Source organism: Podarcis bocagei, assembly GCF_964188305.1.
Source record: "Podarcis bocagei genome assembly, chromosome: 16".
NCBI classification, from domain to species: Eukaryota; Metazoa; Chordata; class Lepidosauria; order Squamata; family Lacertidae; genus Podarcis; species Podarcis bocagei.
Window position 1 is genome coordinate 2844738 of NC_138142.1, and position 70548 is coordinate 2915285.

The 70548-nt window shown below is 46.2% G+C and overlaps 3 protein-coding genes and 1 pseudogene across 6 annotated transcripts in view; 3 read left to right on the top strand and 1 right to left on the bottom strand.

Moving 5' to 3' along the window:
- The window catches only part of BRI3BP (BRI3 binding protein), an 18021-nt gene extending 14900 nt beyond the window's left edge, over positions 1 to 3121 (top strand). For both annotated transcript variants that reach the window (XM_081174493.1, XM_081174494.1), the window contains exon 3: positions 1 to 3121. This exon is cut by the window's left edge and continues 2314 nt beyond it. The gene's annotated coding sequence lies outside the window, so the exon portion shown is untranslated.
- A 5925-nt stretch (positions 3122 to 9046) lies between these two features.
- On the top strand, positions 9047 to 45522 carry DHX37 (DEAH-box helicase 37). Of its 2 annotated transcripts, none has more exons than XM_081174457.1 (27): positions 9047 to 9177; positions 11477 to 11646; positions 12452 to 12564; positions 13205 to 13520; positions 14856 to 15004; positions 16469 to 16561; positions 19173 to 19269; positions 19845 to 19958; positions 21696 to 21797; positions 23150 to 23264; positions 23939 to 24034; positions 27168 to 27241; positions 28250 to 28394; positions 29254 to 29330; positions 29733 to 29965; positions 32646 to 32757; positions 34101 to 34207; positions 34571 to 34759; positions 35634 to 35758; positions 35854 to 35970; positions 37309 to 37481; positions 38444 to 38558; positions 39664 to 39801; positions 41112 to 41206; positions 41913 to 41986; positions 43181 to 43278; positions 44572 to 45522. In XM_081174457.1, exons 1-27 carry the CDS (start codon positions 9081 to 9083, stop codon positions 44652 to 44654), a joined length of 3417 nt encoding a protein of 1138 aa, XP_081030583.1. In that variant the 5' UTR covers positions 9047 to 9080; the 3' UTR covers positions 44655 to 45522. The 2 variants fall into 2 exon arrangements, with proteins under 2 accessions (XP_081030583.1, XP_081030584.1); XM_081174458.1 differs by having other exon boundaries at positions 11483 to 11646.
- A 4905-nt stretch (positions 45523 to 50427) lies between these two features.
- On the bottom strand, positions 50428 to 52920 carry LOC308575566 (epoxide hydrolase 4 pseudogene; annotated as a pseudogene). Its single transcript has 2 exons — positions 52914 to 52920; positions 50428 to 51334 (listed from the first exon to the last, which is right to left on the bottom strand). The product of its transcript is annotated as an epoxide hydrolase 4 pseudogene (transcript).
- Positions 52921 to 68533: 15613 nt separating this feature from the next.
- Positions 68534 to 70548, top strand: part of UBC (ubiquitin C) — a 2232-nt gene continuing 217 nt past the window's right edge. Inside the window, exons 1-2 of the mRNA XM_081174476.1 lie at positions 68534 to 68692; positions 69317 to 70548. The exon at positions 69317 to 70548 is cut by the window's right edge and continues 217 nt beyond it. Of these exons, the coding sequence (XP_081030602.1) occupies positions 69322 to 70548 (1227 nt within the window). The 5' untranslated portion in view covers positions 68534 to 68692; positions 69317 to 69321. The remainder of the gene's footprint in view (positions 68693 to 69316) is intronic.

Genomic DNA, 70548 nt, shown 5'->3' on the forward strand with positions numbered 1-70548 from the left:
TTTGTTGGGGGAGCAGTGTATAAAATGATATTGCAAAGACATTGGCTGCTGAAATCTTTCTCAGGACCATTAAGTGGCAATAAATTAAATTAAATAATAACACTTTCAGGAAGATCTGGTGCTTTTTTCACTTGAAATCTGCTTCTACACAGTGGGTCTCTGATGAGGATGCTTGCATTCAGACTGCTAAAATCATAACCAAGGGATCAGCAATAGTTTGTCCAAATAATGATATGGGGTTTGTGCTGTGAAACATGCCTATGAAATAGTGATGCGGCAGTCAAGTGCTCTACAAAAAAAGTGACCTTCTGTTGCCTCAGAACCAAGTTCTATCTACTGACTCTTAGCATTTGTTTGTAAAAATAAGTGTTTTTAAATAACATGCTAGACAAAAAGCAGGAAAGCTTGGAAAGTGCTTTGCCAAATCCTGCCTACATGTGTCCATTCATAGAATGCATATAGAACTGAGTAGGATTTGGCTAAGCAACCCTATTGCTTTAGCTGGATAATACCAAAGTTGCTAAAAGTTTTGTATGTAAACAAACTATACATGATATATAGATATTTAAAAATCTTGCTGTTTATGTTGACACAATTATTGGCATTTCAGATTTTGAAAACCACAAAGAGCCACCAGATATCATTTTTTAAAAAAAGATTTTGCAGCTTATGCCTGTAAGTCAACTATCAATATTTGTGTCTTCCCTCCCCATCCCTTGCTGGTTATTTACTCTGGAGTAAGTGTCACAATGGAACTTGATTCTGAATAAGTATACAGAGGACTGCAGCCAGTCTCTGCAATCAAATGCTCATAACTACTGTTGGAAAAATATACCCTTGGTATAAAAACTGGATTTCTTTTTAGCTGAGAAAACCTCTATAAAACCCCTATTACCCCTATTGCTTAAAATTAGTTCACCATGGCTATAGTAAATGCAAGAAGAATGTATATATTTTTATACACAAAAACATTTCACTGTATAAGGTTATTGTTGAGAGAAATACTGATGTACATAGTTTGCACACTATGCTTGGGCAGTATAAGTAAAACTGGGTGTGTGTTTTCCTAGCTTCCCCCCTTCTCCATTTATGTATGGTCTGTTTTTAAAATTAGAGAGGAGCACAAACTATTGTCCAGTGTACTTGAAAAATGTTCTGACCATTATTACAAAATGCAGCTATTACACTTTTGAAGGTAAATGTGATGTTATATTAACAGTTTTCTCAAGTTCTATAGGATACAAGCATTGTTCTTCCTGTAATTGGCTCCTTTGTTCTGTTTTTTCGTAATCTCATCCCATGGGATGAGTCAGACTTCTCTGCTTTGTGCTGCTGCTATATCTAGAGGCACTTAAGAGAAGAGAAAGCACCTATATCCTCATTTAACCAATGTATACACTGAGAGACAAGAATGTTCAAGGGGCAAGCAGCAGGGCAAGGCAGTCAGTCATTGGCAGGAATAAAATCATAGGCTTAAATACACATAATCACTTTTCAGTTATCACTAACACTGCTTTGGCATTGCTGCCTACTGTGATTCCTTCAGCATGGATTTGGGTTAGAATTGCTGGGCTGCCTTGCTTATTCCTCTACAAGCTGTCTTCTTGCATTCACATCAAGAAGTTCCTCACAAAGGAGCCTATTAGGGTCAAAATTAAAAATAGCCAAAACCATATAAAGTCATAATGAGTAAGTGTAGGGAGAACATTCCAGATGTCTTAACTAGGAGGCTTGCATATGTCCTCTCTTTACTCACCCTTGTTGCACTTCTCTGGTGTGTTAATATTCTTTTCCCTTCCATGGCTGTTAAACTACATCTGTGCTAACCATGTGATTCTAAGGCATTCTTGGTTAGGGCCAAGGGAGACAAAGCACAGCGCCAGGGATGGGGAACTTGTTGCTTGTCAGATGTTGCTGGAGCACAACTCCCATCATCTCTGTCTGCTGGCCATTCTGATTGAAGCTGATGGGAGCTGGAGAACAACAGAATCTAGAGGGCCACATGTGCTGCATCATGGCTAAAGCAAACTGCAGAAGGGAGAGGGCAATTCACACCCTAGAGCAAATGTTGAGTGAAGGCGACACTGTGGACTTCTTGCCTATGGTTAGAAGTTTGGCCCAGTGAGACACAACACAATGAATGTGAACGTGTGTTGAGCTATTTGCACTCCCAGTGTGGAAGAAACTATTGTGCATGTGTCCACCTTTGATTTCAGCTTGATAAATGAACTAACTTAATTCCTTGGAAGAGAACCTCATGCTTTACTCTACCAGTGGTTCACAAATGTAGTGGAAACATCAATCTGTGTATCAGCTGTGGTGATAAATAGAACAGAGTTGCTGTTTCCTGAATGTACTGCTTTTTAAGAAGTGATATTGGATGTTTAAGTACTGTGTACTGAAACTACTGTAGCTTAGTGGCATATTCTGCCCTCCCAAGATGTAATCTGCTTAATGTGGACAGTTCCTCTGCTTCTGCTGTAGCTTTATTTTGATGAAGGTAAATATTTGTTTCCTTGTGACTCATGGACCATCCCAATAATCTGTATTTGGCAGCTAGTGATCTATCTTGACCTATCTATCTATTCCCCCCCCCCCTTTTTGGAGAACATGAAGTTATACTGTGTTCTGCATGTGAATTTAAACTTGGATGATTCCATTGAGCTATGATGACAATTGCCATGTTAGAAATATTTTTCTGTTGTAAAGCAAGGGAAAAAATGTTGATTGTGACACTGTTTATCAGCACTGAATATAGTGACCTTGTATCCTGTTTGGACTTCTGATCTTAAGTATTAGGTAGTTTTAAAAAGTCTATATACCAAAATTGTGTGTTCTGGTTTTTTTGGTTTTTTTAAAAAAAATGGTCTGAAGAAAATGTGTGTAATATTTTAATTATGAGCTTTAGGGAAACACTAGGTTTTGCTCACAATAATGTTGAGTAGCCATAATAATCTCAAGCTTTTTTTCTTCTTCTTTTTTTTAAGAAACTGCTATTCATGTCCTTATTTATTAACTGACCACCAGCTCAGTGTACTACTATTTAGTGGACTATTTGTAGACTGATTTCACAACTGAATTATGGTGTTGTGACCAATTAAACTTTAAATGTTTACTGTAACTTTGCAATGCAGTGGTTGGTCTTGGAAGATTTTATTCCCATGATTTTGGGGATGCATTGAAGAGAACCCCGGGGCACTTCGTAAGCTTATCATGGATTCATCAGTAAAGGTGGGCATTATTAGGTGACAGGTGACCAATGCCCATCATTGACCTTCCTTCACAGTGTCTAGTTGCAGGAGAGTCTGGTGCATTTCTTGATGGCTCTTTCTTGATGGCAAGAAAAGGAATTGAGCACAACAGGTCTAGTGCCTGCTTTGCATTAATATGCAACATAGAACAAGTTCCAGAATCCTTTGCCACATGTGGGCTTTGTGGAGAAGGTCCTCTGAGACTTTTAAGACACAACACAAGGGTTATTGTGTTTCTCTCATCCTTGGTATAAAAACAACAAGCCACACACTAGATTAGTAGCATCCTAGAACTTGATTTTTTGAGAGACAGATTCTGTTCCTTGTGGAGGTCAGATCATGTCTATCTGGCCCAGCCCTCATTGGCCATACAGTTTCCCTCAAAACTCACAAGCTAAATGGGATGGCAGTAGCTACCACCAATCTGTTTTGGGTTGTATCCAGCGTTAGTCCTTCTCAGAATATGGGCATAACTGAGCTCCCATTGTTGAGTCCCTGCTTCTGCCAACCTAGCAGTTCGAAAGCATGTCAAAGTGCAAGTAGATAAATAGGTACCGCTCCGGCGGGAAGATAAACGGCGCACTGCTCTGGTTTGCCAGAAGCGGCTTAGTCATGCTGGCCACATGACCCGGAAGCTGTATGCAGGCTCCCTCAGCCAGTAAAGCGAGATGAGCGCCGCAACCCCAGAGTCGGCCACGACTGGACCTAACGGTCAGGGGTCCCTTTACCTTTAACTTAGGTTCATTAATTTCAGTGGGTCTACTTAGCTGGATGCTATATGTATTATCCAGCTTCTGGTAATCCAAGATACAGAACCTTTGAACCTGGCCATTTCCTTTTAACCAGTCTCTGCAATGACAACTTATCATTCTCTCTTTCCACACACAACTCATCATTCTCCCCCCCCCCCCATTTATGAATTTTATAAATAAGGAACTATTTGAAAGAAATGCTTCCTTTGTGCAAGGAAAGTGGTTTGCTCTCCTGCACTACCTTATAACCACCTTATGCCATAATCACTCACCCAAATCTTTGTCTGCATTAGGTAACTATTCAATTTTTCTCTTTTATAGGTTCTCCAAACCATAATTTTGGAGGCTGTAGGAATGGTTATGTCTGCATCCTTGTTAACACCAGATCACTCAGAAAGCTAAAGTTGCAGGAGGCTTGGGGTGTCTGCACCTTGAGTTTTATGCTGCTTCCCCATCAAGGAGTAACCATTATTGCAGCAGAATAGGATTTGCCAGGTAGTTACCTACCATCTAACCTTCCCCACTCCCAGAGCAACCTTTGACAGATGGGTAGGGTGTAGGCAAAGTGCAAAGGCATTTGTTCCTCCTTAGGAACCAGGACCGTGGCGTCAAAATGGCAACTAAAATTTGAACAAAAATAGAACTTGCCTCTTCATCCAGGACTTTTGCAGATGTAGACATCATAAAGGCAGTACCTTATATATTAATTTTTGCAATATTGGCTGGTTGGGGGGAAATGGTTGATGCTTGTTAATTTATTAAATTTATATCCTGCCCTTCCTCACAAAGGAGCCCAGAGTGGGAAAAGGTGATAAAAACATATTAAAAACCATTCCAGCACAAGTGGAGACTGAGAAAGCTCTCCACTTAAAAGGCTTGCTGGAAGTGGAAGGTCTTTAGTAGGTGCCAAAAATACAAGAGACTTCACTTGTCTAAAATTCAAGGGGAGGGAATTCCAAAAATCAGGCGCCACAGCACTAAACACCTGACTCCTACATTGTGTGGAAGAGACCTGATGAGACGGTATCTGCAGAGTGTGGTGATCGATTGGATCTACAGTATAAGGGTAGGAAAGGGACGTGGATGGCGCTGTGGGTAAAACCTCAGTGCCTAGGACTTGCCGATCGTATGGTCGGTGGTTCAAATCCCCGCGGCGGGGTGAGCTCCCGTCGTTTGGTCCCAGCTCCTGCCCACCTAGCAGTTCGAAAGCACCCCTAAGTGCAAGTAGATAAATAGGTACCGCTTTATAGCGGGAAGGTAAATGGCGTTTCCGTGTGCGGCGCTGGTACCGGCTCGCCAGAGCAGCTTCGTCACGCTGGCCACGTGACCCGGAAGTGTCTTCGGACAGCGCTGACTCCCGGCCTCTTAAACGAGATGAGCGCGTAACCCTAGAGTCGGACACGACTGGCCTGTACGGGCAGGGGTACCTTTACCTTTATAAGGGTAGGATGATACTTTACTGACCCACCCAGAAATTGCTTGATCATAGAATCATAGAGTTGGAAGAGACCACAAGGGCCATCGAGTCCAACCCCCTGCCAAGCAGGAAACACCATCAGAGCACTCCTGACATATGGTTGTCAAGCCTCTGCTTAAAGACCTCCAAAGCAGGAGACTCCACCACACTCCTTGGCAGCAAATTCCACTGTCAAACAGCTCTTACTGTCAGGAAGTTCTTCCTAATGTTTAGGTGGAATCTTCTTTCTTGTAGTTTGGATCCATTGCTCCATGTCCGCTTCTCTGGAGCAGCAGAAAACAACCTTTCTCCCTTCTCTATGTGACATCCTTTTCTATATTTGAACATGGCTATCATATCACCCCTTAACCTTCTCTTCTCCAGGCTAAACATGCCCAGCTCCCTTAGGCGTTCCTCATAAGGCATCGTTTCCAGGCCTTTGACCATTTTGGTTGCCCTCCTCTGAACACGTTCCAGTTTGTCAGTGTCCTTCTTGAACTGTGGTGCCCAGAACTGGACACAGTACTCCAGGTGAGGTCTGACCAGAGCGGAATACAGTGGCACTATTACTTCCCTTGATCTAGATGCTATACTCCTATTGATGCAGCCCAGAATTGCATTGGCTTTTTTAGCTGCTGCGTCACACTGTTGGCTCATGTCAAGTTTGTGGTCAACCAAGACTCCTAGATCCTTTTCACATGTACTGCTCTCAAGCCAGGTGTCACCCATCTTGTATTTGTGCCTCTCATTTTTTTTACCCAAGTGCAATACTTTACATTTCTCCCTGTTAAAATTCATCTTGTTTGTTTTTGCCCAGTTCTCTAATCTGTCAAGGTCGTTTTGAAGTGTGATCCTGTCCTCTGGGGTGTTAGTCACCCCTCCCAGTTTGGTGTCATCTGCAAATTAGATCAGGATGCCCTTGAGTCCATCATCCAAGCCGTTGATAAAGATGTTGAATAAGACCGGGCCCAAGACAGAACCCTGTGGCACCCCACTAGTCACTCTTCTCCAGGATGAAGAGGAACCATTGATGAGCACCCTTTGGGTTCGGTCAGTCAAATCCACTGAGTGGTAGCATAGTCAAGACCGCATGATGATGAAGGGCAGCATATTGTATACAAATAAGTAAATAAAATAATAATCTTTAAATGACTGCTTATTCCTAGTGTGCTCTGGATTGCAGCCGTAAGCGGCATTCCCACTAGAGATGCAAATCACAGTGGCTAACAGCTAACTCTCAGTACAAAGCCCCTTCACCTCAGAAGGCACTTTCAGATTCTTGTTATTTTCTAGTGGGTTTCAATCACATGCTGACACATTCAGGTTGCACAATTACATTTTTATTTAGAGTTCTTGCAGGACAAACCTGCATCTTCACAAGGTTGGGCTTTTTCCAGTAAGAAAAGTGACACGATAATAACTTGCTGGACACAACCTCACTGTCAAGCCTTCCTATGAACAAATCAGGGCAAATGCTCAAAATAAATAATAGGCATAGGTGTGCACAGCACATTTCATTAGTGGGGTGGGGATGACAAAAAAAGCGAGGAGGTAACCAAAACGAGATTTTTTTTCCTGCAGAAGAAAAGACTTGTATCAAGCTAAGCAGAGGGCCAAGGGCAGAATGAGTCCTCCTTGCTTGTGAACTATAAAACACAGCCCCTAACCACCACAGATCTCTTTTCACAAAAGGTGGTGAGCAGAGTTTGGAGGGAGACAGAGCCATGAGACAGATGCAGGCAGCATAAAAAGGCTGGGGTGAATGTACAGTTTTGTCCTCCCTTACGACCACCACTATCCACCCCCCCCAGCCACGACTTCTAGAGACAGACACAGGAAGAAGCACATTTATTCCAGATCCATTCCAGCTTTTTTATTCTGCTCGTGTCTTTCTCTGGCTTGATCCCTGGTTTTTCTAAACATTAGGAGGTGTCTGAGCTCTCCTGCACATGCCTGTGATAGCAGGTTGTCTGGAAGTTCTCAGATTATCTTTTATAGTACTTTATTGATCATTGAGGCTCACAATCCTAAAAGTGTGTACAAGACAAACCACTCACAATGATTATGAAGAGTCAAAAGTAAAGGGGAAAGATTGCTTGTCTACATGTATAGAAGAACAGAGTGTATACCTTTGCTAGTGCAATCCTACCATGTCTACTCAGAAGTAAATCCTATTGAATTAAATGAGGCTTATTCCAAATTGAAGGGGGCTAGGATTGCAGTTATTGATTGAACACACTGGGGCTTAGGCTGCAACCTTAACTTACCTGGGAGTCACTCATTGAATTCAACAGCTCATGCTTCTCAGCAGACAGGGTTTATAGGACCACTCTGTTACTTCTGAGCAAGGATATGAACTCATTGTCAAAATATATTTGCTGAATTCTGTCCTACATATACACAAGCCCCCCCAAAAAGTATTTACATTTGACTATTCCTAATAATTGTGATATTTCTTGATGTTTGCTTGTTTAGAGATTTCTCTATTCTGCTACAGAAATACTGTATGGTTAAACTAAAGTGGTTCTCATAGGGTGGGGCAAGAGTGGGTGGCAAATTTCAGAGTAGCATTTCAGAGTAGCATTGTGTATACCTATAGATATAGATACATGATTTGCAGGAAATGGTATGATGATTTATACCTCGCCCATCTGGCTGGGTTTCCCCAGCCACTCTGGGCGGCTTCCAACAAAATATTAAAATACAGTGGTCTGTTAAACGTAAAAAACTTCCCTAAACAGGGCTGCCTTCAGATGTCTTTTAAAAATAGGATAGATGCTTATTTCCTTGACATCTGGTGGGAGGGCGTTCCACAGGGCGGGCGCCACCACTGAGAAGGCCCTCTGCCTGGTTCCCTGTAGCTTTGCTTCTCGCAATGAGGGAAACGCCAGAAGGCCCTCGGCGCTGGACCTCAGCGTCCGGGCAGAATGATGGGGGTGGAGACGCTCCTTCAGGTATACAGGACCAAGGCCGTTTAGGGCTTTCAAGGTCAGCACCAACACTTTGAATTGTGCTCGGAAACGTACTGGGAGCCAATGTAGCTCTTTCAAGACCGGTGTTATATGGTCTCGGCGGCCAGTCACCAGTCTAGCTGCCGCATTCTGGATTAGTTGTAGTTTCCGGGTCACCTTCCAAGGTAGCCCCACGTAGAGTGCATTGCAGTAGTCCAAGCGGGAGATAACCAGAGCATGCACCACTCTGGCGAGACAGTCCGCGGGCAGGAAGGATATATAACATTTCAAAATGAAATCAAGAGCATCAAGCGATACTGAGGACAATCCTAATTGTGTTTTCCCACGTAGCTTCATCAATGAAGAATTCGGTGGGGCGCGAGCACCTTTTCATTCTGCGAGTGGGGGCCAGAAAGAGAGTTTGAGAAGGACTCATCAAGCACTATGAAAACCAAGCAGCCTCGGGCACCAGAGGTTTGGGCTCTATCTCTTTATGGCCAAAGACCCTGCGCCACGTGGTCACGAAATCCCGCCCGGGGCGCTCCAGCGGCGACCTTGGCGCGGCCCCTCCCACGTTCTCGCGAGACTGGCGGCCCCGCCCCTCGCAGGAGGCGGAAGCGCGGCGCTGGTGGCGGTGCGCGTGGCGAGCTGCGCGCCCCGAGTCTCCCCGATGGGCCGAGCGCGCCCCAGGCGCAACTGGAAGGCCCGCCGCCCGGAGAGCCGCGCCCCGCCGGGCCCCCCGGAGCCCGTGCAGCTGGAGCTGGGCGGTGAGTCCCAAGACCCCCTTTCCCGCCAGCGGGGACCCCCCCGCCCCACCCCCGGGAGGCTCGCCTGGCGCCTTCCTCACAAAAGCGTCCTTTGGCTGGCTCAAGAATTCTGGCCTTTGGAAGCCGTCTCCCCCCCCCCCCCGGGCTCCCCAACTCCCGTCATCCCAGAGCACGAGTCCTGCTAGCTGGGGATGGTGCGTGGTGGTGGTTGCTTTGTGCTGGTACTGTGGTGTATATGTTTGTGTTTTTGTATTGCAAACCACCCTGTGGTCCTCGGGTGCTTAGAAATGTAATAAATTATTATTAACAATACAGTGGTACCTCGGGTTACATACTTAATTCGTTCCGGAGGTCCGTTCTTAACCTGAAACTGTTCTTAACCTGAAGCACCACTTGAGCTAATGGGGCCTCCTGCTGCCACCACGCCTCCGGAGCACAATTTCTCTTCTTATCCTGAAGCAAAGTTCTTAACCTGAAGCACTATTTCTGGGTTAGCGGAGTCTGTAACCTGAAGTGTATGTAACCCAAGGTACCACTGTAATCACCCCTGACTCCTGGCCCTGCAGGTTGGGGTGGCAGGAGGGCCCGAGCTGACCGGACTAGGGTGTCATGAAATTTAAGGGGGCCTTTATGAACTTGCCTTTAAGAGTCCACAAACATCATCTGGTATCCAAGGGTAGCTTACATTGTTTTTGTTTATCTAGTTTTCATAGCTAATCACTGCTGATAGCCTTTATCCCTCTCTGATGAATTTGTCTAAACTAGTGGCCCTCGCTTCTTGCAGCAATGAGTTCTATAAGTAGAATACACATTTCTTATGGGCTGCTGAGAGAGCAGCTCAGTTTGACTGAATAACTTGAATTTGCTTCCCCCCCCCTCTCTTAACTCCCTCTCCGTCTATTCCCCCCCCCCTTTTGTCACGGCATTTATTCTGTAAGCTTGCAGGAGAGAGTGCTGTTTTACCCAGGTCTCTTCTTTTGGGCTTGGAGAAAATGATGCTGGACTAGGCGGGCTGTGGACATGACCCAGCAGGGCTCTAATTATGTTCTCATGAGAGTCCATAGTTGGGGTAGGCTCATAGCTCAGTGCTATGCAGAAGGTCCCAGGTCTAGTCCCTTGCATCTCCAGGTAGGTTTGGGAAAGATCCCTGTCTGAAACGTTGAAGAGTCGCTGCCAGTCAGTTCAGACAATACTGAGCTGGATCGTAGACACAGCATCCTCTTAGGGTTCCTGTTGGTGTCATTCACTCTGGGAGTCCTTTTGGCTGAAGAGTGGTGTAAAAAGGCTTTGGGGTGGTGCGGAAAGGGTAGGTTATAAATATGATGAATAAAAATTATGCTTTGCTCCCTTGGATGCTCTGATCACGTTCTGTGCATATGTCTACTTTTCCAAGACACTTACACGCTGACCTACTGTGCCCTTGTGAATGGTACATGGATCAGTTGCAAGTTTCCATGAAGAGGTCAGAAGTAAGTGGTGTGATGCTGCTTGTCAGCCTGGGAAGGTAGCCCATCTAGGAGAAGGAAACTGATCCTAAACCTCCTCTGCCTTGAGGGATTTCTTCAGGAGAAGGAAAGGCTAAGGAGCAAACACTACACAAATCCAGAGTGGAGTCCCTAAGATAGTTGGATGGTGCCTTGTACGCTTCCTTCCAGCAACTCCTGCAGCCAAGCTGCTGCCAAACGTGTTGCTCTGCTTTTCTTTGGACCACATCAGTGAGGCTGAGAGGGGGGTCCTGTCGTCTGGGCAGCCGAGGACCACCATACACACTGCCAAGGCTTGTGTCCCAGAGAGGTCACTTGGGGTGACCTCTAATACAACAGTTTGACTTCACCCCCAGAGGCGCACCCCATTGTTTCTCGAGTCAGACAGATGCCAACAACGGATGCTGCCTTCAAACACTGCAGTCGTACACACAGTTATCTCAGAGTCTGAGAGGCATTACGCTTTTGCGTACCAGTTGCTGAAAACTACAAGAGGGGAGAGTGGTGTTGGGCTCAGGTCCTGCTTGTGTGCTTCCTACAGTAATCTGGCTGGTCACTGTGAGAAAATACTGGACTAGATGGACCACTGACCTGGTCCAGGAGGCTGTCCTGATGTTCTTTCGTCACTAAGCTGAATAGGGCTCACACTGGAGCAAACATGCACAAGATTGTGCTGAAAATACTTCAAGCTGGGATGGGGAACATGTGTCCCACCAGATGCTGCAGCCCCAGCAACGTCTGAAAGGCCACAGGTCCCCCACTCCCCGTTTCAATATGGTGGTGACCAAAACAAGCCCTTCTTTCTGTTGTTCCAGATGAAGCCATTTCAAAAGGGGTGGATGAGAGTAACGCCCTGGTGCTCCCATCACAGAAAACCAAGGATAAAAAAGTAACTTCTGAAAAGGCCCCAGGAAAGAAGCCGCTGACCAAGAAGCAGAAGAAAATCCTGCAGAAGGTTTTGGAACAGAAAGCAAAGAAGGAAAAGGTATGTTTTGGAGTGTGGAGGCCAAGAGAACACCACGGAGACATGTGGCCCGCGGCATCCTTTGGGAGGGCTGGGAGTATCCGCTGTCTGAAACCCAGGAGAGCTCCTGCCAGTCAGTGTAAACAATATTGAGATAGATGGACCAGCGATTTTAGGATCACACAACATAAAAGAAAAATAGGATAAGGCAGGAAAAGGAAATCAAGCGAACACTAGTATTGGTTCTTAAAGATGCAATTTTTAAAATAATGCCCTGCTAGAATGTAAACAGTTCTGGGAGAGGAGGAACCCAATGGAGCTGGCATCTCAATCGAGCCCCTCTGCCGGTCTCTCCCTCTGCTGCACTTTTTGCAGGGAGAGGGAAGTTCTGCGGCATCACAGCATATACAAGGCACTCTTCATTTTGCTTCCCACTGTATTTGAACTGTTAGGGAAATCTTACACACCACCCAGTATTAGCGAGGCCTGTATTCACACCGTACATTTGAAGCATATGATACCGCTTGGCTTTCCCCAAAGAATCTGGGGAGCTGTAGTTTTTCAAGAGTGCTGAGAGTTGTTAGAAGACCTTCTTCCCATCTCAGAGCTACAATTCCTAGAGTGCCCTGGGAAGAGGAGTTAACTCTCCTCTTCCATTTTTGAGAACTGTAGCTCTATGCAGGGGGGTCTCCTAGCAACTCTCAGCGCCCTTAACAAACTACAGCTCCCACAGTTCTCTGGGGGAAGCCATCACTGTTTAAAGTGCTATCCTAGTGTGAACGCCTCCTAGGGCAGACTTGCTTCATACAACTCTTTCCAATCCTAGCGAGCGGAGTTGCTGAGAAAGCTGAGTGAAGTCCAGGCTTCCGAGGCCGAGATGAAGATGTTTTATACCACGTCCAAAATAGGGACGGGGGACCGGATGTACCAGCCTAAACGGTAAGTTCTGGGTATGTCCAGCTTGTTGCAGTGTGGACATACTCTTTCCTTCTTTGGCCTTTTTGTGATACGCAGCAGGTGTGGGGCGTTCTCCCCATGTAGCTTCCCTTGAGATCTCCAGCTTTCAGAGTGCATCTTCTTAGCTGGTGTCTCTGGTTCTATAAAGCAGGATGGGCAGCCTGTAGCCCAGGGGCTGAATGCAGTCCCTGCCTCGTTCCATATGGCCCTCCAAATGCTGCAGAGAGCTGGAGGGGTGGGGAACAGAGAGAGAAAGTGAGGGATGGGTAGGGTGGAGAGAGGTGGGGACACACACAGAGAGAGAAGGACAGAAAGAGACGGGTGAAGTGAGAAAGAGTTTGTGTATGAGAGAGAGATGGCACAGAGGGTGTGAATAAGAGAGTGGGGACTAGAGAAACAGACAGGGTGGCCAAGAAAGTGAGTGATGGAGTGGCAGAGAGAGAGCACTCTGCAATGCTGCAGACTCCACCCCCTTCTTGCTCCGATTTCATCCACATTTGGCTTTGGCTTGTGGCCCCTGACAGAAAAATAGTTCCTTATCCCTGCTGTGTTGCATCTGAGGATCTTAGATGTGCTTTGGGGTGGACTTGTCTCGTGTGTCAATGTGACATGGGTGTTTCAGGGCAATCCAAGAAGTGAGTGCCATTCATCCAGAAAAAATTAAAAGCGTTGGCGGTGCAAACAGAAAAAGATGCAGACCTGAACTGGAGTCTGAAGAGGAGTCTGAGATTTCCTCGGAGGAAGAGGAGGAGGAAAAGGAGCCAGAAGAGCAGGCAGAAAAGGCAGCCCCAGAGGTTCCTAGCACTATCCTGCTGCCTGAGGAGCCAAAGAAAGCCATTGCATCTCCACCCAGCACACCGAAGCAACATTTTCATGCTCCCAAGCCATCATTGGGGCCTACTGTGTTCATCCCAGTGGACAGATCTCCTGAGATTCAGGTCAGTTTTGAATGCCAACAAGCCAAAAATGCACCCCGTTGCATCACAAGCAGCAGCAGCAGCAGCAACAACAGTGGGTCACCCATGTGAGATTCATGACACTTTTCTCTGCAGAAGTTGCATGCAGATTCCACGCACAAAATGACTTTTAGTATTTCTGTTAACAATAAATTGGGGGTGTTTTTGAGACGTGGAATCTTTTGATTTAATTGTTCTTGGGCACATGATATTTGTGACTTTGGAGCTGAACAGAGGAGGTCAAAATTTGGACCTAAAGAGCTCATTTTTATTTATTTAGTGCAGGTGCCCTCCAAAGTGTAGTTGGACTCCAGCTCCCATCAGCCCCAGTCAGCATGGATAGTTAGCTGGAAAGATGGGAAATTGTAGTCAACACGATCTGGAAGGCACCTCAGTGGCTACTGCCTGTATTGGTGCATATATATCCTGTCATTCGTCCATCATGAAGCTCAGGGTGTGGGCATTGGGTTGCCAAACTGCCTCCCATCCAGGCACTAACCAGACTAGGCCCTGCTTAGCTTTATCAAGGTGTCTACATCACGTGCCCTCAAACTTGCCTGTCTCACCATTCAGTATGGTGAGGGAAATTTTTCAGCTTCTGCATACGGATGTGAGGTGAAATTCTCCTCATTACATGGTCAGACAATGCTGAAGACCAGCTTGCCAAGTGGTTATGCCCACCCTCTCAGAATAACATGCCCATCTTTGGCCTCTTAAATTTCTTGTCACAGAGAGGAGAATTTCCCCCTTCACACTTGAACCCCTGGCAGAGATATAGAGAAACAGGAAAGCAGTTTAAAAAAAAAAGCCTCTCTGAAGGATGGGACAGGCAGCAGTTTCACCAAGTGGTTATGATTATTGTTTATTTCATTTAATATATGTCTCCCACTGTTCACCATGGAAGCTTACCACTTGTGTATCCTTTGGTAACACTCTGCCAAGTAATGAGGTGAATTTTACCTCAGATTTATGCACTTGCCTAATGTCAGAAATCTCACATTACCCATGGTAGTGTTTAAAATTCTTGGGCATGACAAAGAAACTAGATTACTGGTTTTCTTAGAGGATTAAATTCCCATTGCAGTAAGATATTGCTTGTATGTTGATTCGTAGGGCTGCAACCTTAAACACACTAACTGATTATGAAGCTCCACAGAACACAGTGGGACATACATCTGTGTAAACATGCAGAAGACTGCACCCTAAGCTTACACCACTGGAAGTTACTTTAAATTAATTGTTTGGTGCCATTTTAATTCATTTTAGATCAGTAATTTGACCCTTTGCCTATGTAAAGTTGTAACTTTGCTTTGAAAGGAAGCCAGGCTGAAGCTCCCAATCCTTGCCGAAGAACAAGTCATAATGGAAGCCATCAATGAGAACTCTATTGTTATCATATGTGGAGAAACTGGCAGTGGGAAGACCACGCAAGTCCCGCAATTTCTCTATGAAGCAGGATATGCCAGGTATTACACCTTTTAAAAAAACACTTATTTTATGCAAGAGGAAAAAATATTGTTCTTAGATTTTGGTGCTTTGACAAGTTGCCTTCTCCTTCGCCATGGAGTTCCCTCCAAAAACAGTAATTGTACTCTGACAGTGATTGGCTGAGCTGGTGTGATGGCACAGAATCTTCAGTTGTTCAGGGGGAGCTAGTAAACCCGTTTGTAGCCCAGCCTCTGTGCTGGAAAAGAAAGTTGTCTGTTAGGTTGGGATTATAATCTTGCACACAGGAAGACTGCAAATCGAAGGAGGTGCCAGGATGCAGGACCAGTGTAGACATCACTGAATTCAGTGGACCTTTCTTAAACATAAGGCCGCTTCTTATGTTTTCTTTGCTCAGGAAGCAGTTGCCCAGGGATTAAGGGAGGCACACTCTGGCCTCAGCTCCCAGGAACAGCATCATGGCAAGGGCGAGTGGCACAGCCAGTGAAGGAGCAGATGCCCACAACACTTGCTCTTGTCTTCTCTTTTTTCTATTGTGCCTCTTGGATGTTGAGTCTGGACAGGAACTGTCTTACCTTTAAATACATGTATGTCACTATGAAGGTTTCAGTTGCTTTTATAAATGACCTGAGGCAAAATAAGCCTGGAAAGCAGGGAGCAGAGGAAATAATATCTGGTGGGGTTATGCAGTTAGAAAGAAGCGGAGAAGCCAAAGATAAAAGAAGACTGGGGCTGTGCACCGGAAGCAGAAAGGAACTGCGCAGGCAAAGGGTGGCAGAGGGGCATGGTCCAGGGCAAGAAAGCAGAGCATCGCTGTGCCTAGACCAGCCTGGCCCAACCAAGTGCCCACCAGATGATGGTGGATGACAACACCCATCATCCCTGACCGTCGGCCGCACTGGCTAGAGCTGATGGGGGTTGTAGTGAAGCAGCATTCGGCTGGGCAAAGGCTGGCATTGGAGAGTGGAACTCACCAGTAGCGGCTTCTGCTTTTAGCATTGTGACCTACCAACATTTTTGTGCGTTAGTGAGAGTGTCACAGCCGTGAGGGTAAATCTCAAACATTAATTTGCACTAGTCAGCCAGCAGTTGTTGCTGTTTTATTTCTATCCCAGCCTTCCTCCAAGAATCTCAAAGTGGCATTTACATGCCTCTCCCCCCTCACTGTTTTGTCCTTGCCACAACCTTGTGAGGCAGGTTAGGCCAAGAGACACTGATGGCTGAAGACCACCCTGTGAACTTCATGGCCAAGTGGGGATTTGAACCCTGGTCTCCCAGGTCCTAACCTGACACTAACCACTGCACCATGCTTTGGGTTCAGGCTGTTAGTAAGATAAAATGTAGTTCTTCCCTTGGGTTCTTCTCAGTTCTGTGTAGAACTGAAGGAACAGGGGCTGTGTTGCAACATGATCTTCTCCCCCCCCCCCAATTCCTTTTTTCTTTCCTTGCTGACGGTAATAATCTTTTGTTCACTGCTCTTGTAGGCCTGGCAGCATCATAGGAATCACAGAACCACGGCGTGTGGCTGCAATTTCTATGTCCCAGCGTGTTGCAAAGGAGATGAACTTATCACATAGGTAAGCGTACTTGCACAGACTCCAGAAAGTGTTCTTTAGATTACCCTTCTCTCCAAGTGTTTTGGCCTACCAACTCCCCTTGGCCCCAGCCAAGGTCTGTGCCTTCAGCCAAGTGATGGTTGGGGGAAGCCTCTGCTTCAGATGACATCAGAAAAGGTGTTGAGAAACCGGGAACAAATGTTGGCCAGCCCACTGTTGGGACGTGTTCAGAACTCAGGAAAGTGAGCTGTCACAAGGTGGAGCTGCTCATTCACTGCATTCCACTTCTGATTATTCCCCTGCTCCTTGACCAAGTAATGAAGTCACCCCATATCCTGACATCAATCACTCTGCATGTTCTCCCTTCTCCACTGCATGTCATTGGCTGGTAGAGTTGGGACATTGTGAACAACATGGGGCAAGTGTCAGTATGCCTACCAGAGTACAGAGATGATGTCCTGTGTGAGATTTGTTGCCACCAGCGGGTGTTTTTACTGGGATGGTTTTTCTCAGGGCAGACCCCAGCCATTTAGGGGTCAGGGTCTGAGCATGCATAATAAGTGCTTTCCTTCCTGGCTGGAGCTCATACGCTGGCTCAGTGATCATCACCTGACCCACCTCGAACTCCTCTCCTGCCACATGGGACCCATGCTCACATACAGTACTTGCTTTGATTTATACATAATAGCGCCGATAGGGCACATTATTAGCTGTAAAATGGCAATCCACAGAAAAGTATACCGTATTTTTCTGTGTATAATACTAGGTTTTTCCCCTAAAAAATAATGTCAAAAATTTGGGGGCATCTTATACACGGATACATCTCCCCCCATTTTCTTAAATCAGAGCCCCCCAAAATAGGGGGTGTCTTATACATGAGGGTGTCTTATAGACGGAAAAATATGGTACGTAGTGTTTCCTTAGCATTGCTAGTAAATGAAAACCAGTGATTTGTATACTTGTTCTTAGCCAGAAGGCCGAGGAGCTATTGAAACCCAGCGAGTTTTTAAAAACAGACTCATAATGGCAACCGCTGTGCAGTTGAGCTTCCCACGTCAGTAGACACTTGTGTATTCTAGTGCCCAGCATACTTCCATTCTAGAAGTCTAGAAAGCCTTAGAAAGTGAATGGCTGTCCCTGCTCCATAGAGGACTCCCATGAAGGTGGGACACACTACAGGCCAGAAATACATTTCATACTGGAAAATGCTCCTGCCTTTCTCCTACCACTTTGCAGCCCCCAGGGAGATTGATAAAACAAATGTCTCTCCAGAAGAATTGAGTTCCAGCCCAGGCAGTGCTCCTTTGGTTTGGTCAGCTTTAGCTGGGGTCTGATGAAGCAGCAACAGCCTTGCTGCAACCCACCTGGGATGGCCTTGTGCCCCATCTGTGGGCCCCAACCCACTGGCTGAAGGCCTGTGGTCCAACTCAAAAGGCTTGGCTACACAGTGGGATGTGTTGCGGGGCGGGATGTTGTGTCCATGGGGCAGGGAGCTTTAGCTATAAGGAGGAGTGAGTTAGAAGGGGGGGTGTAGCCAGGTCCCAGCGGTGTCACAATTCTCTTTGATGTTGAAAATGCAAATGCCATGGGTCTTAATCTGCAGTAGGGGGACCTGTTTCAGCTTCAGGACTGCATTGGCTTCTGGGGGCCACACGTCAGAGGTGGATGGAGGTAGAGGCAAAAGTGGGTGTAGCAATGAATGCAAATTTAGCCTTTGCACAGTCGGCTGCTTTCTACACACACAGCCCTTTGTATCCTCCCAACCAGACAAGCAAGAAGCATTATCAGAATTCAAGGACGCAGTCCAGTCGGGCAAAGACACTCCAGGAGTGTCTGAAGTAAGACCAGTAACGGGGGTTGGGAGAGCCAAGGGCCAGACAGGAACCTGGAGGGTCACCTTTCACCCTCAGGCTTCAGGCTTCTTGCTCCAGGCCTAAAATATTTCAGTGGGTCATACTTCCAAACACTGGAAAAGAGGACAGAGAGGAGATATGATAGCCATCTTCAAATATCTTAAGGGCTGCCACATGGAAGAGGCAGCAAGCTTGTTTTCTGCTGCTCTGGAGGGGAGGACTCAAGTTGCAAGAAAGGAGAATCCGACTAAACATTGGGAAGAACTTTCTGACAGTAACAGCTGTTCAGCAGTGGAACAGACTCCACCAGAAGGAAGTGGATTCTACGTACTTCCCTGGAGGTTTTTAAGCAGAGGTTGGATGGTCATCTATCATTTATGCTTTTGCTGAGATTCCTGGATTGCAGGGGGTTGGACTAGAGGACCCTTGGGGTCCCTGCCAACTCTACAATTCTATGACTGTGTGTGGTTCTAGAGCAGGGGTCAGCCACCTTTTTCAGCTGTGGGCCGGCCCACCATCCCTCAGACCTTGTGGGGGACGACTATATTTTGGGGGGGGAAATGAGCGAATTCCTGTGCCCCACAAATAACCAAGAGATGCATTTTAAATAAAAGGACACATTCTTCTCATGTAAAAACATGCTGATTCCGTGGGCCGGATTGAGAATGCGATTGGGCCGCATCTGGCCCACGGGCCTTAGGTTGCCTACCCCTGTTCTAGAGTGCTGGTTTGTTTGATGTTGGGTTGATCCCAGAGTTCCTTTCATCCTCTGTCCTCAGGGTGATTTCATACCAAATCCGTTACGAAGGAAACGTGACAGATGACACCAAAATCAAATTCATGACAGATGGTGTGTTGTTGAAGGAAATCCAGAAGGTATAGTGGTGGTTCTTCCTTTCAGAAACGAAATGCAGCTGTGCCTATGTAATGCTACTTCTTAACATGTTGACATACTTTTGACGCAGCCAGTTCCCAACCTGCTGCCCTCCAGACTTTCATTACTCTGGCCATCTGCCATGCTTACTGAGGCTGATGGGAGTTGGAGTCCAAAAGATGTGGAAGGTAGCAGGCTGGGTTTAGGGTGACTAAGAGACAGCTCAGGATGGAGCTGAACTGGATGGGTTGTCATTGACTGAGTCACTAGGCAACAGGTCCCCACGCGCAAAAAAACCAACCAGAATTCAGATTCAGGAATGAGAGAAGGGTTTTGCACTTCCTTGTGAGGTCCTCAGAACCATGTTCAGTTTGAAGAAGTGGCTTAGGGGCATCTTCTTCAGGCTTCTAGATGTTTTTGATTGCCACTCCCATCAGCCCAGCCTGCTTAGACCCACATGTAGGTTTTGGGCCACAAATTCCCCCTTAAATATCAAATCAGTTGATAAGTCTGGTTGAATTTTGATGTGTGGTTGTGGTATTCCTCATACACCCACCCACCCTTTTGGTCTTCCCAGGATTTCTTGTTGTCCAAGTACCGGGTCATTATTCTCGATGAAGCTCATGAAAGAAGCATCTATACGGATATCCTGATTGGTCTTTTATCACGCATTGTGCCACTCAGAGCCAAGGTAAGGAGGGAAAGGGGGGTTACGTATCAATAGCATTCTAACATTTGATTATTTTGGTTTTTACAAATACAGTCATACCTTGGGTTACAGACGCTTCAGGTTGCGCACTGCGCCAAACCCAGAAGTACTGGAACGGGTTACTTCCGGGTTTCGGCGCTCGCACATGCGCTGAAGAGCCGAATTGTGACCCACACGTGCGCAGACGCGGTGCTGTGGGTTGCGAATGCTGTGGGTTGCAAATGTGCCTCCCGCACGGATCACGTTCACAACCCAAGGATCCACTGTAGTCATATGTGCTTGATCTTACATTCACGCATTGAAAATACTAGGACTCCAGTGCTCCTTAAACTATTGAATTCGCTTCCACAAGAGGCACTAAAAGAGGATTAGACAAATTCATGAGGGATATGGCTTATCCATGGCTGTTAGCAATGATGGCTGTGTTCTGTCTCCACTGTCGAAAGCAATATGCCCCTGATTACCAGTTGCTGAGGACCACAAATGTATAGAGTACTGTTGCTGTCGGAGCCATCCTACACCCGTCCCGTGGTTATTTGGCTGGCCACTGTAAGAACAGGATGCTGGACCAGATGAGCCTTCGGCCTGATCCAGCAGGGCTCTTCTAAGGAGGAATTGGTTAGATTTTATCTGTTTTAAAAATTGTTTTGTTCAGTCCCAAAGCTGCCCCTGGGGTGATCGGTCAGCAGGAGAGAAGAGAAGGGGGTTCAAGAGACACAGAGAGAATGGAAAGATGGGAGGAATGAACTTCTCCTTTGTCTCCCACAGGAGGGAGTGGGCCCAGCCACCGCCATGGGGATACATAGGGACCACCTTGCTCTGTGGGGAGGAAAGGCAGAACAACTGCCTGCTCTCTGGCGCCCAGGGCTCCAGCTCCAGTTGGCCCACCCCCACCACAAGACCCCTCAGTGATCATCTTCCCCTGAGAGGAAGAAAAATATTTGAAGCTTTTTTTCCTCTGTTAAATGACACTAGTAATATCAGAAGCTGATGTTTCACAGTTTCCATTTAATACTTACTATTTTAATACTTCTGTGCAAACTTTGCATGAAAAGAAGGCACACTGATGCTGAAAGTAAGAGAATAAATAAATAGCAGCACTTTAAATTTGGTCCAGGAACAGATAAGGTAGGGTTGCCAAAGTTGTTGAGCTTTTTTGGGGAAAATCTCAAATAGTTTTTGAGCGTAATATGCTCATAAAGGTAAAGGTACCCCTGCACACGTACGGGCCAGTCGTGTCCGACTCTAGGGTTGTGCACCCATCTCACTTAAGAGGCCGGGGGCCAGCGCTGTCCGCAGACACTTCCAGGTCACGTGGCCAGCGTGACAAGCTGCATCTGGTGAGCCAGCGCAGCACATGGAAATGCTGTTTACCTTCCCGCTAGTAAGCGGTCCCTATTTATCTACTTGCACCCGGGGGTGCTTTCGAACTGCTAGGTTAGCAGGTGCTGGGACCGAGCAACGGGAGCGCACCCCGCCGCGGGGATTCGAACCGCCGACCTGACGATTGGCAAGTCCTAGGCACTGAGGTTTTACCCACAGCGCTACCCACGTCCCGATATGCTCATAGGACTAGTTAATTTGTCATTCAGCTGCTAGAATACTGCGGGCAGTTTCTGAACAGTCGTCAAAGATCTTACGTCAAGTTCCTCCAGATTTGGCTACATCTTATCTCCACCAAGCCTTCTTGCCTGTGTTTTTGTTCTTACACATTCACAGAAAGGAAATCCGCTAAAGCTGATCATCATGTCTGCCACACTGCGTGTGGAAGATTTCACCTCCAACAAGAAACTGTTTGCCAGTCCTCCTCCTGTTATACAGGTAACAGTGTGACATTCAACTGGTGATAGTGGTTGGATTTGGTGTCACGTTTTGTTCCAACACCAGAGGCCTCAGGGAAAGTGGCAAGCCTGGAGAGGGGAGCAGGGCTGGTTGAAGGATGCTGGACTGCATCCACCAGGCTGCATCCCCTTGAGAGAGCTGCTGAGCCCTAAAAGGCCTGAGCACGGGCACGCCTCCTCCTCCTCCTCCTCCTCCTCCTCCCATAGCCTCCCTCCTGGCATGTATCAGGGCTGGTGAGGAGTGAGGGGAGGGACCTGCTTCTTCAAGGAAGTGTCCGTGTCTGGCCCTGTGGGCCCTGGCAGTCTGGGAGGTTCCTGTCTGTACTTGTGGGTATAGGGCAGTATAATTTTTTTAGTAATAATTCCCTCAGGAGTGGAGATTGCCGCTTTCTCAGAAGCGCAGCTCCTGCACTTCTCCTGAGAGTGGGCGAGCAGCAGGGTGGGATGCACAAGCTTAAAGAAAAACACTTTTGAGAGCCATTTTAAAAGAGCTCCCATCATATTCTTGTTTCGAGACGGCTTTAATCTCTGCTCATCAATTGAAGAGCAGAGATTAAATCCTGCTGCCTTGGCTTCATTTTTTTTTTTATATATAAATTTTTTATTGCTTTTTTCCAAGGTCAGAAAACATCGTCAACAACATAACAAAAGCGATTTTACAGAAAAAAGAAAAAATTATAAAAGAAAATTCATTTTTCCAGATCTATTTTCGTAGTCAACTGGACTTCCCCAGATCTTCCATCCCCTGCTTTCTTTACAATAAAAATAAACAGCAAATTGATACCTTATTTTATGTGTTTTTGTGCTTTCATTTAGTTATATCATCTGTAATTTATACTTTTCAAAATCATAACTTAATTTCCATCATTTATAGATCTCAATGCTGAAGCATGTTTTTCCCAAAAACTTAGCAAATTCTCAACATTCATATAGCTTATAATGTTTTTGTAAATAGTCCTTAAATTTTTTCCAATCCTCTTCCACTGCCTCTTCTCCCAGATCTCGGATTCTGCCGGTCATTTCGGCCAGTTCCATGTAGTCCATCAGCTGCGAATGCCACTCTTCTGCTGCCTTGGCTTCATGATCCTGTTCCCTGCTGGAGGCATAGAGCCAATGCAGGATTAAACCACATCTTCTTGCCTGTTAGCTGGCATCACCAGTGATGCCAGCAGGTGGGTGGGTGTGGTTTGGAGGAAATGGCCTCACAGGCCAAATGGGAGCCCCTGGCAGGCCAAAAGGGACCTGTGAGCCAGAGGTTCCCCAGGTCTAAATAGACGTGCTTTGTCGTTCTGGGCAACTGCTCTTTCTTTACCTGTATTGTTTTCTCTGTAGGTGGATGCGAGGCAATTTCCTGTGGCAGTTCATTTTAACAAAAGGACCCCACTGGATGATTATAATGGAGAATGTTTCCGGAAAGTCTGTAAAATTCACCGAATGTTGCCATCGGGTAAGCTGACTGGCACAGACTTTTGTCTGTAATAAAAACCATAAAATTAGCTTTCAAATAAGGAACTGGAGTGATTCTCTTTTAAGTCCTGGAGCAGGTTCAGAAAAGGGCAGAATGATCAAGGGGCTGAAGGCAGCACTCCCAGGAGGGAACTTGGCCACATTTGGGGCTTTTTAATTTAGATAAATAGTGAGCCGGAGGCGTATGATTGCATACTTAAAGGTTAAGAGGTGGGTGCAGGAAAGAACACTTTATGGTTTCAGTACGCTGAAATTCTTTCTGAATTGCAAGAATATTTTAGTTGTCCCAACCAAATTAGAGACTTGACTGAACTGGAGAAATCCCCTGAGGAGGGGATTGGCAATTAAACCACTCTGTGAAGGGCATAGAGGGTCGCTTAACAACCCACAGCACCCATAAGAAACTATAGTTACCAGAATGCTATGGGGAAAGCCATGACTGTTTAAAGTGGGATGACACTGCTTTAAATGTATACAGATGTTGCCTTGATGTGACAAAATTCTGTGACTTAAAAAAAATAAATTGTGACAGTTTTTATGAAGAAGACATTGAATAATGTTTTATTTCAAAGCATAGACACTGGTGCTTCTTGCCACATTTCCCGCTTCCACAATGCCTGTGGCCTAATTTTAAGATATTTTATCTTCTTGCAGGGGGCATCCTGGTGTTCCTCACTGGCCAGGCTGAAGTACATTCACTGTGTAGGAGGCTGAGGAAATCGTTCCCTTTCCGCAAAAATGCACCCCAAGGTAACTGATGCCCTCAGAGAAACGCATTGGTATTTCTGTATTAAAATCCCAAATAATTGGCATGGTACCAACTCAATAAATGCAGTCTTGCAACTCTTCCAAAAAGCATATTTGTTAAAAGCATTCTCCAAGCCTTTGCACGTGGCCTGCCTCAAGTCCTTGAGGGACAGAATTTGCGTGAGAAGTTACTTCTCTGACAGCCACAGCTTTTCTTTGTCCAGTGGCAGGGAAAACAGCAATCCCAGAGTTGAATGATTTTGCGCCCTGGGTGTGAAGCATGCATTTGAGCAAGAGTCAAGTATAGCACCCTGGCAGGCCAGACCAAGACTGGCTGTTAACCTGGCAGTGCCAAAACCTGGCCTGGAAGCTTTCGTGTTCTCCAGGTCAGGGAGAACCAATGGGTTGCGGAGGCGGGTGAAGCCACCCTGAAAGTCTGGGAGGGCGCCTTTGGCCAGGGAACTTTTCGCGCTGCAATTCTCCATGGCTCACCACCAAGGGCAGCAAAGCACAGATCTAGACGTTTATGCCAGTTTCACACAGCAAACTTGTTTGGAATTGGCTGCACTTCCCCTTTACATTGCTCTATTAAAAATAAAACTGCCAATATCAAAATGCTGGTGACCACAGTTTGAGTCTCTGTAGTGTTCTTGCCGGCTCAACTCAAAGAGGGTATTCTAGAGCAGTGTTTCCCAACCTTTTTTGGGCAAAGGCACACTTGTTTCATGAAAAAAAGTCTCGAGGCACACCACCATGCCAGATGGGGAAAGGTCACTTTTTACTTATGTAAAAAAAATAAAAAAAATAGTAACAGCATAGAAGGTAATGGTTAGGCTAGCATCCCTCTTCCAAATATGCTAGGTTTTTATTTGCAGGGACTGTTCTACATGGGAAAGCATTCAGCACTGTCATTCTCCCATCTGCCATCTGAATTGGTACTATTCTGGGTCAACTAACTCTGCTGCATGTGTAGATGAGGCCTTATTAACATTTAAGCTGAGAAAAGTATGACGTTTCAGTAGACAGTCTGCAAAATGGCACCAAGTGTGGGGGAGGGGGCAGAACAGGTTTCAGATACAGGATATTAAGCATACACGTACCTCAGATTGAACTGGTTGCTTGCTTTGCAAGTTTTCATTTCCCAAATGACTGCCTTGGCAAGCGCAATACCTGCCAGGCTCAACGCCGGTCTCGCGCTGCCGCTTCCCGCGCTCTCAAGGCCCCGGGAGGAGGAAGGCGTGAAGGGAATCCCGAAGGCGCGAAAACCTTGCGCATGCGCAGGCCTTCCGCCTGCGACAGCCCAGTAGGCCGGCCTAGCCTAGCCGTGCGGCAAGAGCAGTCAAGAGCTAGCGTGCGGCAAGAGCAGTCAAGAGCTAGCGTGTGGCAGAGCGGCGATGGGATGTGGGAGGGAGCTCCTCGCCGCCGCCGCCCCACCTCTCGCCGCCCGACTCGCCCGCCTCCCTCCCACGGCACACCAGGCAACGTCTCGCGGCACACTAGTGTGCCGCGGAACACCGGTTGGGAAACACTGTTCTAGAGCTGGAAAAGGTTCAGAAAGAGGCATCAAGGGGTTGGAGCGACTCCCCCATGAAGAAAAACTGCAGGGTTTGGTACTTTTTAGCTTAGAGGAAAAATGAGTGAGAGGTGACTTGTTAAAAGTTCATAAAATTCAGCATGGCATGGAAAAGTGGATAAAGAATATGTTTTTCTCTTAACTCTAGAACTTGCAGACATCCAATGAATTTTCTTGAAAATTCCAAATATATATAATTTTTAGGTACTTCAGAAATTACTGTGATGGAAGGCAGTCTAGCTTGACTCCTCACAATATCACTGGGGAGAGATGTAATTTTGTATTTGGTCTGTGACTTGGTTTTTTTGCTTGTGCTATTGAGGGTCCTCCTCCTTTGGGCTATTGCTGTTACACTTGCCACATCACCCTCATCCCACAGTTGTGAGCAATGGATCTTTCAGTTTGGCAGAACCTATACTTTGACAGGTGCTGTCACTGTACTGTTTTCAGCACCAGCTTGAAACATATTTGTTTAGGCAAACCTAAAGGTGTTTTAATCATTTTTACTGTCAATTTTAGTTATCGTTATAATAATAATAATAAAAATTTTATTACGGCCGTAGGCCCATACAGATAAAAAACAAGACATAAATAACAGCTTGTGCACGTGGGAAAAAACAGCCGCTAAAACACTACTATAACAATAAAATACTATGAGATGGAATGGCATACTACGCCTTAATTAGCTTGTGGTGCTCCTTGGCAACGCTTTTGGGTAAGGACAGCGACCAGGAACCTAGCCACTTTCAGAGTCGTATGGGTATCCTTATCCTGCAAGATTTGGGCAAGGTGGAATTTTGGTGGGGTACCCTCTAGTTTCTGTATGATTGATCCCAACAAATTTGCCCGTGGCACATTGAATAAGGGGCAAGTGAACATAATGTGCTGAAGCGACTCCGGCGTCTCCTTATCACATTCGCACATGGCGGAGGCTTGGCCCTTTGAGAATCTATGTCTCAGGACATTAGAGGGAAAAACGTTAAACCTTGCTTTGGTGAAGGCCAGCCTATGGGCAACAGTCGAAAGGGAGGAGAGGTATGATGGAACGCAGTAAGTTAAAGTGATACCAATGTTCTGGGGCGAACAAACACCTCCCCCCAGCGTATAATTTCGCTGTAGATCGATGTCATCCAGTCTTTGGCGGATCAGTCTTTGAGCAGTGATTTGATCTAGTTTTAGGGAATCTAAGGGAGAGATTCCATAACTCAGGAGTTTGGCATGAATTCTACTAGTCCAAAGACTGGAGAATTCGTCTCGCCATAAACATTGGACAAGGTAATGGTCTGGTAGTCTATGCCACAATGATAACCAATAATTGAAGACTTGCTTCCACAGGCAAGTTTCTAAGGATGCGATCTTCAATTCTAGTCGCATGGCTGCATTGCTTACGCACAGGGGGAGCATTAGGAGCCGACGTAGGAATTGGTTTTTAATTATTTAAACTCTTTTCACTGATAATAAATATAGTAAACTGCTTAGAGGTTTTACTACACTCCAAAAGGTGCAAGCCTTTTTCTTAAGTATAAATATTGATGTAGATGCTGCTTCCTTTCTTCTTCCCAGGTGGTGATGAAGACAAGCAGGATTTGGTTGAAGAAATACGAAGATTTAAGAAATCCAAACGGAAAAAGAATGTGGTATGTTTTGATTGGGGGCTCCCGAGTGGAACCAGCCCTGGCGGGGCTTGCATTTGGCACCAAATTTAAAAGGCACCGAGGAGCAGTTCCAGGCTCCTTTGCAGCCATCTCTTTCCCTGCCCCACACCTGGTGTGTATGTACACGCGCATGTGTGTGCACATATGCACACACATACTGGGAAAACTCTCTTGCAAGCCAAACTAGGGACAGAGATTCCTCACCACTTCCCTGCATCACAATAGGGCCCCCCAGATTAACAGCCTTTTGATCCAGACGCATGAAAATGCTCCTTATTTCCAATACATTTGCCTCCTTCCCAGGCCCTGACACTTATTGGGATCCCAAGTTCCCAGGGCTGGGTCAGATGCAGGTCAGCACTCAAGAAGAAGGCGCAAGCAGAAAAGTTAGCTCTTCATTGAAGAAAGCAACACACAAGGCAACAATGCCAACACACAGGACTGGCCCCTGTGAAACAGATGCCAGGACTGAAGCTCTTCACCTTCTACTTACCTCTAAGTCTTCCCCCCAGCTCCTGGGATGCTGGTGCAGCACCTGTCCCTCCTCTGCTTCATCAGCAGAGTCTTCACTGCTTTCTACACCTCTTGCTGTTGCCTTTTCAGCATCCAACCATTCCTCCCCTCCTTCCGCCTCTGATCTGTCCTCAATGTCCCACCACAACCCTGGCTCTGAACCTTCCTCCTCTGAGGCTTCCCTCGGGCTCCCCGGCTGCTGCCTCCCACCCCTCCTCTTCATCCAGGCAGTCCCTGACACAGATCTCCCTCCCCCCGAGGGTCTTCCAGCTATAACTCTCCAGGCTCCTCACATTCCTCCTCAGGATCCGACCATCCCCTCCATGACACCTCCATGGGTCTCATGTCAACCACAGGGGATCATGGCTGTTTTGCAATAGTGCTTCAGAAACCACTGCCTCTTTGTGCCTGTATGTGCTCTGAATTTCAGCCTTCGAAAGCCATGATCCCTTTGTGCATTTCTCCTGATCCTTTCAGGCGCTGCCCAAAATAGATCTGGATAACTATTCTGTTATGCCAGTAGATGAAGGAGATGAAGACAGAGATGCAGGAGCTGAAGAAGATGCTGACGCTGCTTGCTCAGATCTCGACCTGGAATATGGAGATGATGGGTTGGAAGAAGGTTTGGCTCTTGGAAAATATGCTAAGGCAGTGTTGGTTCAGTTTCTGCAGGGCCTGTGGGCAAGACTTCCTCAGTGAGCCTTCCTCGCTCCTGTCATCATCTGCTGCTGCCCCACTTCTCCTCATGGATCTCCCCACCCTGCCACTAGCTTGCCAGGCAGAAAGTCCGTGAGCAAGCGGGCACTGGCATTTTCTGCTGCTCAGGCCAGAGGAAGAGGCTGGTGAGCAAGCGAGTGGGTTGCAGTGATGAAGAACAGGTGCAGGCTTAGGGGGGTCCCTTGCCAGAGACGTCCCTCGCTGGCAAGATGCCCAAATATACCAACCCCTGAGGCTGGCTTGTCTTTATACATGTTGGGACCAGACTTTATCAGTGAGCTCTCATGGCGCATAGAATCATAGAATGAGAGTTCTATGGGACTGGGAGGGTCATCTAGTTCCAACCACCTGCAGTGCAGGAATCTTCCGCCCAACATGGGGCTCAATTAAGAGTCTCATGCTCTGCCGATGTGCCTTAATTTATCCTGCTCTGTTCTGTTTCTTGCATTTTCTCTCTCACGCCAAATAAAGCACACCATTTTTGCAAAGTTTCCCCAGGGTTCCCTGTGAAGAGGAACAGACAGTTAATCCACTCTGGGAATTGTAGTTCTGTGAAAGGAATAGGGGCCTCCTAACAGCTCTCAACACTTTGCAAACTACAGTTCCCAGGATTCTTTGAGGAAGCAAGGACTGTTCCAAGCGTTATGATACTGCTTTAAACGTAGAGTGCTGGTGGGGCTGTTGATTCAAATGGTGAAGTCAGTTGGACAGCCAGCAGACTGTTGCTTATTACTATTGTGTGTGTTTTTTAATTTTGCGTACAGGTGAGAACCCAGATTCCTCCCTTCCACTTTATGTTCTTCCACTTTACTCCTTGCTGGCACCAGAAAAGCAAGCCAAGGTAATGATTCATTTCCCTGGCTCCTCAGAAAATGTACCCATGAGCTCATTCTCCCAGTATGGATCCTTTATAAAACATCCGTAAACCCATACACAAGAGAATGGTTTGGGCAGGTTTGCAGAAGCCCCCAAAACACCTGAGAACCAGCCCAGTGAGGATCAAGCATGCTCAGTGGGCACAGAATGCTGAGTGGTTGTAATGGGCAGAAAGCTGGCAGAGAGGGGAATAAAATAGAATATCCTGGAAGGAGGGCTTGGCTGGGTAGAGCCCTGAGCACGGGATGCGGCATCACTTTGTTGTATGCCTCACTTGCAGAATTTATAGGTTGTGGGCATCAGTTTCCATATTCCTGGGTGATTTTTCTAGGATCTCCCCCCCCCCCCTTTTATTTCTGTACTCCAGGTTTTTAGGCCCCATCCTCCTGGGACCAGGCTCTGTGTTGTAGCAACCAATGTGGCTGAAACATCCCTGACCATCCCCGGCATCAAGTACGTGGTCGACTGTGGGAAGGTCAAGAAACGCTTCTACGACAAAGTCACTGGAGTCTCATCTTTCAGAGTCACCTGGACGTCTCAGGCATCTGCCAACCAGCGGGCCGGCCGAGCTGGGCGCACAGAGCCTGGCCACTGTTACAGGTCAGCTGACTTCCCTTCTCTGTAGGAACACAAGAAGCTGCCTTCTGCTGAGTCAAACCGCTGGGCCCTCAAGATCAATATTGTCTGCACTGACTGGCAGTGGCAATGCTGATCATTGAGTGTAACGACAAATACTTGATTTGACTGGCATTGGCTTTCCAATGTTTCTTTTTTTTATAAATAATTTTTATTAACCGGCCAATCAAATCAAATTAAATCACATCACATAAGTTCCGAATTACAAAGCCGAATTTTAAATTTTGTTGGGGGGACCCATATTTCAAGATCTGAAGGGGGATTCTGATCATCTTCTTGCTACTGCATTAATGTCCAAATCAGTCCAAACAGAGTTCATAATTCTATCCAGTCTTGTCTTGCTGTTTCCACATCACATCTTGTTCATATATTTTCTCTTTTTTCTTTATGATCTCTTCTGATAGTCTCCTTAAGCCGATAAACACCAATATTAATCCTGTGTGAATTTTTCCGTTCTTCCAATCCTCAAATCGAGATGGTTTTCATATATCATCACCTTCATAGATAACATCGCTCTTTCCATCATTATCTCGCAAAACTGTCGCTCTTGAGTCCCTCTGAGGAGTTTCACCCACAGTATAAAAGCAGCTCTATTTCTCTATTTCTCCTCCTAGACTCAAAACCTCCGACAGAACTTCCCAATATGGCGACGGCAATTTTAACTGCGTCATTCCAGAGCTCTTGTACATTCCACGCTCTTCTTAAAACATGCTTTGGTTCGAAAGTTTATCTCCACACAGTCTTAAATCCACAGCTTAAGTCCTTAAAACGACATTTATGACTCGTGAGGGGAGGGGATTCTTGTTTAATCACATAGGGAAAGAAAGGAAAGTTTTTTCCCCCTCCCCCATCAGTCATTTGCCATACCGTATCTTGGCGTATCTTCTCATGATTTATTCTTGTCTTGTTTTATCAGAGATCTCTTCTGTCAGCAGTCTTTACTCCCCCTTCTTCGTTGAAGTATGTGCAATTTATCTCGTCCAAATTGTTTCTTTTGAAGTTCTTGCAGCTAGTGGCGCGGATCAGGGACGGCGTCCAGGAGTGCCGGAATCCCACAGGAGGGCTTTGTGCCTAGCGCCCCCACCCCCACAAATTCGGGGGTGGTGTAGGGCACAGCAGGCAAGGGCAGTCCCCCCCACCATCCTGGGGGGGGGGTGTAAGGAGGCTAATTACCCCCATCATAGCCTCCAAATTACCTCGTGTGGGTCAGAGAGATGTTATTGTCAGCCATCTTCCGATGCGCCCCCTAGTGGCCCCCTGGGCTTTCCAAGGTTTCAGCCAGGAGCTGTTTTGCTAAATGCAAGTTCTTTTGGATTCAGTGGCAGTAGCACAAGTGGAGAGAAGTTCCTCACTTTTATTAAGTAGCAGGCTTGGATGCAGAATAAAAAGCAGCGAAACAGTCTTTAAGCAGAATAATATAGCATATGCAAGTTAAAATACTTTCCCATTCAGCTATCAGGGAATGATAAGGGGGAGACTCCAGCAGCACAGTACACAGCACCCAACAAGATCAAAGCTTGAAGATCAGACCCCACCAGGGAGATTTATATCCCTTAGATCAGGCATAGGCAAACTCGGCCCTCCAGTTGTTTTGGGACTACAACTCCCATCATCCCTGACCACTGGTTCTGTTAGCTAGGGATGATGGGAGTTGTAGTCCCAAAACAACTGGAGGGCCGAGTTTGCCTGTGCCTGCCTTAGATCCAGAGTGGCCAAGTGCTGGCTGGCCTAATATCTAAATTCCTTCCACCTGTTAAGCTAGGCAAATATACAGGGCCAGGGTTGTTAGTTGATCCTGCAGCTGCACCATTGCTGACAGGCACTCAAGCTTCAGCTACAAGTGGATCTTTCCACATCCCAGAAGCACAAGCAGCAAATCAAGAGCATAAAGCAAACCAAAAACCCTTGGCAATAAGCATGGGGGAATAATTGTACGAAGCAATTAACCTGTCTCCTCAGAATACAAAATTCTTCAGCATTAGGTTTCCTCTACAGGAGCCCTTCTCAGCCCTGTCTAGAGATCCCAAGGATCGAACCTGGGACCTTCTGCACTCAAAGCAGATGCTCTACCACTGGGCTATGGCCCTTTCCCAAAGTAAAAGGGCTGCAATTTCAGTGGGTAATGCAGAAGATCCCAGGTCCAGTCCCCGGTGGCATTTCCAGGTAGGGCTGCAAATGACACCTTACCAGAAACCCCAGAGAACCTCTGCCAGTCCGTGTGGACAGTCGTGAGCTAGGGGGACCCATTGGTCTGCCTCAGTAGAAGGTCATTTTCTGTCTCCCTGTGTAAAAGAGCCCCCAACTGTTTACATTCTAGCAGGACATTATTTTTATAAATTGCATCTTTAAGAACCAATACCAGTGTTTGCTTGATTTCCTTTTCCTGCCTTATCCTATTTTTCTTTTATGTTGTGTGATCCTAAAACCGCTGGTCCATCTATCTCAATATTGTTTACACTGACTGGCAGGAGCTCTCCTGGGTTTCAGACAGTTAGAATGCAGCACCCCTGCACAATCCAGGAGGCTCACATCTCTAGCTGGTCTCAACAGTTGGGAGCAAAAGCTGTGTAGTAGTATATTTCTGAAGCCTTCTAGGCAGCTGCTAATCCCCCTGCCCCCGGCTTCCTCTCTTGTTTTGTTCTAGACTTTACTCTTCGGCTGTCTTCAGTGACTTTGAGAAGTTCACTTCTCCTGAGATTACCAGGCGACCTGTTGAAGATTTAATCCTGCAAATGAAAGCGCTAAACATTGAAAAGGTGGGAGTCAATTTAGGGCAGCCTTCCTTCTGCAACATGGATGATGTCATTCCCGTCTAAGTTGGCCATGCTGCCTGGGTTTGATGGGAGTTGTAGTTCAAAACCGGAGGGCGCCGCATGGTGGGGAAGGGCTTCGAACTAGATGGGACACCAACATAGGAAGCTGCCTTATACTGAATCAGGCCATTGATTGCTCCATCTATCCCAGGGTTGTCAACACTGACTGGCAGCTTTTCTCTTGGGTTTCAGGCATGGTTCTCTCCCAGCCCGGAGATGCCATTGGGGGCTGAACTTGGGATCTCTTGCATGCAAGGCAGATGCTCTGCCTCGGAGCTACAGCCCTTCCCCACCAATCACCCGGATCCTTTTTGAAAAATAGAGTGCAGGTGTGGGGAGCGTTAACCCTTTGGTCCCACTATGGGAGCTTTCCCACCATGCAAATTGCAGGTGCAAGGATCAAGTCAAAGGGTTAAATTAGCCTATCGTCACCAGTGGTCAGGGAGGAAGTAGACCTCCACAGATTTATGTTCGATTGTGACTCTATGTGGGCCATCATTCTGAAACCTAGAAACTGCCTCGGAGACAAAGCCTATTTAATGATTTTGTGTGTATATAATATTTAATTTTCTTTTTGTTAGAAAAAAAGAAACCTAACTTTCGAAAGATTGCTATTCTAATTAGCACAAGAAAAAGGTTTGAATCTGGACTCCCTCGGGAGGTGGCGGCCTCTCCTTCCTTGGAGGTTTTTAAGCAGAGGTTGGGTGGCCATCTGTCTTAGATGGCCCCCTGCATTTCAGGGGGTTGGACTCATTAACCCTGGGGGTTCCTTCCAACTCTATGATTCTGTAATTCCACAATTCTGTGATTCTGCTGAAACCCCCAGGTAAAATTGGCCCACCCTCTCAAATAAGTTGGTCAGCAGCCTGCCCCCCCCCCAGCTCTTTGGTGAATTCCAGCACTGCTGAAGTTGGAAGGTGGCTTGCAGACAGATCCCCCCCTCCTCTTTTGAATTATGCTGCTGGGAAGAAGAAATCTGTAGTGAGGTTAAGGTAGGAGTTTGTTGGGGTGGGGGAAGAACCAGGAGTGGATTTTTGTGTCGCAGGAGCTTATGCTACATTCTGGTACTAAAACCAAATTTCGGCACTGGGCATGCAGGCGCACTGAGGAACCCAATTTCTTAACCAGTGTTCTGCACCTGGGTCTGGTCAGTGGATCTCTGGGTTCTAGTGGTGGTGATGATGTGAGTAGACCCACAAGCCTGAAGTTATTCCATGCCCATCTTACTCGGTTCTTGGGCATCTCACCTGTTCATGCCGGGTGTGTCGTCCTCTTTGTGTTTGCAGGTTGTCAATTTTCCCTTTCCTACCCCCCCGCCGCTGGAAGCGCTAGTTGCTGCTGAGGAGCTGTTGATAGCCCTTGGAGCTTTGCAGGAACCCTCCAAATCTGGAAGGTAGACTTTTTACTGATTGTTGCTGTCTTTGTTGCTTTTTTGAAAAACCAAGTTGAACTATGCTGGTTGGTGGATTGTGCTTTCTCTCTTTTCTCCCACTGTGCAGAGCCAGCCCTCCCATTGGACAGAGTGGGGTGGCCGTCTTGCACAGTTCTTTTGAGCTGCCATGAAAGAGCAGAAAAATTATGTTTTTGTTTTACAACCTCATAAATCATACCATTGCCTGAGGCCATCAAAGCAGTGAACAACATGATAAACGAAATAAATAGCACACCAAAAATACAAATTCTAAAAGCAACATTTGGAGGGCACTAAGTCAAGAGAGGCCTGGTCTAGGAATTGACTCCTGTTCCCTTCTTCCAGGCTGAAAAAGTTGCAAGAAGCAAAGCTGACCTGCCCCATCAGCCCCCTGGGGGCCACAATGGCAGCCTTTCCTGTGGCTCCCCGTTACGCAAAGATGCTTGCCTTGAGCAAACAGCAGGACTGCCTCCCATATGTCATCACCTTAGTGTCAGCCCTGACGGTTCGGGAACTCTTTGAAGAGTTTAACAGGTGAGCATTCCCCCAACAGAAGTGCTGGGCGTTGGCTCCATGTCTGTGTCTGCTGTTTGCTGCCCTGGACTCCTTTGGGAAGAATGGTGGGGTGGAAGGAAACAAACAAACATGCCACTTTCTGAACTGGTGGCCCAAAGGAATGATCCCCTTTGGTGTGGTCCTGTTGGTGGTAGTTCATTGGCAGTAAAGAATTGCACCTCTGAAAGTTGTTGCAATTCCTCTCACTGTGCTGCTGAGGACACACAGCCCATGGTCACCCTGTGATGAATAATGGTAGCCTCCAGCTGAGCACATAAGTTGTACATAAGTTGCTTCTGTTTTTTTTAGTACAAGTCACAAATTTAATAAAACAAGTATATGTGGTAGAGATTCAGCAGTGTCCTGCACTGCAATCCTATGCATGTCTACTCATAAATTTGGAAAGATGTATCAGTCTATTTCTGTTCAGTGTCAGTTCTTCATGCACCCAAGCGTAGTTCTGTCCTTTTTTGCAGCTTTTAAAAAGCATGCAGGAAAAACTTGCATTTAAATTGTACACGGTTCCTTAAAGTGCACACTTTGTATGCATTCATTCCGTAAAGTAATGCATTTTGTGGGCTTTGTCATTGCACTTCTCCCTAAAATATGTATTTCCGATAAAATACTGATTTTCGGATGCATCTTTTTGAACCCTTGATTCATGGTTACTGGAGTTCATCAGAGAGTGTCTCATGTCATATGAGAGTCCTGTCAATCTTATATTTACGCCACGATCTACTGAGATAAACCATATCATAAGTTCAGGTTCACACACACCTCCTCGCAATGGGAAGGGAGTTTTCTGAAATTGCCTTTGCTGAGGATGCTTAGTTGTGCCTTCCATTTGCTGCAGGCCTGCCACTAGCGAGGAAGAGACGGAGACGCTCAAGGGGAAAAGGGCACGTGTGGCGCAGATGCAGCGGATCTGGGCTGGACAAGGGCCCTCTCAGAAACTGGGAGACCTCATGGTCATGCTAGGTACGCTCTTCTGCTCTCCCTTTATCTTTCCGTATTTTTTAATTGTGCGTTGGTTTTGGCTGAATTCCTCACATGATGCTGCCCTTCTATTCCAGGAGCTGTGGGCGCCTGTGAGTATGCTGGGTGCACGCCTACGTTCTGTGAGGCAAACGGCCTACGCTACAAAGCCATGGTGGAAATCAGGCGCTTGCGTGGGCAGCTGACAACTGCAGGTAAATACCCCGGGAGCCAGTTGTTGCTTTCTGCCTCTACGGAATAAGCCACATTTGTCCTTTGTCGGGGGGACGCCAAAGAATCAGCTCTGTTCTTCCTTCCTTCCTTTTTCCTTTTCTTAACATTTAATAATTTTTACTATGCTGTTTTACAATAAAAAACATGCATGAAAACACAGGATTTTGGGATGTCCCATTCTTGAAAGGCCTTCCACTTATGCAGTGGAACTTCCCTTCTCCATGTCTCCTTCCTGTTTCCCGGCATCTGCTATGGAGGCTAGGGAAAAGCCCAGCAGAGATTCAGTGGGCACTCTGGTGGAACAGAGGCAGGGAAGGTCCATTGTGCAAGTAGGAAGAGTTTGTGGGGTAGAACCTTTTTTTTCTTTCTCCCTAATATAACATCTTTAGCATATATCTTTAGCATGATAAGTACAGTCATACCTTGGATCCCGTACGCCTTGTGACTCAAACGTTTTGGCTCCCGAACGCTGCAAACACGGAAGTGAGTGTTCCGGTTTGCAAACATTTTTTGGAAGTCAAACGTCTTCCGCGGCTTCCAGTTGAGTGCAGAAAGCTGTTGGGGCCTAATGTCCAGAAAAATACTTCTTGAAATGTTGCTTTCCTTTCACTCATTTTCCTTGCATTCCTTGTTTGCGATGTTCAAACTGAGCCAAAGTGTTTTGTGACACCTTAAAAAGACTCACTAATTGATTGTGACACTTATTTACTCCACATGTGCCCATCCAATTGGCAGAATAGTCACTACTGCAGGTGCCACGTAATAACTTTCCCGCATTTGTAATAATTTTATCATGTGGCAGCCCCTTCACTTTGCAACTCCCTGCCTATTGAGACCAGGCAGGTGCCTTCATTGTATTATTTTCAGCACCTGCTTAAAACATCCTTGTTTAGACAAGCCTTCCCAGATGCTTAGAAAGTTGAGGTAATTTTAATCTGTTTTAGTATTTATACTTTAGGATGTTTTAAAGTATGGTTGTGGTTTTTTTTCTTTTACTGTTTTATCTCTTGTAAATCTCTTTGAGTGTTTTTTAAATAATTAAGCGGTGTATACATTTTATGAAGTAAATATATTTTCCCCATGGGATATCTCCTCCCCTGAGAGCCTCCCCCAAATTTGAAAACAGGTCTTGCTTCAGTGCTGGGTTGCTGCATAAGCTGTTGTGAACTAATGTTGCTTTTCCTTCAGTTGTCTTTTGCTTTTGCCCATTTGTTATTTTTCTGAGTTTTGTACAGAGGCTGCTCCTCAGTCACAACCTAGGCCATGTTAACTTAGCCTGGCCTCCTGATTTTTGACCTGTTTCTTCCCTTTGCTGCAAGTGAATTCAGTCTGCTCGGACACCGGCTTCTTTGTCGATCCCAAAATGAAGCCCCCATCAGAAGCACAGGTGACTTTCCTGAGGCAGATAGTCTTGGCCGGCCTGGGAGACCACGTGGCCCGGAAGATCCAAGCTGAGGAGCTCCTAGATGAGAAGTGGAAAAATGGTTACAAAGTACGTGCAGCTCAGTTTATTCCCTTTGGATCATTTATGACAAGAATTGGGAACCCTTTTTGGTCTGAGGGCCACAGGCCAGTGGTGGTCAGTGGTCAGTTCTTCTCCTGACCAAGCACCTCAGACTGTGTCTCTGTCTTGGTGGCTTTCCTCTGATGTGAAGTTCTTTTTATTATTGGTCTGCTTTTACTATTGTCTTCAACCATATCTTAGTAATTTTGGGTGGACTGCCTTTTTCATTAATCACCGGTCTCCTGGTAATTTATTTGTGAGGAGTGTTTTGTAACTGTATTTCTTTTAAAATGACTTGAAAGAGTTTAATCTCAAAGGTGCCCTGTAGGTATTTTACATATGTTACTTATGTAATTTAAGGATTTCAGAGTGCTGCCGGGGGGGTGGGGGGGTTGAGGTGGCAGGTGATAGCAAAAGCTATCCCCCCTGCTGTTCTGTTGGGTTGGACTAGATGACCCCTGGGTTCCTCCCAGCTGCACAGTTCTGCGATTGCTGAGCTCCACACTTGTCCCTGTCAGAGGGTAGAGCACTTTGTGCCCCTTAAGGTGCCCCATAACTGTTGGTGGAGTCAGAGTCAACAGCTAATCCAGTCAGCTTTGTATGTTGAATTAGCAAGGGATTCTACTTTTGTGGCTTTTTTTGCTAAAGCCCGAAGGTCTGCCCCTTTAGAACCAAGTGCAAAATAGTGCTTGACTTGACAAGAGGCGAGGGCCAAACAGCGACTCGTGCAAAGATGCAACCAGAGAAGCTGTGCTGTTGCATTGGCCACAGTCGCTTGATCTGTCAGGTTCAGGGCAGAAGAACAAAACGTCTTTTGTTCCATTAATGGACCTTGTGCCTTCCTGCTTTTGGAACCTTCCTGGTCTCTAAAGTATTGAGTTTGTTTTTATTTGTTTTGCTTTCTTCCTTCTCCACACACTGCCATCTCTTGCTGCACCTCGCCAACCCAGACTCCTCTTCTGGACGATCCAGTCTTCATCCACCCCAATTCCGTCCTCTTCAAGCAGCTCCCTGAGTTTGTGGTGTATCAGGAGATTGTTGAAACCACAAAAATGTACATGAAAGGTGAAATCAACTCCTTTCCCCTTGCTCTCCTCTTGAGAATAATCCTAAAGAATCAACCCAAAGGCTCCTTTATCCCAGCACCCTCTTTGCCTCAGGGTCCAGCCAGATGCCTCTGCCAGAAAGCTCCCTGCTGTTAACTGCCTGGCAACTTGTTCTGGAGATAGACTGCCTCTGAAACGGAGATTTTATTTACCTATCATGGCTCAATAGTTATTGATAGGTTCCTCCTCCTGGAGTTGCTCTTAATGCAGCTGTGGGAAGCCTCTGGCCCTCCAGATGTCACTAAACTACAGTTCCCATCATCCCTGGCCGTTGACCATGCTTCCTGGTGCCTATGGGAGTTGTAGTTCAAGCAACATCTGGAGGGCCAAAGGATTCCCAACACCTTACTTGTGTGTCACATAGCATGCCTACAGAAATGAGCAGTTTAGGGTGGGCTGTGAGAGCTTTGCAGTGGCTTAAATGCACTGACGATATTTTTCATTTTAAAGTTGAGATTGTATGAAGTACAACTTAGTGGCTTTTATGCAGTGTCCCTACGGACTCTTAGAGGAGCCTTAGAAGTTTTATCATAGGCTCTTCAATAAGAGAGATCAGTGGGAGAAGACAAGTGGCACACAAGAATGGACGCTTGCGCTTGCCAGTAGTCCCAGCACCTGGCTGTGAGAGAGTGCTCACAGGCCTGGACTCAGCACTTTACAGCTTTAGGCAACAGCCAGGGACCTTAATGGGGCCTACTGCGTTTTATTATTGTGTTTCTCTAACAGCAAGGTTTTAAACTGTATTTTAAATTGTGGTAACCTGCCCTGGGACCTTAGGATATTACCTTAGGGCAGGTAATAAATGGGATAGGGGCTAAGCAATAATAATGTGAGGAGCCCTACATCAGGCGGCTGGCTCTGAGATACTGCCATTTTAAATTTCCCACAATGCCCTGGGGTGTTTGGCGTTTCTCCAGGGCATTGTGGGGAACGTTAACAGCAGCTTCCTGGACCACCTACCATTGTTGCCAGGTAAACCTGCAGCACTTAAAAAGGCAGTTCAGAAAAAGCCACTCACGGCTCCCCAGAACCGTCTTTAACTGGTCACTTTTGCTCTCCTTAAGGTGTCTCAGCCATTGAACCAGAATGGATCCCGCTCCTTTTGCCTCCATACTGCCACTTCGAAAAACCTCTGGAAAGCCCTCCTCCTTTTTACTGCCCTGAAACGGGTCGGGTTCGATGCCACAGACCAAGTGTCTTCTGTGAGTTTCTCAAGAACAGCTTGGCTTTGATGGGAAGCAGATTTGTTACTAAATCCACATTAGGAGAATACTGTCATCATGGCAACCGCAATATCACAAGCTTTTGCATTCTCCAGGAGTCTTTGGGGTTGCAGCCAGTCTTAATCCTACTCAGAGGAAACCTACTGAAAATAATGGACATGGCATAACTTAGGTTCGGTATTTCAGTGTATCTACTCTTGAGTAAAACAATCCTTTCTCAGGGTAGGTCAGGGATAGCCACTGTGCTGCTCCAGCTCCCATCGGCCGCATCCAGCATTGAGAGGGGTTAGGGATGATGGGGCTTGGAGTCCAACAGCCTCTGGAGGGCGCCAGGTCAAAAAAGGCCGGTCTAGGAAATGGCTGACATTCCCATCAGGGTTTCTTAATAGGAAAGCCCCAGAGTCTACATCATGTCACAGTCCTCAGGCATAAGGGGGTGGGGAGCAGGGATAGGATAGCAGCCATTCAGGGGGGACTTGTGTAAGGATCGGGTTGGGAACAAGTAGCAAAATAATACCTGAGCCCCCATCTGTGAAAACACGGAACTGGCTGGCACTCACCAGGTTTATTGCTGTTGCACAAAAAGCACCTGTGCTACAAAGGTTTTGCTAACAATATACACTTGAAATAGAAGTTCTGCTGTGAGGATTCCCACTTAGGTATTTCTAGCTGCCATTCATGTCCTTCAAACCTCACCCATGTGTGGGAGGGGATGAGTGCCAGGGCTGGCCCACCCAGGAGGCAGCAGCCTCAAACAGCAAGCTCCACAGGGGCAGCAGGTCCAGCCTCCAAGGAAGGCATCTCCCGCTGCTGCAGCCACCACAGGGGCAGCAAGAGCTGCAGTGTGCTGCTTGCAGGCCGGAGCTGCCTCTGCCTCAGCAGCCCCACCCGCTGCTTCCTCTAGAACAGCCTCTCAGCAAATAGTAGGCGCTGCTGGTCTCCCCCCTTTCTCCTCACCTGCCTAGCATGATTCAAAGCAGGGTCCTTCCCTGCAGTGCTCTTTGATTCCCACTTCAGCCATCAGGTAGGGTTGGTTTGATTGCTCCCCTTGTAAATCTTCACTCTGGCCTTCTTTCCTGGCAGTGGTGCAAGGGGGGCATTTTGTGGTTTTCCTTAGGTGCCAAATGTCTTAGGCTGGCCCTGCACACAAACAAGAGCCAGCTTGCAATCTGGAGACTTCACCGCCCTTCTTCTTCCCTCCTGCCTACTCAGCCTTCTGCTGAGAGAAGCAAAATGAAGAGGATGAGTGTGGATTAGTGCCTTAACAAAGTCTTGTAACCTCTCTGCAGATCGGGTCGGCTGGCAGCTTCCTGCTGTAGAAGTGGATTACCCAGAAGGCCTTGAGTGCTACAAATATTTCACCAAGTTCTTATTGGAAGGGAAGGTAAGAACATTTTTCTCCACCTAATTCCTTGTGTTTATATATCTATGTATATTACAGTATTTTCACTGCTGCTGTTAGGATTCTTAATGTATAGATTTTGTTAGTTAAACAACTCCTTGCTTGGAGTACACCTTTAGCTGAAATGTATTCAGACTGAGACTTGGCATAAAATAAGAAAACTTATGTTTATTGAAGGAAGTGCATCACTGATAGGAAGCAATTATATAGTCCTAGCTAGGTTTCTCCAACTAGGTTGGAGGCCATGCTTGCCTCTTTGCTCTCAGAAGACAGATCCAAGATGACCTCCCACCTCCCAGAGTGAGAGGAAGAGCAAGTGCGGGAACTTGTAAACAGGATGCAACCTAAGACTATCAGTATAAACATCAAAGAGATAATGAGAAGTCAGCATAGTGATGAAGGTACAGGGGTAGTTTGGGGAGCTGGAGATCCCTGCCTCTCTCTGACCCACACAATCCCCTCTGGCTGCTGAGTTGCACCTAAATGTCCAACGAGGATTTTGCAAGACATCCTGCAAATTACATTGAAAGGTGGGCTGTGAGTACCTGAAATGAAACAATGAATTCTAATGCCCGTTTTCAACAAGCAAATTAATCAGAGCCTCAGTGTTTTACAGCTCATTGCCTTAAGGTTCCTTGAAACGCATGGTGGCTCTAAAATTGAATATAAAGCTTGTTCCTTCTTTTAGGTTGTTAAAAAACTGGCTGCTTACAGCTGCTGCTTGTTGTCCAGTCCAGTGACAATGCTGAAAACGTGGTCCAAGTAAGTTGTTGTTTTCTGTACTGCTTTATATTTTTCAGGAAAAAACCACCTCATTAAAGCATTCAATAAAACAATCCAGAATAAAGCATTATTGAAGAAAGTCAAATAAAAAGTATACATTCAAAGCAACATAATTAACACAGGACTTGGTTTGCCGCAAGGGGAAAAGGAAGCCGGTGTTTCTACCACAGTGAACCAGCTGCTGTTTTTGGGTGTCAGAAAAGGTTATTTAACTGCAGCCCATGTTTTGTTAGCCCAAAAATCGAAAGTGAGCAAGGTCCCAGCTAAAGAGGATTGGCAACTTAGGTTGACGGAATATGCAGAACTTGCAGACTTAACACATAGAATAAGAGAGCAAGAAGAACACATATGTAGAGAAGAGTGGAAAACATTTATTGAACATATGGAAAATAGCTATACTATTGTTTGCTTTGCTGGGCCTGTTAGGCCCCCCCCACCCCCCCGTGCAGGAACACGCTGGCTGAGCAGCCCCCAGCAGGACTGATTGCTGCTCTTTGCAGTGCGACCGGGTGGAGAGGGCGAAGGCGACACAGCATCTCCTTCCCTGCCCCCTCCCAACCAGACAGGATTTAAAAAACCCTAGTTAAACATTTCCCACCCCAGTCGATTTGGGGCTGGATCTGCGTAAGGAATTCCTGAAGTCAGCTCAGATGGGGGGGGGGAGTGAGGGGCGTACACAGCCATAGAAACTAACAAATTGCATTACCTGTTTATAGAACTCAGTATTTTTTGGTTTCTTAGAATAACTGAACAATGCTGGGTACTATCATATAGTCTTCAGTGCATTTCTTTGTCAGTTCACTATGCATTTGGACACCTCTTAAGATAATGCAATCTAATTTTGCATTATAGTTCCCAAGGTCAAGGTGCAGATTATCATCTGTTTGGCTACAGTTAGACATTATTTTGAATCAAGATAGCAGACTGGACCTTTCAGAACTTCACTGATTTAAACCGCACTGTTTTGGGGGGAAGGGAGGTTGCTCCTGGGGAAACAGGGCACATGAGGCTGAAGGTAATAAATAAAAATCCAGATTTCTTCTGGGACCATATTTTATCTGAGCAGGGGGAGAGTTTTACTGAGAACTGAGCCATTTGAGTTCCTTCAGAATTTTGAGCGTACATTTAATCTATGTGCTGATTTTTGCCTGTCTGCTTTGGGAATCCCTGCAGGCTGCAACCAAGGACAGAGTCACTGCTGCAAGCTCTTGTCTCTGAAAATGTGGATAACAGGGATGCTTTACTTGCTGCCTGGAAGAAGAACCCAAAATGTAAGCTGTTCAGATGTACGAGGAGCACACTTCATTATTCTTGTGGATCTATTTTAACTTTATTTTTGAGCCACATCAACCTTCTACCCAAACTGTGTGTGAGTGAGAGTTCTCCCTTGGAAGTACATTGGTGCCTCGCAAGACAAAAAGAATCCGTTCTGTGATTCTCTTCGTCTAGCGGTTTTTTCATCTTGCGAAGCAAGCCCATTGACGGATTAGCGCATTAGCGCTATTAGCGGCTTTTAGTGGCTTATCGGATCAGCTGATAAGCGGATTAGCGCCTTAGAAAAAGGGGGGGAAGGGAAAAAAACCCACAGGAACTCGCAAGACATTTTCGTCTTGCGAAGCAAGCCCATAGGAGATTCGTTTTGCGAAGCACCTCCAAAACGGAAAACCCTTTCGTCTAGCGAGTTTTCCGTCTTGCGAGGCATTTGTCTTGCGGGGCACCAGTGTATGTTGCAACATCCTGGGCCTCTAGCCCCAGGAATGTAGACCTGTGGTCCTGCAGATGTGCTGGAACTACATCTGCCTTCATGCCTGACCATTGGCCCATGGCGGCTAGGGCTTCTGGGAGTTGTAGGCCAACAGCAACTGGTTCCCCCTTTGCTGCTTGCAAACAAACAATCCAAAACTATTTCCTCCCAAATATTTCTGTGTCCAGTGTTAGAATTTCTAAAGCAACTTTTAAGAATAGCTCATGGAGGTAGGTCACCCACTGTACTCTGCTATGGTGTTTGGAGTCCGGGTGACATCGCAGTAGCAATCAGTTACTTGTGGTTTTGAAGATGAGCACAGGCATTTGTTACCTGTCTGCCTGGAGCAGGCCTTCATAGTTTATATGCGATAGTAGGGATCATTGCTAGATATGCCACCATACTAGACGATGGGGGCAGAGACTTGGTGTTTGGCCCTGGCGTGACCTAACTGTGACTATCCAGCCAGCAGCAATTTTATGTCTACCGCACACCAGTTGGATTTTGCAGAGTACAGTACAATTTGCTCTGTGGCTTCAGGGTATTTTTGATGGTTTATTTATAATATTTGTTAGCCCCCACTCCTTCCATCAGAACATTCCAAATTGGATTATAGAAGCGTGAAAAACAGAATAATCTGCACAACAGCACTCAGACACCTATGAAGCATCATCTGTTAGTTGCTTCAGATGTCATGTGAAGACTTACCTCTTTTTGCCCAGACTTCCCTTGACCCATAAGATTGCACTCTGTTTCTGAAATTCTGTTTTTTAAGTGTTCACTCTTTGATGGTTGCCCCCCTGCCCTTCTCTTTTTAAAGATTTGTTGTCAGAATATTGCCAGTGGATCCCGGAAGTTACACACCAACAGGTATCTAAAATCTGGCCACCCTTGCCACCATGATCTTTCATGCAAGCTCCTACCATCCACCCTGTCCTGGAACCAGCGCCGGCTGCGAAAACACAAGGAAAATCGATGTCTGTATTTGAATGGAAAGAGAGAGTTCATGCTCAAGGAGCAGGAAGCAGGATGGGTTCCCTCCTAAGGAGCCCCCCACCCATGATCCATGCAGGCCCACTGCATTTTGGACTCCCACATGCAAAGGATTGGGGGTTGGATTGACTGTGAAGCTGTCATGGGTGGCTGTGCTTGTAACAGGAATTACCAACTTATGTTGGCTCATGGGCACATTTTGGAGGCAGTGCTACTCCCTCCAGTCACTTCTCTCCACACCACCTGCTTAGCTCTTGTCAAGTTGCCTTTCCCAGTCTTTCCCTGTCCCTTCAGGAAGCTAGTGGTCGGGGATGGTGGGAATCAGATATCCAGATGTTTCTGGACTTGTAACTCCCATCATCCTTGGCTGCTGGTCATCCTGGCTGGGGTGGATGGGAGCTGAGCATCCAGCAGCTTTATACCATAAACCACCCTGTGATCTTTGGATGAAGGATGGTATAGAAATTTAATATATAGCAACAGCCACCACCATCCTGGGTAGCTCATTTGGTTAGAGGGTTGGTGGTGCTGATAATGCCAAGGTTTCAGGTTTGCTCCCCATATGGGACAGAGGCCTATTCCTTCATTGCAGGGGGTGGACTAGATGATCCTCAGGGTCCCTTCCAACTTCACAATTCTATGATTCCATGACTCATTTCTGGAAAACTACTGAGACACCGTTACTGTGCCTTATTTCTGTTGAACCCACCATCATGGGAGCTTCGTGTGTGTATGTGTTATTTTTATATATATATATATATATATATATATATATATATATATATATATATATATATATATATATGCTTTCGTAGATTTTCACGGGTACAGGAATGCAGGTTTTGGTGTCTTCGGGTGTCTTCCCGTGTAAGAGTTGGGGTGTCTAGGCGACGTTTCGACGAGGTCTCACTCGTCATCTTCAGGCTGGTGCTTTCGGCTTCTTGTTACTGGAACAGAGCAGGATCTCAGTGTTTGAGTTCCTATAAATACTGTTGAGGGGGTGTGGTGTATAGCCTCCAACGTTCTGGGCAGAGAGGAAGTTCCCAGGTTAGTGTGTCTTTTCTTCTTTTGTTCATTAATTACTTGAGGGATATCTTGAGTGATTTCTTGAGTGATATTCTGAGTACCACTTAGGAGGGTCATTAGGTGTGGATTAGTTGCTAAAGCTTTCGTGTCTTGACCTCTTGACCTTGTGAAGAGTTTTTTCTGAGAAGATGGCTGTACTGCACTTAGTTGTGCTCTGGCTTGGCTTCGTGTATAGGGGCGAGCTGTGGTTTTGTGCCCTGTGCCAGCCAGATCTGTGTAGGGATTGCAGGGGGGTGCAGCATCCGGAGGTGCCACTATGGTTTGGCTACTGGATGGTGTCTGTAATTTATCTGTGGAGAATATCACTCAAGAAATCAAGTGGTACTCAGAATATCACTCAAGAAATCACTCAAGATATCCCTCAAGTAATTAATGAACAAAAGAAGAAAAGACACACTAACCTGGGAACTTCCTCTCTGCCCAGAACGTTGGAGGCTATACACCACACCCCCTCAACAGTATTTATAGGAACTCAAACACTGAGATCCTGCTCTGTTCCAGTAACAAGAAGCCGAAAGCACCAGCCTGAAGATGACGAGTGAGACCTCGTCGAAACGTCGCCTAGACACCCCAACTCTTACACGGGAAGACACCCGAAGACACCAAAACCTGCATATATATATATATATATATATATATATATATATATATATATAGCCCTGTGTTTGTAAAAAATAACAATTGTGTAATAGTGATATCAATGAATTTTTTCTGGAGAGAAAGTCTGGCCTCATGATTGGTTTTTCTACTCCATTGTGTTTTGCCATCTCTGGACTCTGTCTCCTCTCTCTGTTTCCTGATGCTCAGGGCATCTTCCTTCTCCAACCTGGTGCCCTCCAGGTGTGGATACAGCTCCCATCAGCCCCTGCCAGCACAGCCAATGGTTAGGGGTTAGAGGAGTAATAATCCAAAACATATGGAGGGCACCAGGTTGGAGGGCAAGGCTAGTTCAGGCTGTGAGTGCTCATATAGCCAAAACGGCACCACCCCCATCCAAGAAAATAAGTGATGGGTAAGTGTGGGCAGGAGAGAACCCTGTGTGAAGGGTTGAAGGACAATCCTCAGACCATCCCAGTGAGGATTAAGCGTTCTTAGCTACAGAAAGCTACGTGACTGAAGGATTGGAACGGAAAAGCAGGTGGGGGGTGGTGGAATGAAATGTCTGAAATACTGAGCAGGGCTTCAGCTCCATGTTACAGCTGCATTTTCTTGTAGGTTTCCGTATTTGCTCCTCTTGTTTCCGATTCTCAAGTCTGCAAGTGCTGTTCCGTACGTAGGCCAGAACAGCACACAAGAGGTAGCTGGAGCAGCCTGGAGAAGAGGAGGCGGTTCCCCTTCCCCAAAAAACAATGTTCTTAATTACCACAAAATGCTGAGTTGTGAAAGTGGGGAAAATGGAGAAACAGCTGAGAGAGAGACGGGGGTATTGTGGAGGAGGCTGTGGCTGGCTGGGACACTGAACAGCAGCTGTTTGCACAGTTAAACAAAAATGCAGGAGTACAAGTCCTATCTCACTAAGAGGCAGTTCCTTTCAAATTAAGGGTGCAAAGTTGGGGCAGCAGCGAGGGGGGAGAAGTACTTACCTGGCTTTTATACATGCAGGTCCTGCTATCTTAACTCAATGCATTCTCGGGAAATTGTTTGTTAGGCAAATATTCATGAAATGAGTCAATGATTTCCATCAGTTCCTATGGGGAAATTTCTAATGTGTTCCTGACACTGGAGTTTTGACCCCCCCCCCAAATGATGAAACTTAGGGGAACCCTCTAAAACTTTTCAGAAGGCAAACAAGAAAGTAAAAAATGCTCTTAATTGTCTAATCTCCCACCATAACTTCTAGTGAAAGGACTGCCATGGACCAGCAAAACACAGGAAAGTAAGGCTTATTTAAGGCTGCTTCTTTCTTTACTATGCACAGGTCTGCCTGTTCAGCTGGTCTGGGCACTAGATCCTCGGCTTTGGATAAGTGAATTTTCATGCAACAAGCATTTCGCTGGCGGGACCAGCATGTAAAGATGATTCCATGCGTGCCTCCCTGGGGAGAGCATTCACAAAGGGGAGAGAGGAGGACGCTGAAAAGGCCGTTTACAATGCCTTCCCCCCAGCCTCCCCTGGACACCAGGAGGCCTTGAGCCCAGGGGCCTTCTGCGTGAAAGGCAGACCCTCTGCTTCTGAAGTAGAACCCCGAGCAGGATGTCTCATGGTGCTTCTGCTGTTACACTTGTTTTATACATGCTGAGAGCCACTGGAACCACCTTGTGGTGAAAACTATTTTATAAATAAAACACCAGAGTCGGGAGAAAAAGAAGCTGGCAAATATGTGGAAACGGGCTTTCCAGATGCTGCAGGAGTACAGATCCCACCATCCCTGACCGTGTGCCATCCTGGCTGGGGCATCTCCTGAGTTAAAAAAAATCCCAATCCCTGGATTCAGGGAGTGCTCACAGCAAAGACAAGTCTCTTACTCATGCTTGGGGTTTTGTGAACTTTTATGGTGCAACTGTTTGAAACCATTATTTCCTGTCTCCTCTTAAGTTTTCTGCTAAATATTATGGGCAACCCCAGCAAGAGAAACTGGGTAGTTAAGGTATAGGTAAAGGACCCCTAGACAGTTAATTCCAGTCAAAGGCAACTATGGAGTATTGCGTTCATCTTGCTTTCAGGCCAAGGGAGCCGGTGTTTGTCTGCAGACAGCTTTCCAGGTCATGTGACCAGCAGGACTAAACCACTTCAGGAAACCGTGGTAGAAACCAGAGCGCACGGAAACACCACTTACCTTCCCGTCACAGCAGTAACTATCTACTTGTGCTGGTGTGCTTTCGAACTCCTAGGTTGGCAGGAGCTGGGACAGAGTAATGGGCACTCGCCCTGTTGAGCTGATTCAAACCACCAACCTTGTGGTTGACAAGCTGTGGTCTAAACCACTGAGCCACCCATGTGTCCTCTCTGTGCACCATACCTTTAAAGCACATAACTTCTCCAAAGAATCCTGGGAACTGTAGTTTCTTATGGGTGATAATAGCTCTGTGAGGTTTAAACTACAGTTCCCATGATTCTTCTTGTTCTTAATTGATCAATTAATTGACCTGCACTTCACTCTGAGGTTCTAGGGCAGGTTAGAACATGAAAACATTTACTTTAAATGTATGGTGTATGTACAGTGTATATTCCACTATGCAGGGGAATGATGGTCTTGAAAGCATCGAACAAAATACATATCAATATATCAATACTTTTTAAAAAAATTAAGATTGAGACCAATAGTGTGGAGCTGTATCTGCCCAAGTAGACCTTTGTGATTTGGGTAGAAGAATTTGACCATTTTTCTGCAGCATACAAACAATGAAGCAATACTATGCAAAGGTTCATTTTTCTTTTACTGTGCTCTTTAATAGTTGAGTATGCTAATGTTTAATTTCTCTGACAGCCCCCCATCCCTGAATCCTTTGGCACACCATCAACCTTGAAATGAAGATGTATGGTTCTCTGCAGGGTTGGGCAATCTCCAACTGGGCTCCTGCTCCCAATAATTAAGAAATGATTAAATCAAATGGAACTCGGGTTAGCTTTGCTCTTTAGGGGGTGCCACAAGGTTCTGCCTTGTTAGGCTCTGGTAAACCACCTCATTGTGGCAGCACACTGGGGAAAGATGTAGGTGGCATGCTGTCAGGAGCTGGGCAGAGGAGGAGGAGTGGAGACCACCTCCCCAGCCTGACCCTTCGATGGAGGAGGAAGAGGAAGATCGTATAGATTTACAACAGGGGTTTGCGGGAGGTCACAGCTCAGAGGCAGATGAGGGGGAAAGTTGGGAAATGATGGGAGAGGCGGAGCAGCAGCTGGCTGACACAGTGTCACTAGAAAGCCTTCCAGACCCTTCATCTCCCAGAACCCGGCAAGCCCTAAAAGTAGGAGAGCAAAGAGCTCAAAGGCAGAGGGCACAGAGGAGACACTGACCAATGAGGAAGTGGGAGAGAAGGGGGGTGGAGATTCACTCAGGACAACGCCATTATCCAAGAGGCTCTCTCTGTAAGGTCTGAAATAAAAAAGAACTGTAAGAAACTTTTCCTTGTCTTTATACTTTTCCGGCAACCAGCCAGGAGCCGCTGAATGCACCTTGACACATGCTAGGGTGTGCTCTGTGGCTTCCATGGATAAAACGTACACAAGCTGTAGAGAAATGTGTGGCAAAGCTATTAAAAATAAAAATACTTTTGATGCTGATTGGTTTATGTTTCTTTTTTTATGACTTGTCACCCAGAGCCCTTGCAAGTTGTGCATCTTGGCTTCGTTATTTAAGTCCGCTGTTACTTCCTGCCTTAACACACTGTGGCTGTATTTTGTGCTACCTAGTGACCAACGCCCATTATTTGCCAATAATAATAAAAGAATAAGAAAAGATTTAAATCTTTATAATGATGTGGGTGTTCTTAAGACCCTTTTGTGTTGCCTCAGACTGCATTTTAATTTCCCTGGTTTAGGGGATGGCATATTTGCAGCATTGCCAAAAGAAAAAAACAAAATAACATGAGAGATAGTACTGATAGAAATTGAATCCACTGCGTGCAAAGAAAGGCAAAAGACCTATTCTATTTCAGGTCAAATGGCTGTTCTTGTAATTTCCTGCATGCTGGGTGGTAGGAATGCTTGTAGTGCACAGAGCAGTCACTGCCTCTTTCCATCTCAGTCTCTCTGAAGGAGGAAAGCCCACATCAGTTGATTGACTTTCTTTGGCTGCTCCTCACTGACCCAGTGGCCGGCTTCAGGGATGAGCTGCACCTTGATGTTCTTGCACACCTTCTGCTCCATGGGTACGACAAGCCCTTTTTCCAAGAATACATCCTTTTCTCCCCAGATCAGCAGGGTGGGCACCACAATATCCTTGCACTTTGCACGAACCCAAGTGGACATGTTCCTGTAGTAATTCATGGGTGGTTCTAGACCCCTGTCCTTCGAAAGGCCATACAGGTAAGCCTCCAACTCCTCCTCTGTCAAATGATTCTGGTCTCCTGTCTTCTTGCTAGTCATAACAGACTTTATTAGATAGAAGTCATCTAAGGACCACAGGAGCTCTGGCAGCTTTGGCAGCTGGAACAGGAACATGTAGTTGGATCGCAGCAGCTGGGTGGGATATCGTGAAAAATATTCTGCTAAGACATGTGGTTGAACTGCATTCATAATAATAAGCTCCTCTACCAAATTGGGGTAACAGGCAGCAAACTCAGAAGCTATGGATCCACCCCAGTCATGCCCCACCAGGATGCACTTAGAAATCTCATTCTTCTCACTGGGGCTCAGAGCGTCAATGACACCATGTACATCTGCCAGCAGAGCTTCCCTCTGATAGTGCTCAGAACCAGCTGGTGCGCCGGAAAAGCCATAGCCCCGCAAATCGAGGGCCACCACCTTAAATGCCCGCTTAAACTCCTGCAATTGATGGCGCCATGCAAACCAGTTCTGGGGAAAACCATGCAAGAAAAGCATCAGCTGGGCTCCTTCCTCCTTTCCTGCTTGGCAGGGGGTTGGACTCGATGGCCCTTGTGGTCTCTTCCAACTCTAGGATTCTATGATTCTATGATTTCATAAATTAAATGTAACAAAAGGAAGGGAAAGAAAAGTGGAGATGCCGGGGATTGAACCCGGGGCCTCATACATGCAAAGCATGCGCTCTACCACTGAGCTACATCCCCGCGCCTGGCGAAGGGGCCTCAGGAAGGTTTTACAATGTAAATTGGACTATTCCACCGGTCTGTTTCCCTCTTCCAAAAGGTTCCTCTTTATCTTTACTTTTTTCGTTTCCTTTTTTCATTTCTGGCATTTCAATCTGAATTAGAGGCCCGGACGCTTCATGCTACGTCCTTCTCTAACCTCGAAGGAGCGAGATGGAATCTGAAGCTGCAGAAGTCATGCACAGAAGCTCCAGTGCAGCAGACGCAGCAACGGTTCCCTCCTCCTCCATTGAATGCAATCGATGCCAATGCTTTTCGAACGGCTTCTTGTCTTTGCAGGGTTTGTTGTTTCGTGTTACTTACAACCAACCAACCAGCTGCATATGGACCGTATGCAGCTATATGCCACGTCGGGCTGCACTTCGGGGTAACTTTCTCTACTTTGCAAAGCTGCCAAAAGAAAGGAAAAGACTTGGAAATATTCTTGCTTGTTGTTTTATCAGCGATTTGTGAAAGCCTTTGTTTCGGTAGCTCCTCGTTAGTATAGTGGTAAGTATCCCCGCCTGTCACGCGGGAGACCGGGGTTCGATTCCCCGACGGGGAGGCTGCAGATCATTTTCCTCCCCTGCAACATGTTAAGAATTATGGTGTTTCTTATCTTTCTCCTCCTCTCTAACCAAAAAGGCGGGCTGGCCATAAGTACCGGTAATATTATTATTGCGTCGTGCTTTTCTTCTAATTTTCCGTAGGAAGCATTGGCTTGCAAAATAGATTATAAATGCAAAAAAATTGAAAAAAAGGATTGCTTAATTTGCAAAAAAGATAAAAGTAGTAGATTATGGGGGCATGAAATCATAGTGTGTTGGGTTTGTTTTATTTTGGGTGTGCATTTTGTACTTAATCCTAGGGAATTTATCTGCAATTTCTTTCCAGATTTATTGTTACTTATTTGCCCCTGGAAAGACACTTCTGGTAATTTTAAATAATCTATAATTATTTGAGCTAGGGAAGGTGCTCATGCATCAGAAATTTTTCCTCTTGTACCGCAGCTCTGGATCTTGGTGCCAGCCCTCAGCCCTCAAATATATACTAACTGGAGCTATAAGGAAGATAATTGCTGCTAATTAACAGCTTTTAATTATTGTGCAAGTAATAAAAAAGGTTTCCTGCCCTGTGTGTTAATTTGCTTAGCATAACATCACTCATTTCCTCCTGTTGTGAAAGTTCTGTGCTGCTTCTGGGATGAATATGATGGTGGTTAATTAAACTTATTATTTCCCATCTATTCTCCAAGAAGCTCAAGGTGGTATACATGAAACAATCCTGTGATGCGAGGGAGAGTGACAGCTCCAGTGTCACACGGTGAGCTTCATGGCCACCTGGCTCTGGGCCCAAGACCCCAGGGGCGCCTCCTCACCTGGCATCGTCTGAGAATCGTCTGAGGTTGAATTCTTCAACACTTTGGACAAAGTGGAAATTGTAGCACTGTGGACCCTCTTTTGCCTTGAGACCCTGGCAAATGCCCAGCATTACCATCCTCTGGTGCCAGGCCTGTGAACAATCACTGTCATAGAGTCATAGAATGGTAGAGTTGGAAGGGACCCCAAGGGTCATCCAGCCCAACCCCCTGCAAGGCAGGAATCTCAGCTAAGAATCCAGGACAGCTGGTCATCCAACCCCTGCTTCAAAACCTCCAAGGAAGGAAAGTCTACAACCTCTCAAGGGCGTCCGTTCTACTGTCAAACAGCTCTTTCCTGAGGTTTAGTTGGAATCTCCTTTCCTGTAATTTGAAGCCATTGGTTCAAGTCCTACCCCCCAGAGCAGGAGGAAACAAGCTTCTTCCTTCCTCCATGTGACAACCCTTAAGATATATGAATATTTTCCAGGCTACACATACCCAGCTCCTTCAACCGTTCCTCAATACGGCTTGGTTTCTAGACCCTTGATCATCTTGGTTGCCCTCCTCTGCACATGTTCCAGCTTGTCCACATCCTTCTTAAATGGTGGTGCCCAGAATTGGACACAAGATTCCAGATATACTTCTGTCGATTCAGCCTAGAATAGCATTCACTTTTCCCCCCTGCTGTCTCACACTGTTGACTCATGTTAAGCTTGTGGTCCACCAAGACCCCAAGATCCTTTTCTGCTATTACGCCAGGTGTCCCCCATCTTATATTTGTGAATCTGGTTCCTCCTGCCTAAGTGCAGAACTTTATATTTGTCCCTATTAAGATTCATTTTGTTAGTTCAGTCCCAGGTCTCCAACCTGCTAAGGTCATTTTGAATCCTGATTCTGTCTTCTGTGGCATCAGCTGCCCCTCCCAGGTGGTGTCATCTGCAATTTTAATGAGTATCCCCTTTATTCCTTCATCCAAGTAATTGATAAAGACATTGAACAACAATGGGTTCAGGACAAAACCGTACAGCACCCCACTGATCACTTTTTCCTGGGATGATTATGATTATTTATTGAAATGATATGTCACCCAATACCCAGCAGTCTCAGGGCAGTTCACAGAATAAAATCACAATGTAAAACCACAAGATACACAATCAAAACAACAACAACCCAATAAACCCCCCACAACCCAATAACCCTCCCATTAATTAGTACTCTTTGGATTCTGTCTGTTAACCAGCTACAATTTTTTAAAAAAATAATATTTATTGCTTTTAAAAGTTACAAAAAAGTAGAAAAAAGAGAGAAAAAACAAACAAGAAAACAAGAAAGAGAGAAACAATACAATATATAAACAATACAAGCCCACCCTAAACCCATTGAACTAAACAGATGAACAAAGCAAGACAAAAACAATTTAAAAACATCCCTCCTTTTCCATACTCTGTCCTTCATTCCCTTGTTTCCTCGACTTCCTCACACCTCCCTTCTTGTATCCCGCTTCTAGTACTTGTTTCAGCAAATCCTTTCCATCTTTCTCTATTTTCTGTCATATTATGAATAACATATTCTTTAACCTTATTTCCCATTAACGGTTGATTACTTATATACACCCAACTTCTTATAGCATTTCTGCTAAATCCATAAAATATCATTCCACCATTTTTCTGACAGTCATTACTTTAACAAAATTTCTAAATAAACACTTTAAATTTTCCATTAATCTTCCACTATCTCCTCTCCCTGGCTTCGGATTCTGCCAGTCCTTTCCGTCAGTTCCATATAAGCCATCAACCTGGTGCCCTTATATCCGAGGCTGTTAAATCTCTTCCAAGTCCCTTCTGCAGGTCTTCTTCATATTCTTTGATGCTCAGGAGCAAATCTTGGGAAAACTGCAGCCTAGCAATACTTTTGTTCCTTCTGGACAGTTCAGCCAAATTTCCAAAGTTAAAAGTAAAGTCCATAGAGTGTTTCAGAACGTATTTCAGGATTCCTCCAATTCTAGCGACCCCCAAAACTTCAAACTTCTCCAAGCCCAGGTCCATGTCCCAAAAGTCAGTCAATCCCTGGATAGAGGGTTCTTTCCAACTTTCCTTCTTCAATCCAAGCCAGGATCCTAGCCTCAAAATTTGACTTTTGCTAGATTCAGTCATGAGAGACCTTAATCTATAATCCTCAATCTGCTTCTGAGAAATTAAGGGTCCCGCTTGTACTACTTTTGGTTTCACATCATCAGCTTTCTCCTTTTCCTCCACCATTTTCACATCATCAGCTTTCTCCTTTTCCTCCACCATTTGTCCAACCAAGATATGTTCCTGTGTCAAATCCTGAGTTGTTTCTGTATTGACACTCACTTTTTGATTCAAATTAATCATGCTCTGTTCCAAGTTGTCAATTTTAGAGATCGCCTTCACCGTGGCGGTCAGACCCTGCTTTTCACGGAGCAAATTCCTCCTGATCGGAGGAATTCAGCCATTGCCGGAGGCGCCTCCCCGGAAGTAACCAGCTACAAATCCACCTAACAGTTATCTCGTTCTATTCACATTTTTACCAGCTTCTTCACAAGAATATGATGGGGGCCATTGTCAAAAGCCATAATGAAATCGAGATACACTACGTCCCCAGCATTCCCTTGTTCTCCTTTTGCATACATTTAACCTTTAATTTGTCACAGACTCAGATTTCATTTTCATTTGACCCCAGTGTTTACATCTTTTCTCCCTCTACACACATGCCCATCTATCTATCTATCATCTATCTATCTATCTATCTATCTATCTATCTATCTATCTCTTGTTGGTGTCCGTCTGGGAGACAATGGAGGAGTGCGCCTTTGGGGGTGAAGTCAAACTGTTGGGAGGTTACAGTGCCTGCTATGACTGTGGGACAGAGTCCGCGGCTCCCTTGACCAACTCCATCCTTTCTGCGGCTCCCCTGTGGCGCTCAGGAGCCCAGTTATGCACCCCTTGCCTGCAGAGCTGGCAGCCTCTCACCCTTTTTCTAACCCCCTCCCTTGTGGAGGGTTCCCTCAGCCTCCTCCTCCCCTCCCCTCCCCTCTCCCCTCTCGTTTGGTCAGCCGCAGCTGCCTCAGCTGCCCCCAAGAGAGGAGCACTGACCCCTCTCGCTCTCCAGGCTTCAGCGAAAGCCTGCATTTGCCCCATAGGACGCACACACATTTCCCCTTCATTTTTGGAGGGGAAAAAGTGTGTCCTATAGGGCGAAAAATACGGTAAGTCTCGCTGAGCTCAAAGGGACTTACTCCTGTGTAAGGCTGCAGTCTGATACTCACCTGGGATTATGTGCCATTGAATTCAATGAGACCAGACCCTCCAAGTGTCCCTATTTTCCAGGGACCTCCCTGTTTCTGATTTGATCCCAGAATGTCCCACTTTCCCTTGGATGTCCCTGTTTTCATTGGAGAAATGTTATGTACTGAGTTGAATAGGATCCAAAATGCAGCAGTCTGATTGATCCTAGAACAATAGGATCCAGAATGCAGCAGTCTGATTGGTCCTAGAACAATAGGATTCAGAATGCAGCAGTCTGATTGATCCTAGAACAATAGGATTCAGAATGCAGCAGTCTGATTGGTCCTAGAACAATGCAGCAGTATGATTGGTTGGCAGGAACCATCCAATCCAGCTCCAAATAGAAGAGAATCCACAACCTGATTGGCTTACAGTAGAATTCCGGAATTAGCCAATCATGTGCAGCCCATTGTGTAAATAATGTATATAAAGCAGATACTTCGAGGGGACTTCCATTCAGTGGCGTAGCGTGGGGGGTGCCAGGGGTGCCGGCCGCACCGGGCGCAACATCTGGGGGGGCGCGCTCGCTGCCTCCGGAGTCGCCGAAGAGCCTCGGGCGCAGGCTGTAGCGGAGCCGCATGTCTCGCGGAACCGACGAGCTGTGCGCGCGTCCGGGCTGAAGCCGCCCGGCAGGCAGCGGCTCTCAGCGCTCGCCGCGGAGGACGCGCCAGGCAGCCCCTCCTCACAGCCCCGCCTCCGCCGCTGCTGCTGCAGCTGCTGGGCCGTTGCATTTTCCTCGCCTCTCTGCCCCCCTCCTCCTCCGGGCAAGCGGCATCGTTTGGACGGCAGCGCCAGCGGCAACTCGCAGGTTAGGGGTTAGGGGGGGCGCAAATTACTTGCCTTGCCCCGGGTGCTGACAACTCACGCTACGCCGCTGCTTCCATTCATTCCTCCTCACCACTATGAGCTGAATAAAGAGCATGAAATCACTTTGCTACTCGGAGTATATTTCAAGAAATGTTGGAGGGGAGGGGAGACTTTACTCTGAGTAAACACGCACGGAGCAGTGTGTTATTAAGGGAATCCACCCCCCCCCCCTTTTGCTGCCCAGGGCAAGGGCGACGCCTCCTGCCATTCAGGTACAAAAAGCGGACCCAACTGGCAGCTGAACCTGCGAATGAGCTGAGACTTACTTAGTTGGTGCGGCATATGCTGCACAGAGATGTGAGCGATAGGCTTAGAATTTCATTTTACAGCAAAATATATACAAAGTTATACCCCTCCCCCCGTGGAGAGGTTAAGAAGTGGGCCGTTTAATACTAACAACAAAATAAACTTTAGGCAAACACATCATAGTGAAGTAGTACCAGCCGGGAGAAGCCAGCATTTATCTGCCGAAATAGCTCAGTTGGGAGAGCGTTAGACTGAAGATCTAAAGGTCCCTGGTTCGATCCCGGGTTTCGGCAGACCTTGCTTTTTTAAAAAAAGACCTCCTTTCCTCCCCAGCTGGCATTTTCCTGCGGTCAGAAATGTCTTGTGCAGCGCAGTGCAAAAAAAGAAAGGGGGAGCTGGATGTTTTTCACATTGCATCTCATTGCATTTCAGGTTGGCGGGAGCATGAAATCCCCCCTCTCGCCGCCTTGCAATGCTTAAATTAACTAAGGACGTTTTCCCGGGACGGCGGGGTGAACAGCCTTAACAAAGAAACTGGTGAGATTTAGATTTCGCAGAGGCTTCGTGAACCCAGCAACTGTTTGATCCTTTCGTCTGCTAGGAACTAACTGTACCTTTTGTTTGCGTGAATGAATGAATGAATGAATGCAACTAAAGCGCAGGTTTTGCATTCGCGGCTCCTAAGTCGCTCCTCGTGTTTGCAAACCGCTCTGCTTGCCCTCGCTGCCAGGCAGCGGCGCACAGATCCACCCGACTGCAGCCTCAAGTGACGTTTTTCTGATCCCTGCGCCAAGCTCTTCCTCGTTAGTATAGTGGTGAGTATCCCCGCCTGTCACGCGGGAGACCGGGGTTCAATTCCCCGACGGGGAGGTTCTACTTTTGCCTCTTTCCAACACATTTTAAAAATTAAATGGGGGGGGGGGGGGAGAGGTGTTCAATATTCGGTGAAATGCAGCCTTTCGCCCTTTTTACAGTTAAAATGTCCTGTTTGCTGGAGCGCGTGCTTTCTTTCTTCCTTTGCCTCCATTGCTCAGTCATGAAATGCTACCATTTGCACGCGCGGACACGAAGAAGTGACACGCGCCAGGTGCAAAGGTGTGCAAGCACATCTCTAGCTTTCTTGCATTGTTCCCCACAACATGAGCGCTGTTTCGTGGCCCTTCTTGAAAGGGGCTTTTGTGCAGTTAATGTGCCGCATGTTCTGCACTGCGCGGCAGGTGCGCTGCAATGCGTTGCTTCTCTCTACGTTGCACAGCTTGGGCGCACACAGGGAGCGCTTAAACTTTTAATTCGGTTATGTACATTTTATTTCCTCCGCCGCTTTCACCCCCCGCCCCTTCATTTTTCGACATAATCTACTTCACCACTACCAAATCCTAGGCGCTTTTGCGATTATATCATAAATTACAGCTCATGATATTAAATTATTTTGCTATCCCGTTCCGTAGGAAATGACTTTGCCGCCCAGGGGATGTAGCTCAGTGGTAGAGCGCATGCTTTGCATGTATGAGGCCCCGGGTTCAATCCCCGGCATCTCCACTTTTTCTTCTCTTTTAAACTTTCCAGAAAATGCTGCTGATTTCCTGCATTCGCAAATTTATCTAGAGGAAACAAGTTTGGCAACATTTGTTTTGATAACTGGACACTACTGAAGCATATTTACAGTGGTGGATTTGTGAGGCTTCTTGCTCTTCCATAAATGTTTAGTGTTGATTTTTTAAAAGTGTCAGGTTCAGGCACAATACAGAACAAATTGCACTAGCAGACTGCAAACTTCTGAAATGCAAAAAAGATGTATTTCTTGCACGCACACCCACCCACCATATATTTAAAGCATGCCTGCCATTTCTGATCTTCTTGTCAGAAACCCCTTAGGAACTTCAAACAAACAAACAAACAAACAAACACCTCCTTGGCTGGCAGTTTAAGAAAAGCCAGGAGGTTGGGAGATGATCACTTACAATCTGGAGTGCAAATCTAACTTGATAAGAAGGTTGGCATTTGGGACAATCACAGAAGGCTCCCAATGCCTGTTTAAGTGCTTAAGAAAAGCACGCAATTTTGCAAACTGGATATTATCAGCTTTATTGCCGGCGTATGGTAGAGCATTTGATTTACACCTGAATAAACAAGCCTTTGGGGCAGAAAAAAAGAAAGTTGGCATCCATCTGCCTTCAGAAACAATGATCTCCAGGGGTGAAGTCAAACCACTGGGCAGGCCCCACCAATTACATGACCAAAGCAACCCATTATGTAAAGCTGTGACTCCTCTCTCAGTGCCATAATTCAGCACTATGCACGCAGGCCAAACATGAAATGACAAGCAAGTCATAGAAGCTTCTATAGTCTATTTCGGGGGGGGGGACTTCTGTCCTTGCAGATGTTGCTGGACTCCAACTCTCATCTGCCCCAGTCAGCGTGGACAGTTGAATAGTGTGTTTCGAGAGATATGTAAAATGCTTTAATTAAAAGCTATGTTCAAAAAGTTAAATTTATAAGTATTTATATGATTTTCTATTAAACTAACACACGTAACAGGTTAGAATGCTGAGATTCAAAGATAATAACAACTAGGTAGCCTGGGTAAATAAATAGGTAGGCCAAGACCCCTCCTGACCATCCTTAAAATGAGTTCTGTTGGTTTTGATGGCTGGTGGCTGCTATATTCTGGACGCATAGCATCTGCTTTGTGGAGGACCCAGAGATAAATCGTTTGGGCACTGGGACAGTCACCCACACCATAAATTTAAAGAACATTTATATACAAAAGAGAGCAACCAAGATGATAAAGCATCTGAAAACCAAGCCTTATGACGAATGGTTATGAACTTAGGTATTCTTAGCCTGTGGAAGATGATACGGAAGGGGTGGTGCCTTCCTTCACCCTTCTGCCAGTCACCAGAGGGTCCGAGGCGATGACCTCAAGGGCACCCAGCCCTACATTCACCCCTCAGCCCCCACACCGTTGCACAAGCACCACACCCTACCCAAGCCCCAAAATTAAAGTGCCTTTCCCTTTTTCCACACGGGCGAAATAAGCCCAAACTCTTAAGCCTCTTTCTTTTAAGCCTCTCTCTCGCTCCATCTTTATCGTGGGTAGACCGTATCAAACTGTATCCCCCATTTGTTTCAATGGCTGTGTTCTACCCAATGAGAACCATGCATTTGCTTTGCAGAGCTAGCTCAGCGAGCTCCTGCATGCCTCATTTAACCTCTTGACAAGCTGCTGACGGCTCCCCGCTGGGAGAACAATGGAACCGAAACTCGTGAACCCATAAAAGTGTAAAATCTTGCAACAATGTATCTATTTTGTTTCCGACTTCAATTATCAATATAAGAATGGACTGAAACAGACTAAAACTTCTAAAATTTGTATAAAATCAACCACAGCTCCGATTCCTTGGTTTTGGTGTCGATCGACTCAGTTTCTTTAGGACTCCATGACACCTCCTCTGCCTCCATAATCCCTCGAGCGAGGAGTCACGTACTCAGGAAGACCCTAATCCAGTCAAATCACTCTGCCCAACCTTTCCCCCGGGCAATGCCAGGTGGCAGACTTTACATACTTGGACTATTGTCTTCTCATCACCGGTACTCAGGAAGCGCTTATCTCCAGCTCTGCATATTCCCCCTCCTCCGTATGTTAATCCTGTGTAACCCAACCTCTTCTTAATGTATTCATGATGTAATCTGTGTAACCCAACCTCTTCTTAATGTATTCATGATGTAACTAGGATGTATTTTGCACTGTATTCTGGGACATGGAGGGAAGTTTCAAAAGTTCATGTCACCCCTTTCTCGCTGTTCAATCTCGTCTTGAACCTGTTGCGCAATAAACTTGGATCTTCTGCAGTTTGCTCCTGTCTCCGGCTGAGCTCATTTTCTTCCGCAGGGACCTGCGGACCTAGTCCGACGAGCTGGGTGGCAGAGTAGCCCCGCACCCAGATTTTACCGTAACAAAGAGAAGCCCAAGAGGTGATATGATAGCCATCAGAAGGACTGTCCCGTGGAAGATGGAGCAAGTTTGCATGGATTGTGAACCAATGGATTCAAATAAGAATAAAGGAGATTCTGACTAAACATGAGGAAGAACTTCCTGAAATAAGAGCCATTCAACTGTGGAATGGAGTACCTGGGAAGGTAGTGGACTCTCCTTCTTTAGACGTTTTTGGACAGAGGTTGGATGGCCATCTGTCAGGGATTCTTGAGCTGGGATTCCTGCATTGTGGGGGGTTGGACAAGAAGTTTCTATGATTTATCCCAAACAGTCATGGCTTCCCCCAAAGAATCTTGGGATACTGTAGTTTACCCCTCACAGAGCTATAATTTCTAGCATCATTTAAACTACAGTTTGTTGTAAATAAAAATATGCCCTTTTTCCCTTATGGGGTATCCAAGAGGCCAACCAGAGACTATTGAGAAGCAAAGCAGCTAGTAAGCTTGATCTTTATTGATCTGTTGCAACAGGGTGCTCCCCTCACACGCAGGAAAGGAGGAGGACCCAGAAAAATGGTGTGCAAGGGGTTATAAAGACTTTTGAAATTCTCATCCTCATCCTTTGGGACAGGTACAAAAATATATTGGAGCCCAAAGTTCCACACTGGTTGTCACCACTAGAGGTAATGAGTGTAAAGAAAACCAATATGAGAGTAAATTGGATAACATATGGTGAGTTGGCAATGAAAGAGGGGGGGAAATGGAAATTGAAGCCATATGAACAAGGTAAGGAGTATGTTTATGATTGGTTGCATTATCTTCAGGTAAATGAAAGGTTTAAAACAGACCTTAAAGAGAGGGGATTTACAGAGAAAGAATCTAAATTTCAAACAGAAATAATTGACAATGATGTTAAGACAATCTCAAAAATGTATAAAATACTTTTGGAATGGCAAACAAAAGATGAGGAGATAAAGTCGGTTATGATTCATTGGGCCAGAGATTTTGGCTATAATATACAATTGGAGGATTGGGAAAAGGTATGGAATGAAAATATGAAATTCACTGCATGTACGGCGCTAAAGGAGAATATTATGAAAATGGTATACAGATGGTATATTACACCTGTAAAATTAGCAAAAATGTATAAAACATGTAATAAGTGTTAGAAATGCAAAGAAAAAGAAGGTTCTTTCTTTCATATGTGGTGGGAATGTAAGAAGGTTAAGGGTTTCTGGGAAATGATATACAACGAATTGAAAAAGATGTTTAAATATTCGTTTGTTAAGAAACCAGAAGCCTTTTTGTTAGGAATAACAGGAAGAGAGATAAAAAGATGTGATTATAAACTTTTTCAGTATGCAGTTATAGCGGCAAGAACATTAATGGCCCAAAAGTGGAAACAAGAGGAACTACCGACCTTGAACGAGTGGAGGATGAAACTTATGGACTATGCAGAATTGGATAAAATGACTGGAAATATTAGATACCAGAAAGATCACAAATTCATCAAGGACTGGGGAAAGTTTACGGAATATCTGAAAACTATATGTGATGAACACACAACGCTAGTGGGTTTTAAAGAGACTTTGTGATAATATAAGGTATATTGCAATACAGAATTAGAGTTGGAAGGTTAATATTAAATCGGCAATATTATATAGAAAATGCTGGAAGATAAGAAAAATGGATGATTGAGGGAGGTGCTGGTGGAAGTTCAAAAATTGTTAATTTGTAATCATGGTTGTAATAAATACTTGTAAAAGGAAAACTCAATAAAAATTTATATATATATATATATATAAAGAAATTCTCATCCTCTAGATCAAGACCACTCCCAGAAACATTATGCATACATCACAGAAGGGGTGTAACCTAAGACCACCCCTCAGATACACCCCCTACATCACAGAAATTTAAATGTTGTTTTTCTCCTGTTGTTGTTTATCTCCTGTCTAGCAGGTTACTTGATTGGATTGCCTGAGGAGCCTGGCCAGTCTTTTGTAATGATAAATACTTAGTTCCTGGCCAGGTCACAGGCTCACACCCTATTCAAACAGACATATCCTTAAGACAGGATTTGTGAGGAAAGAGACAATGGGGAGGCTTTTCCAGTTTGACCTTGCAGAGAAAACATTTGGTCAGTTTAGGAATCAAAATGGTTCCAGATTGGTCTTCCTGTGCTGATCTATGTATGTGTAATTATGAACATTACCATATATCTAAGACCATAAAATTCCTTTTACAAGTTCTCCTCATTTGGCAAAATGTGCTTTAAATGTATGGCGTGGATATGACTGTAGCTAGTGAAGGAGACAAAAGTCTTGAGTTTTCGCAGGTGGGACATGGTGTTAGCATTTGGGGAAACTGGTACTCAGACCTAGACCCAAACCTGGATTTGTAAATGAGCAAATGTCAAAAACATGGTGAGAGTCTTATGCCATCTTAAAGACTAAACTGTTTGTATGTTTACTATAACAAGCCAACATGGCTAGAATTTGTCAACAGGAAAACAGTTTCAAAACCAGACGTGTCTGAAGCTCAGTTAGTCTCAGAAGTATTTTGGGTTTTTTGTTGCAACTTTGGAAGGTTGCATCTGCTTTTGTTAATACAGCCCTGGCCTCCAATTCACAGAGGCTCCAAAGGGAACCCCCATGAGCTACAAAGAGAACAATACAGCCAGCCATGTGAACTTTTCTTTGGCCAGCCCTCAATCCAATCAAACAGCTGTTGCTGGGGCTGCTGCTGATCCTGTTTTCCGGCTTATTGGTGGCTTAGTCAGCTGTTCAGGCAGCTACTTCCTTTCGGGCATAAACAAAAACGAGGCAAGAGGAAATGGCTTCTGCATGAATAAGAGGAGGAGTGATTCTGGATCCTGTTGTAAATAAAAATATGCCCTTTTCCCTTATGGGATATCCAAGAGCCCATACAGAGTCCTTACATAGGTTCCCTATTGGTAGGAGAGAATAATAATAATAATAATAATAATAATAATAATAATAATAATAATAATTTATTATACAGAGGCCAACCAGAGACTATTGAGAAGCAAAGCAGCTAGTAAGCTTGATCTTTATTGATCTGTTGCAACAGGGTGCTCCCCTCACTCGCAGGAAAGGAGGAGGACCCACAAAAATGCTGTGCAAGGGCTTATAAAGACTTTTGAAATTCCCCTCCTGTAGATCAAGACCACCCCCCAGAAACATCATACATACATCACGTGAGGGGTGTAACCTAAGACCACCCCTCGGATACATCACAGAAAAGGTGGCCTTAAAACAGAAATTTCAATATTGTTTTTCTCTTGTCCTTGTTTATTTCTTGTCTGGCAGGTTACTTGATTGGATTGCCTGAGGAGCCTGGCCAGTCTTTTGTAATGATAAGGCTCACACCCTATTCAAACAGACATATCCTTAAGACAGGATTTGTGAGGAAAGAGACAATGGGGAGGCTTTTCCATTTTGACCTTGCAGAGAAAACATTTGGTCAGTTTAGGAATCAAAATGGTTCCAGATTGGTCTTCCTGTGCTGATCTATGTATGTGTAATTATGAACATTACCATATATCTAAGACCATAAAATTCCTATCACAATCCAGACTCCGTTCTTCATGTCTGAGTCTTACACGTGTGCAGCAACATGAAATGGTTTAAATCGGAGCCCCACATTTTCAGGAGATAGAAGATCCTTCTAGGATCAGAACAGAGGCCCATCTAGCCCAGAATCCTGTTTTCATAGCAGCCAACGCCAACCTAAGCACAGAAGCAGGGGATGAACACAACAGCGTTCCCTGTTTGTGACTTGCAACAAATTACCGTATTTTTCGCTCTATAACACGCACCTGACCATAACACGCACATCGTTTTTAGAGGAGGAAAACAAGGGAAAAAATATTCTGAATGAAACAGTGGACGTATCATTTTTGTGCTTCATGCTGTGGCCACAGACATGTGATCTGATGGTGAATTTGGGGTGACCCAATGCAAAAATCCTGAGAATCCATGTGGATCCATGCTTTGTAACCACGTTTTTGCACCATTGCAGCCCCAGGCAACAGTGGGTGCGTGATTTTTTTGGGGGGGCAGGCTGTAGCCATGGACATGCTATGTGCTCTGATTGTGAATTTTGGCTGACCCAATGCAAAGATCCTGAGGATCCATGTGGATCCATGCTTTGTAACCACGTTTTTGCACCATTGCAGCCCCAGGCAACAGTGGGTGCGTGATTTTTTTTGGGGGGGACAGGCTGTAGCCATGGACATGCTATGTGCTCTGATTGTGAATTTTGGCTGACCCAATGCAAAGATCCTGAGGATCCATGTGGATCCATGCTTTGTAACCACGTTTTTGCACCATTGCAGCCCCAGGCAACAATGGATGTGTGATTTGGGGGGGGGCAGGCTGTAGCCATGGACATGCTGTGTGCTCTGATGGTGAATTTGGGGTGACCCAATGCAAATATCCTGAGGATCCATGTGGATCCATGCTTTGTAACCACATTTTAAGTGGGGAGGGAAGGAAAAACACAGAAGGCTAAGAATGCAGGAGAGGGCTATAACGTGAGGAAAGGAAGGCAAAAGTTTCCCCCCACCCACCCACCCAAGCCAGCCAGCGTGCTCTCTCTCTCTCTCTCTCTCTCTCTCTCTCTCTCTCTCTCCCTCTCCCTCTCCCTCTCCCTCCCACCAGCATGACAGAAGAAAGCATTTTAACTGCATTAAGAACTATTTAGCAGCGAAACCTAAGCTTTGCCATCCCTTAAGAGGTACAGACACTGTAATCTTCCAGATCGCATGAATTTACAGGCAAAACACTGTTTAAGGATTTCATCCTTTTAAATGGAAGAAAGCATATTTGAATGCTGTGTGTCTCCAAAAACAAAAAGCAGGAAGTCAAATCAGAATTTTAAGCCGAACCTGTAATCTCTCTTCCCTTCACAAACATTGTTCCCTCCGGAGCAGGGAGAGGATAGAACGAAGGACGCTCTGCTTTTCCTCTCTTCTTGCCTGGAGGGGAGGGGCTTTCCCTGCTCTTTGTTCCGTTTGAGCAAACACAGTAACAAAACAGAGAGGGTGGGCAGTAAGACCCTGAGGCAGAATGCAGGAAAGCAACAGCTTCCTCTCTCACGGAGCTCCCTTCTCCCTGAAGCGCGGTTTGATTTTTGCCTCATTTTTCGGCTCCAGGGACCACACATTCGCTGCATAACACGCACAGACATTTCCCCTTCCTTTTTAGGAGAAAAAATCTGCGTGTTATAGAGCGAAAAATACGGTATATTGAAAGGCGCACTGCCTCCAATAGCGGAAGCAGTCCATAGGTGTTGTGGCTGGAAGCTTTCAATAGCTTTACAGGTAAAAGTAAAGGGACCCCTAACCATTAGGTCAAGTCGTGACCGACTCTGGGGTTGCAGCGCTCATCTCGCTTTATTGGCCGAGGGAGCCAACGTACAGCTTCCGGGTCATGTGGGCAGCATGACTAAGCCGCTTCTGGGGAACCAGAGCAGCGCACGGAAACGCCGTTTACCTTCCTTCCAGAGCGGTACCTGTTTATCTACTTGCACTTTGACATGCTTTCGAACTGCTAGCTTGGCAGGAGCTAGGACAGAGCAATGGGAGCTCACCCCGTCACGGGGATTCAAACCGCTGACCTTCTGATTGGCAAGTCCAAGGCTCTGTGGTTTAGACCACAGTGCCACCCGCGTCAATAGCCTTATCCTCCATTAATACGTCTAATCCTCTGGCAAAGTCATCCAAGTTGGTGGCAATCGCTGCATCTTATGGAGTCAAATTCTGTAGTTTGAACTGTGCACTGCGTTTCTGTCCTCAATCTTCCTCCGACATTCAGCTTCCATCGTCTGGCCCTGAGAGTGGGAGAGAAACTTATCTCTGTCACTCAAATTACAAACAGGAAAATTAGCTTTTGAATGCCTGTTCCCTCAACTAGAAATGTAGGGTGCCAGGGACATAAAAACATAAGGAAGAACCCTGTGGCTTAAACCAAATGCCAATCTAGTTTAGCACACTGTTTCCTCAGTGGTCCAAGTCACCTATGGGAAGCCCACAATCAGGAGAAGAGCATAATGATATTTTGCTGTTTGTCATCCCGAGGGAGAAAGAGTACTGGACTCAGCACAACTCAGTAGACAGTTGTGCTGGTTTTTTGTTGGCATGGAGTTTTTACGAAGGGAAGAATTCAAAAACATGATCTCAACCCACATGATCTCTGAAAAAAAACATGATCTCAACCCCATGATCTCTGAAAAAAGGATCAGCAGTAGTCCCAGCAACAGCTGTTTGATTGGATTGAGGGCTGGCCAAAGAAAAGTTCACCCATATCACCGGTATTGTTCTCTTTGTAGCCTAATACTCATTGCATGAAAGGAAAAAGGAATTGGGAAGGAGGAGGAAAAGGAAAGCACTGGAGCAAGTGACAGATGGACGAGGGCCTTCACTTGGCTTATGGTGGAGGCCAGATTTGTCTCAACCCTTGCTATGGTTTTCCTGGGGGGGAGAGGAGGCGCAGCAGAATACGATATTCGTGTGAACCTATATTCACAACTGTGACTGGAGAAAGGAATGAATTTTGAACTTTGCGTTGGAAGGGGGGGGGGGGGAGAGATGTCCCCTCAACTGCTCCCTCCTTCCTCTCTCGCTTTCCCTTGAGGGACGATGGAGATGGTGGAGAGGCCCGTCTTTTTCCTGTGTCTTTTTTCCTCCACAAACCTGCAAGGAAGGTTGGGCTGAGGCCATGGGCCTAGTGGGGGCATGGCTGAGGGATGAATTATTTGGCCCAACCTTGCCTCCCAAAAGTGATAAGACTCTTGTGCTACTGACAGTTTATGTATATAGTTTTAATTTTATCAGCGTTTAATTGTGAAATTTTTTTAATGAACTGATTTTTCTGTTTTTGGCAGTTTTTTTTTTAAATCTGTAAATTGCCTTGAGTCCCGTCAGGGGGAAGGGTAGGGTATAAATAAATATGTAATAACAAGAACAATATTATTATATACAGTATTTATTGCAAACCATTCCAGGCTTGCGAAAAACAACCCACTCCGGGTTTTTGCCTCAGCTCCTTCCTCACACGTTGTTTTCTTTGCCCCTCCCCCAACCGCCAATAACAACTTATCGCAGCTGAGGCGGTTTTATCCTTCCGCGTTGCCAGTTAAAAAAAACCCCGACAAAGGCGGGGTCAAAGCTCCTGACGTCACCGCTGTTGCTTTTCCCCTTCTCAGCATACGGTTTGACAGAGCGCACGCGCGGGGCGGAAAAATAGTCCTTCTTACGTCAGCTGGCTGGTGGGTTTTTTTTTCTTTTGGCGGAGTGATCTTGTTGTTCAGCGAAAAACCTATATAAAAGGAGGTCGCGGGTAGCTGCGCAGCTAGAACAAATCGCCTCTCCTCGCCTGGAATTTGCTGTCTGCTTGGACCGGCTCGAGCTCTGCGGTGAGATATTTTTCGTTGGGAAATAGGGCTCATTTCTCTCCTTTTTCCTCTGCCGCGTCAAAGCTGCCTTCAGGCTAGGCGGAAGGGCTGTTTTCTGAAGGGTGTTCGGGCTCGTGAGGGATACTGTGGAAGCGGCGGAGGGCGGGCGGGAGGAGGGCGTGGTTTGGCGGGGCGGGAAGGGAATCCGCTTGGTACTTGAGGGGTCATCAGCCTTTAAGCGAGGGGCACAATATGGTCCTCAAGAGCTGCTGTCATTTCGACGTGTGCGCATGCCAGTTCGGGTACGAATTGGCCAAAAAACCCTAAAGGCGCCGCGGTCCAAAATGGCCGCCTCGAGGAAGAGACGGAAAACAACACAGCGAGGGCCGTTAACGCGCCTGCGCTTGTGACGCAGCCAGGCACTGTGACGTCACGTAGCCAGGCGTCGGCTGGGGTTGCGCGCGCATCCTTCTCTTTGCCTTGTTGGTCTGAAGGGGGCGGAGCTCGTTGCCATTGGCAAGCGGAGTTGGTATTGTTTGGTCAGTGGGTTGATTGCTGGCTTCTTGTTTTAAGTCGGCACCTTAAATAAAGTGGGACTTTTTCCAGATCTGAATTGTGCTGCTTCTCTCCCCCCCCTCCTTGCAGAGAAAATGCAGATCTTTGTGAAGACCTTGACGGGCAAGACCATCACCTTGGAGGTGGAGCCAAGTGACACCATTGAGAACGTCAAGGCCAAGATTCAGGACAAAGAAGGCATTCCCCCTGACCAGCAGAGGCTGATCTTTGCTGGCAAGCAGCTGGAAGATGGCCGCACCCTGTCCGACTACAACATCCAGAAGGAGTCCACCCTCCACCTTGTGCTGCGCCTGAGGGGAGGCATGCAGATCTTTGTGAAGACCTTGACGGGCAAGACCATCACTCTGGAGGTGGAGCCAAGTGACACCATTGAGAACGTCAAGGCCAAGATTCAGGACAAAGAAGGCATTCCCCCTGACCAGCAGAGGCTGATCTTTGCTGGCAAGCAGCTGGAAGATGGCCGCACCCTGTCCGACTACAACATCCAGAAGGAGTCCACCCTCCACCTTGTGCTGCGCCTGAGGGGAGGCATGCAGATCTTTGTGAAGACCTTGACGGGCAAGACCATCACCCTGGAGGTGGAGCCAAGTGACACCATTGAGAACGTCAAGGCCAAGATTCAGGACAAAGAAGGCATTCCCCCTGACCAGCAGAGGCTGATCTTTGCTGGCAAGCAGCTGGAAGATGGCCGCACCCTGTCCGACTACAACATCCAGAAGGAGTCCACCCTCCACCTTGTGCTGCGCCTGAGGGGAGGCATGCAGATCTTTGTGAAGACCTTGACGGGCAAGACCATCACCCTGGAGGTGGAGCCAAGTGACACCATTGAGAACGTCAAGGCCAAGATTCAGGACAAAGAAGGCATTCCCCCTGACCAGCAGAGGCTGATCTTTGCTGGCAAGCAGCTGGAAGATGGCCGCACCCTGTCCGACTACAACATCCAGAAGGAGTCCACCCTCCACCTTGTGCTGCGCCTGAGGGGAGGCATGCAGATCTTTGTGAAGACCTTGACGGGCAAGACCATCACCCTGGAGGTGGAGCCAAGTGACACCATTGAGAACGTCAAGGCCAAGATTCAGGACAAAGAAGGCATTCCCCCTGACCAGCAGAGGCTGATCTTTGCTGGCAAGCAGCTGGAAGATGGCCGCACCCTGTCTGACTACAACATCCAGAAGGAGTCCACCCTCCACCTTGTGCTGCGCCTGAGGGGAGGCATGCAGATCTTTGTGAAGACCTTGACGGGCAAGACCATCACCCTGGAGGTGGAGCCAAGTGACACCATTGAGAACGTCAAGGCCAAG

Coding starts and splice junctions, on each gene's coding strand:
- DHX37 (XM_081174457.1), top strand. CDS start 9,081: ATGGGCCGAGCGCGCCCCAGGCGCAACTGGAAGGCCCGCCGCCCGGAG. Junction 19,959..21,695: donor TTGTGCCACTCAGAGCCAAG/GTAAGGAGGGAA, acceptor ACACATTCACAG/AAAGGAAATCCGCTAAAGCT. Junction 41,207..41,912: donor AGTTCTTATTGGAAGGGAAG/GTAAGAACATTT, acceptor TCCTTCTTTTAG/GTTGTTAAAAAACTGGCTGC.